This window comes from Macaca thibetana, chromosome 6 (assembly GCF_024542745.1).
Source record: "Macaca thibetana thibetana isolate TM-01 chromosome 6, ASM2454274v1, whole genome shotgun sequence".
Taxonomy (NCBI): domain Eukaryota; kingdom Metazoa; phylum Chordata; class Mammalia; order Primates; family Cercopithecidae; genus Macaca; species Macaca thibetana.
The window spans coordinates 83,120,418-83,192,506 of NC_065583.1; the positions used below are offsets into that span (position 1 = coordinate 83,120,418).

The 72,089-nt window shown below is 37.2% G+C and overlaps 1 pseudogene; it reads left to right on the plus strand.

The window, feature by feature from the left end:
- The first annotated feature begins 14,212 nt into the window (after window positions 1–14,212).
- Window positions 14,213–44,810, plus strand: LOC126956143 (keratin, type II cytoskeletal 8-like; annotated as a pseudogene).
- Window positions 44,811–72,089: the final 27,279 nt, after the last annotated feature.

Sequence of the window (72,089 nt, forward strand, 5' to 3'; positions counted from 1 at the left end):
GAGGAGGTCCTGGAGGAATGCCTGACTGCTGCAGTTTAAGCGTTTTGAAGTTCTTATGTGCTAGAGATGTGGCTGGGGTTTCTCTTACAGTAGAGGGAAGTAACTGCAACTCAGAAATACATTGTCACTTGGCTGCCTCTTCTCTATTATTGTTTGAAGGTAGGGTTAAGTCTTGTTGTGGGGTTTGAGGGTCAGAATCCAATTTTTGGAGGTTTTTCTAATGTCAGGAGCGGACTGGGTAATAAAATGCATATTGAGAATAAAATAGCTTTCTGGCCCCTCTGGGTCTAGGGCGGTAAAGCATCTAAGGGTTTTTGCCAAATGGGCCAGGAACTGGGCTGGGTTTTTATATTTGATGAAACAGAGCCTAAACGCTAGCTGATTTGGGAGAGGTTGGATAAAGAAAAAGGATCATTGGCCAGGCGCGGTGGCTCATGCCTGTAATCCCAGCACTTTGGGAGGCTGAGGTGGGTGGATCATGAGGTCGGGAGATCAAGACCATCCTGGCTAACATGGTGAAACCCTGCCTTTACTAAAAAAAAAAAAAAAAAAAAAAAAAAAATTAGCCAGGTGTGGTGGTGGGTGCCTGTAGCCCCAGCGACTTGGGAGGCTGAGGCAAGAGAATGGCGTGAACCTGGGAGGCAGAACTTGCAGTGAGCCGAGATTGCACCACTGCACTCCAGCCTGGGTGACAGAATGAGACTCCGTCTCAAAAGAAGAAGAAGAAGAAGAAGGAGAAGGAGAAGAAGAAGGAGGAGGAGGAGGAGGAGGAAGAGGAGGAGGAGGAGGAGGAGGAAGAAGAAGAAGAAGAAGAAGAAGAAGAAGAAGAAGAAGAAGAAGAAGAAGAAGAAGAAGAAGAAGAAGAAGCAGCAGCAGCAGAAGCAGCAGCAGCAGCAGCAGCAGAAGCAGAAGCAGCAGCAGCAGCATTAACCTTGAATATGTCTTCAACTCCAACCAACTCTCTAAGAGGAAACTGTTGGGCAGGTGAGGGAGAGCTAATCACAGAATGAAATTGTAAGCCAGACCAGGTGTGAGGAGGGGAGGTGATAGAAGGATTATAGGGTGTGGGAGCAGAGACTGAAGAATTGGGACCTGGCTTGGCCTGGTGAGGAGCAGCCTGGGGAGGAGAGAGAGGTCAGATGAGTCCGTAGAAAAGAAGGTTTCATAGGACTCAGAGCTTGGGGTGGAGACTGAAGGAACAGCCAGGAGAGAAAGAAGAAAGATTTGGGACAAGTCACATTGAGAGCAGAGACTAGGGAGGGACCGATGTGTAAAAGAATGCCTGGACATCAGGCACCTCAGACCATTTGCCCATTTTTCGACAAAAAATCATCCAGGTCTTGTAAGATGGAGAAATCAAAAGTGCTGTTTTCTGGCCATTTAGAACCATGGTCGAGTTTGTATTGGGGCCAAGCGACATTGCAGAAGAAAATAAGTTGTTTAGGGTTTAGGTCAGGTGTGAGTTGAAGAGTTTTTAAGTTCTTGAGAACACAAGCTAAGGGAGAAGATGGGGGAATGGAGGGTGGAAGATTACACATAGTGAAGGAGGTGAGTTTTAAAAGAAAGGTAGAGACAGGGAGAAGGGGGTGGTGAGAAGCCCTGGGCAGTAATGTGGGTGAGCAGCCAAAGCAGGCATCCCCACAATTGACTTGCCACCAAGGGAATGTGGGTGAATGACCAAGGCAGGCATCCCCGCGGTGATCAGACACCAATGCAATGTGGGTGAATGATCAGGGCAGGCATCCCTGCAACAATCAGACACCAAGGAAAGACTGTCTTGCTGAGTCTGTGACTGGCACCAGAGTTTTGGGTCCATGGATAAAATGTGTCTCCTTTGTCTCTGCTAGAGAGAAAAAGAACTGGATTTGGAAGGACAGGGAGATTGAAGGGTAGTGAGAGAGACTGGAGAAGAGAGTAAATAAATCGCTTACCCAATTTGAAATTGGTGAGATGTTCCTTGGGCTGGTCTGAAGACCCAAGGTCATAGGTGGATCTCCTCATGGAGTGAGGGTGAGGACAGGGGATTGGTCTCCCAAAAGGAGACCCTGTCCCAGGTCTTCAGCACCAATTGTCACGCGCCTCCATGTGAAGAGACCACCAAACAGGCTTTGTGTGAGCAATAAAGCTTTTCAATCACCTGAGTGCAGGCAGACTTAGTCTGAAAAGAGAGTCAGCAAAGGGAGATAGGGGTGGGGTAGTTTTATAGGATTTGGGTAGGTAGTGGAAAATTACAGTTAAAGGGTGTTGTTCTTTTGTGGGCAGGGGCTGAGCTCACAAGGTGTTTGGTCGGGGAGCTCCTGAGATTCATTGTCCAGTAGAAGGAATGTCACAAGCTTAATTGATCAGTTAGGGTGGGGCAGGAACAAATCACAAAGGTGGAATGTCATCAGTTAGGACAGGAATTGGCTATTTTCACTTCTTTTGTGGTTCTTCAGTTGCTTCGGCCATCTGGATGTGTACCTGCAGGTCACAGGGGATATAATGGCTTAGCTTGGGCTCAGAGGCCTGACAATTATGATATCAAATATTCTCAACCTCTTATCCTCTCATTATTTTGGTAGCATTTCTTCATAGCACCTGGCATTTTCAGAACTGCACTTTTTTCAGTTATATTCATTTTTTAAACTTGGATTTAAAAGAAAGCCTTGAAGCTAGTAAGACAAAACAGACTGTTTTTAATACTATGTTTGGTAGTAAACAAGGCAACTGGGCACGTGAGTCTTTCTTTTTTTGATTTCTCTTGTGGTGAAGGAGTTTCTGAGATTGTCTTAGTGGTCAACTTTTAGCTCTTAATCAGGTTAGGTATCCTCATTTGAGTGAATGGCTTTATTTCATTTTTTTGGGCTAGCTCTGATGTTTTCTACATATTTGGAGTGACGTTGTTTTTCGAAATGAAATAATAAAATACAGAAATACCCAGAAAAATATTGTATTCTGTGTGAACAAAATGGTGACCCTGGCCAAGGAAGGCTTTCCAAATCCTCAGAACAGTCCATTCATTTAACGACAATTTTAATTTACTGAAATTTTGCAAAATTTTAACTTACTGAAAGCTTATTATGTATCAGCTCCTTCATATGTTTTATGTTATTTAATCCTGTGAACAGCACAGGGAATTTGGAATTATTAATATTATCATTTCTAAAGATGACTAATGCCAAGAGAGGTTAAATAACATTCCTAAGGTGACATAACTCATGAGTGAGACACTCACGAGTCTCTCACTCATGAGTGAGTGAGACACTCACGAGTCTCTCACTCATGAGTGAGTGAGACACTCACGAGTCTCTCACTCATGAGTGAGGCACTCACGAGTCTCTCACTCATGAGTGAGGCACTCACGAGTCTCTCACTCATGAGTGAGGCACTCACGAGTCTCACTCACTCATGAGTGAGACTCAAACTATTTTTTTGAGTATTAACTTGCTTTATTTATTTATTTATTTATTTTCTTCTTAGTTTTTTTTTTTTTACCTTTTTAAAATTGAGGTGCATTATACTTATAAAATATACCACCTTCACCATTTCTAAGGGTGGAGTTCAGTGAAGATTCAAATTTGAATTTAATTCTCAAATTTGTATTTGTAATTCCTATATTATCTTACAGCGAATCCAGATGATAAAAACAACTGAAAAAACCTCAAATAGAACAAAATAAGAGTCAATTTTTATATAATAAAAGCAAAGATGAATCAATGTTAGTAAAATTATGTATGTGCTATGTTATCTCAGAAAATTCAAAGAATTGTATGAGATAAATAGATGATAAACATAGTCATCTTTGTATAATACCAGTTATACAATTTCTTATGGAAAATTAATTGCACACCTTTTTTCTTCCCTACAGCATTGAACTTTATTTTTTTTTAAAATCCATTTGCGAAGCTCTGCTTTGGAGCCTGGAATATTAAACTGTCATCTCACAACCAAAAAAGGACAAGAGTAAACTAAAAGTATTTTTGGCATTGTTTAATATTTGGAGGGAAATAAGCGAGCTGTAATATAACAGAGCAGAAAGCTCCTTGCTGTCATGATTTGACTACTGCTTTTAACCCCAGAATTAAACAGAACAGACAAAACACATTTCCTACAGCCCACAATGAAGTAATATTCAGTTTTGCAGCACCATTTTTGGAGTCAAGGACACTATCTTTAAATCTACTCTTTTTGTCAAAACCCCTAAGCAGGAGACCTCATCCAATGTGGTCACAGCACAGTCATTCTGTTATTTAAAGAATATTTCTTTTGCATTGGTGGACCCCAGGTGCCTACTCTGTTGAAATTAGAGAGTGAAATGTTCTTAAGGCTTATTCTATTTGGCAAATCAATGTTTTAAAAGAAAGACTTTAGAGTACTATTTCAAAAGATGGAATTTAGAGAGTTGTAGCTGAATGCCATCTACATGGAACATACTTAGCCACCTGCTACTGTAAAGAGATGTTTTACCCATCCATTTGCAAGTTTTTTTTTTTAATTTAAAGAAATTGCTGCTGAATAAGACACTCTCCTGTCTTTCATGCCACATTCTCTTACCATTTTTCTTCTTAGTTTGAATTTTAAGAGACATTTGCATGAGAACAAGTCATCTTCATTTGAAGCTTTAGCTGTCTGAACTTCTGATGGATTGACCTCCGGTCGTAATTATTGATGGGGAAGCTTCAAAAGGCTGCAATACCCCATCCTTTATCTTAGGCTCCATTCCCTTTATCTGATACGTTCCTTGCTGTTAACCTCAATGGCAGTTCTACCTTTCACTGACTCTAGCAAATCCTCAGCTCCCTTTCCCCTTCTTTTGACCTTTGGTCAGTGGCCTCATAATTCGCCTGAAATGGTTAGCTTTTCACTTCAAAATGTTTGGTAACAGTCATTTTGCTGGCTGCTCCCAGTTATTGCTTCCTTCAGACGTGCCTTCATATAAGGCCACAGGCTTCCTAGTGTGGCAGCAGTTTCATATTTCCAGTGTACAATGGCACCTGCTAACTTATAACCATTGTTGAATAATTAAGTTGTTTTAGTTGAGACGCTTCCTTGACCCTTCTAACTTGGGCAGGTATCTTTGCCTTGCACTACCACAGCATCTTGTGCTTCTACCATCGTAAGGATCATCACATTGCTGCAATTGCTTATTTAAATTTCTGTAAACTCTGTAGACTTAAAGATTACATTAAATTTATTTATATCCTCAACCTGCTAACACAGTGCCTCATGTTTAGTAAGTGCTTAATAAATATTTACTGAACAAATGAATATTGATAAACTATTATATGTGTGGCACTTTGTCAGGATCCATTGGGGAAGTCCACTAAAAGCAGAAACATGGGTTCAATTTTTTGCAAGTAGTTATTTGTATGTCTGGAGCTGTACAGCTCATAATATTTATCTGTTCCACAAATAAACAATGAGGGAGATGTGGGGGCAAAGAGATGGGGGTAGGTATTTCAGAAGAATAAACTTATACACAAAGACACAGAGGTAGGGAAATGAGAAAGAACAGGTAAGAGGTCTGAGGTGGCTTCCAAGCCACTCAGCGCTAAACAAATTTTGTTTTTCCTGCTATTCCAGCCTATGGAAGTCTACGAGTTTCACCTCAAATTCACTTATTACAGGATGTTTTTCATGTTTTCTAAAAAGCTATATTATTTGAGTCCCTTCAGAGTTTTGTACAACTTTCATGGAACTGAGCTATTTTGAATTGTAATCAGTTGTGTGCATACTATTGTATCTTACCTGCTCATCTGTAAACTCTGAGTTGAGAGTCTGTCTCTTACTCATCTCTGCATCTTTTGCTCAACATAGAAATTGACCACATTGTAGGTACACATTGTTATTATATTACTCTTTAATTTTAGGGTGAACATTCTTATTAGTGTTTTATAGTTGAAAGAAATGAAGAATGCTCCCTTCTTTAGGTTTAGTCCACCAAACATCCTTCTCTGCAGCTATTTGACTTTATGGACCAACATATATAGCCATTGGTAATTTAGCCATGGGCTTGCTTGAAGGCTTGTGTATGAAGTTTCGATACTGTGAGAAGCAAAGTGGTACCTTCTGTAATAACAGAATAATTTTAAAATATTAAAACCAACAACAAATAGGTAAAAAAAAATTTAAATATGATTTTTAAGCTAGAGGTAAAAACCATGTTTGAACTAGGGAGTGAATATGTTAACCACAGAAATAGATTTTTGTTCTTTCTTCTTTGCAATTTCTTCAACTGGAGAAAGTTGGGGTAGTTATGAAGGATACTTGCAATATCTGAAAGCATCAGCTTCTCATTGACATGGTGCAACTAGACTGTGCCTTTAGCTATGTGCCGGCAAGAATCCTATACTGTTTCTGCAACATGAAACAGTTAAGAAGCTAGGAGATTTCTATTTCTCATAGCTTAGCTGTGTGATCTTCAGTGTCAGGTAATTCATACAGACCTTATTCCCATAATTTTTTAAAGAATGCATTTCAATTAGATGATCTTTGGGATCCCTTCCAGCTTCAGATTTCTAGATTTTTCTGATATTGTAGGAAAAACAAGGATAAAGATGGTTGACACAACTTTTCTTTCCATATTACGCTTGTGATTAGTCTTACTGCAATGGGACCTATTATGGCTGAGCTTTCCATAATATGAAAAGGAAGAACATTCATAGTCATTATTTCCCTTTAAGCATTTACTTTGTTCTACAGGATAAGGGTTTTCCAAGTTCTGTACGTTGCATATATTGCCCAGAAATGGTGCATATGGCGTAATAAAGGTGAGAGTCAAAAGATCCAGGTGAGTTATTTCTTCTCTCAAAAAGACAGTAGACTCGATTGTAATTTTCAGCACATTTTGAAATAGCTTAAACTTAATTCCTTAATTTGTTTCATTGAGTTACACTTTTTTTTTTTTTTTTCCAAAGGAGGAGCGCACAAAGAATGTATAATTTGTTTGGGTTTCTAATACCACCATTTATCTCTTCATTTCTAATGACACTGAATGATAATAATGTATCTCAGAAAGTGGAGAGAGAGTATAAATTGTCTTTGTTCTGAAATGAAGAGATTCCTTCAGATAACTGAGGATATCAAAGAGGGATATGAAAATAGAAATGAAAACCCACTCTCTTCTGCTTATAGAAAAACATTTAGGCACTAAGAGTGGGTGAACAAGTAGAGAGAGAAATTTTAAAAAGGGAAAAAATGAGAGAGACATTTGTTAGTATTGTTCTCTTAAAATTTTTGAAAATAAGTACATTGAATTTTGTTTTGCAAAGTAGGTGATTTTATTGAGTCTTTAAAATAGAACATCTCATTTTGAGTAATTTTAAATTTTAAAGTTTTTAGAAGATTTCAAATTTCAATTCTGTTAAGCAGAATTCAATTTAAAATATATATTTAATTCCATATGTAAATGCTAAAACTGAAATGATGTTGATTTTTTTCATAACACCAGAGATTAAATAATTAATTTCCATTTACTAATTTAAACACTTTTTGTAGAGCTCTTAATCCATTCATTTCTCCATTTCCACAAGTTAAAAGAAAAAAAATCACCTAGTACATTTTACCTATTGTTTATTTTTCTCTATATGTGCTTGCTTATATAATACTAACCTAAAACTCTTTGGTACACAATTCTTCAAAGTTTAGTTCCATTGTTTTACATCACCACCATTTTGCTCCATAAATCCCTCATAAAAAATTTGTCAAAGTGTATAATTTGTAACATTGAATAATTTTACTTCAATCCAAGAGTAGCTTTTCCCTATAGAACACTCTATTTTGTGTCAAAAAAAGCATGTAATAGGACCAAAGAACAAGTTTGACACCATTCGGAAATCCTGCTCTTAAGTTTAACTCCCTTCATTTCATACTGTATGGGGTCCACTTTGTACTGTATTTGGCCCTGTAGGCACTTTAACTTAAAGATCTGATTTAGCTTAACTCTTAAATATGCCCCTAAGTCACATCTTCAAATAATACATTTCCCTTTTGAGAGACTATGGGAAAAAAGAGAACTTATTGTACTCTGGCAAGAGTTACATATAGAGGAAAGCAGGGCAAGACCAAGCAGGTAGGTAAGTGTAGAACAGCACTTGAAATGCTTTAAAACTTCCAGAAACTGTCTTCTTGAGCAGAAATTGTTTTAGGGTAGAAGCCCTCAGGGCCTCAAAGGCACAGGCTTCAAGCCATTTTCTGCCAGGTCAAAGGGTTGATCACAGTTGGGAAAAGACATTTTCATTTTCAACTGCAAAATTGCTCTTCATTTCTGCAAAACAACATGGAAAGTGAAACTGGAAGCAAGCCAGGCACTTTGCTGGTTTTGCTTTGGGTGTGAGTTTGTTCACATAGCTCTAAGTTCAGAATCTAATGTTATGCTCTAGAAATGCCATAGTGTATTGTTAGAGGATATAATGTCACACTGAGGACCATTTATTTCACAAAAGGAATGTTAGTTGCTAAAATGCAACCAGATACTATATGTGTGTATGTGTGTGTGTGCATGCGTGTGTTTACATTACATGTACATGAAAATACTCTAAAGTTTTTATTTAAAGATGTGAAAGGATAGCATCTTAAACAGCCACAGAACTAGAAAGCTAAATTCCTTCACTTTTTATTTAGAGGCAGGTTTCTCTAAATACCTGATTTACCTCTAGAGTAGGAGAGAAGAGTATGGATTGCTTTTGGTGAATTCTTCCTCCTGCTATAATTATTGAGATTAATCACTGCAGGAAATGCCCCTATGTTTGCAACAAAGCCTGCATTTCTGAGCTCAGAGAATAACATGAATATTTTGTCAAAAATCATTGAAATGATGTAGTCTCTAATTTTTTAATACCTGATACGTTTGTCCATGTTTTATTAATGTCTCCCAGACCTACATATAGCAGATTCTCAGCAGCATACTTAACATGATTGCCTTTTTTGCACTTTTTCAGAGCATTGAGTTTGGAGAGAGTAGCTTCAGTGCAAAGTAATGGAGCTTAACACCCTGATTTGAGGTGGGACTCCTTCGAAGCACCCTTGTGCCATTTCATTACTATAGGTTTGCTCTTCTCAGCTGAGTTGCAGATTATTCCTGTGATGAACTTGTTTTTTTGTCTTTTGTTTTTTATCTCTTCCATACTTTTTCATAGCACCCAGGATATCTGCACACAGTATACACTGAAGTATATGCTTAATAATTAAGAACGTATTTTCAGTGTTGGTACAGTAAATATTATAATCCAATCATTGTGGAAGGCTGGAAATTCTTTTGTTTGCTTGGCTGGCTCCTGCTAAAAAGGCTTCTGGGTGCTTGGGGCCCTCACATTCCACTAGGTCCTGGAGGAGACTGCTCTATCCTGTGGCACTTAGCCGTGAGACTAGCTGAACTCATTTTTGGACTGCCAACCCCAGAATTCCGCAACCCAGTCAAAACCAATGAATTTGGTCTTCTTACCCCTTAAAAAATAAAGAAAAACGCTAGAAAAATGACACTTTGATTTTAAAATGCATTTTCCACAACACTTCATGGGTGAAGTCTTGAAGAAAGAATTATCTTGTTCCTGTTTTAAAAGCAAACAAATTCCTGGTGTATTTGATAATTGAGCACTTCTTAGCTCCAGCATGTTCTCTGGCTTCTCACCTGTAAAGCAAGCTTTCTCTGACCTGGGTTAACAGACTTAACAAATGCGGAGAGGGAAGGCCCTTTCTTGGACTTCAAGCTGGGTGGTGGAAAGGAGAAAAGCATGCAATTTCTAATTGGGGGTGTGGAGAGGTCCTGGTGAAGATTACATGTAAATGACATTGAGGAAATTTTCTGAAAGGCTCTTCTTAAGAATACCTTTGGAAAGTACATTAAAAAGTAGATATAATCATCTATTTTCTTAATGTAAGTTCAAGGTATTTTTTCCACAGGTGATTCATAAACAACTTCATCAATTTAGAAAATGTCTGTTGATATTTCTCTCTCTCTCCTTCCTTCCTTCCTTCCTTCCTTCCTTCCTTCCTTCCTTCCTTCCTTTCTTTTTCTTTCTTTCTTTCTCTCTTTCTTTCTCTCTTTCTTTTTCTTTCTTTCTTTCTTTTTTTCTTTCTCTCTCTTTCTTTCTTTTTCTTTCTCTCTCTCTCTTTCTTTCTTTCTCTCTCTTTCTCTCTTTTCTCCTTCCTTCCTTCCTTCCTTCCTTCCTTCCTTCCTTCCTTCCTTCCTTCCTTCCTTCCTTCCTTCCTTCCCTCCTTCCTTCCTTCCTTCCTTATCAGAGGCAGGGTCTTCCTGTCTCCCAGACTGACATGCCGTGGCTGAATCAAGGCTCACTGCAGCCTCAAGCTCCTGGGGTCAAGTGATCCTCCTGCCTCAGCCTCCCAAAAAGCTGGGACAGCGTTTGTACACCACCATGCTCTGCTAATTTTTGTTTTAATGTTTTGTAGAGACAGGGTTTCCCTATGTTGCCTAGGCTGGTCTCAAACTCCTGGGCGCGAGCTATCCTCCTGCCTTGGCCTCTCAAAGTGTTGGGATTACAGGCACATGCCCTGCACCTGGCCGATATTTTCTTTATGTTTTTAGTGTCATCAGCTTTTAGATTAAATGTCATAAAACACTTTGCAGTTCCTCAATTTCATATTTCCACAGTTCCTACTTTTGGAATGTAACCTAAAATATTCAGCAAAGCCTCACTCAGTGAGTACAGTGCAATAGTACATTCAAAGCTAATTGAGAGAGAGAATGAATCTGTTGTTTTTAATCCATGAATAAGGACAGCTGCACTGATAGGTGTAATCCATTCATGAACCAACCCAAATGCTTGTCTTATGCACAGCTGGCAGTGTTGTTCTGCAAGGTTCTTAAATCTCTCTTTTGTTGGAAGTAAAATCAAAGGAGTGTGATTTTCAGAAGGCACTGGGGCTATAGCTTAGCCAATCTGTTTTGTTGATCCAAGACAAATTTTTAATGCAAATTAATTCACCACTACACATTCCAAAAGCTGACACCAGGTTTAATTTAGATGAGGTCCTTTTTGTATCTTGGGGTCACTGTAGTATAGATAGTAAATGGGCATCTAAAAATATTTGGGCTTTCACAATTGGGAAATACCAGGTGGAGAAATCTAAAGGTGATATTTATGGAGTTCCTACAGGAAATTTTGGCATAGTGGTCAAGACTAGAGTTTCTCAAACTTTAGTGTGGGTCTGAATGGTCTGAAAAGCTTATTAAAACAGATTAATAAATCTCAATCTCATAGTATCTGATTCGGAAGGCAAGGTCTAAAGAATCTGTGTTTCTAACAAGTTCCCAGGTGTTGCTGCTGCTGCTGGTCTTGGACTGCACTGTGAGACCCATTGGTCTATATCCCACCATACCCCAGTATCTTCTAACCCCACTAAAGATTCCTCCCGGTCTCCTGGCAGATTTGGAAAAGTTGAAAGAAATGGGTGATAGAGTTAAACAGGATGAAGAGGTGTAGAGATGCTCTGGGCTGATTGGTAGGCCACACACAGAAATGAAGGAAACTATAAAATCTAAAGACCTATTTCTTTGCTACTGAGATTTATCTCTGCTTAGCTCTATAAAAGAAAGCAAAGTTGACATTTATGTGATGGCAAACCGTAAGGCACCCACTGCCAGCACGAGCAGTTCTGACTACCCACTGTTATTTTTAAATGTTTCAGACACCCTGGGAGAGAGTGCAAAAAAACAGACTCCTGATCTAAACAATATGAGAAAAAGGATTCCAGATAGTACATTTCACACAAAGGCATTTTTTTCCCCCACTAATGCAGGTTAGAAGACACTGTCATATAGCAGCAATTATTTTAGCAAGGGAAAAAAGACATAAAGGGCCTTTTCATAAAGATTTTCAGACCTAAATATTTTACCACTATTTACCAATGAAGTTGAAATGCGGGTTATTTTATTTGGGAACCTTTCTTGCTCATCAAGAAAAGGTAAGAAATGCTGTGTACAACATGTGGTTTTTATAAAAAGGTACCTTTGTTCAAAATATCTAAACAATTTGTGCCCACTCCCACAGACCTTCAGCAACTAAGGATGATGGTCTTTGTACCCAAGGTAAGGTGCACATATGAACATTTTGGTTGCATTTTCTGGGTACCATAAGTCCAAAAGGAGAACTCTGATTTACAGTCAACAGCTCCAACAAGTGACCCTTGGCAGAAAGGGTCTGCTTTTTCAGCTGGCGCTGTTGTTGAAGTTCAGAGGAATAGCTCATCTGTCTCTATTTCAGGCATCTGGCAAATGGAGAACTGTTTCAGCATTCTCCATTCCACTAAACGCTTACAGATGACTTCCATATTCTGGAGCATCTGCTGGTTATCTCATTTTGAGTTATTTTTCCCGTTGTGTTTTGAAAAGACTCTCTCTCTAGCTTTTATTTTGTAAACCCATTATTGTTGCTGTCTTGGTGTTTGGGGAGATCAACAGATGTCCCTGGTGTTACCTCAGGAGGTAGGCCAAACCTGTGGATAACTTGAAAAGAGAAATGGTGATTTTGTTAAAAAAGAAACAAAAAAAATAAATTAATGAAAAACCGAGCTGAATCACAATTGTAAAATATATTCAGGAAATGATTCATGGGCCAAAAGTAAACAGTCATCAATAATTTTAGGATCTTTTTTTGAAAGTTCTTAAAAACAGTACTCAAAGAACTTCTACATACTTACACAGTTGCTATGTGTGATGCATGTACGTGATATAAGTGTTATTTTGAATTTATTATTGTAAGTGAATACACTCATTTTTATTCCTTACCGACGCTTGCCAGGTTGAGTGCTTTGCTCTATACCTTGTAAAATATCAAAACGGCCAAATATCTGGGTTCTTCTCAAGGGAATTTTTCTTCATTTTCATAAAAGATAGACACATATAATTCATAATATATCTGAGCACCTTCATTTGCCTTTTAGAGCACGTGAATGGTGTTCTGCATATATTAAGGCTTTTCTTACTTCCAGTTAATCAGATATATGGGGCACTTACACATGAATTTGAATATTAATGTGTTTTTAAAAGCAGGGTGACTAGTACCATTAAAATCATGATTTTGAATTGATTAATGCCCAATGAAGATTTCTTTGATGCAAGCTACTAATTGGTCAACAAGGAAGGGTGTTCTAATTGCAATCATTTTCTTCAGAAAGAGAAAGCACGATGGGCACGTGATTAGCTAATAGTCTTGTTTCCTTAAATTTTGGAGATCTTCAAATGCAGAAAAGATTAAATAACAACATAAAGACACCCATAATAACACATAATATTTAAAACTTACCACTTAGTCATATTTGCCTTATCATTTTTTAAAGAGACAAACATTACAGATTTAGCCAAAGTCTCCATAACCACGTTTCACCATTCTATTATTTATGCTGTCTTCCCAGAGACAACATCTATCATGAGGTTAATGCACTTGGTTTCCAGTCCATTTCTTATACTTATACATACATATTCTACATATTTATCCAAGGCAATATTCTTGACCAATATATTTTTAAAAACTTAAAAAAAACCCTGTATATACAAATTATCTTGTATCTGTTATTTACAAAAGAATTAGACATCTTCTATTACTAAAGCCACAGAAAACCCAAAACTCCTGAGAAGTCATAGCTTTTCTTACCTGTATAATCTTTAATAGAATATATGACAGTGATAATCACAGGAACATCTGTCCGGTCTTCCTTGGGACTTCTTAATGGATGCAAAAGATTAATTTAAGGTGTTGGACTGTTACTTGGACCCAGACCAGAGGACAAAGCATGAAGGCCAGTCATATTCAAGAGTGTTGTCAGGGAAACAAAATCATCATGTTCTTTATTTGTGAAAATTAAGCAAAATAGATTTTAGTAGCAGCTTGAAAAAACATTTTTGCCATCTTCAGAAGGGGTTGGGTTATTATATTGACATTATCTCCCACTAAGAGAAATGTCAATTTCTGCCCTTAGTTTCAGAAGATACCACCACTGATGGTAATCTCTGTCTTTGTTTAGGGTGAACTTTAAAAGACTAAAGTGAGGCTGCGTATCCTTGCCATATCCGGGGAAAAGACTGTCTTTTTTTTGCAGCAGTCAGAGGTTGTCGGTAGCTTATATGTAGCCTAACAAAAAAGAGACTCTGCGTTTCCGATTGCTCTGTGTCTTACTCATTACTGTTATTCTGAGTATTTCAAGGAATTAACACTTTTGCTAAAAATGATAAACAATGTCTCAGCTCATCTAGTACAGGGGTCCCAACCCCGAGGCCATGGACAAGTATCAGTCCGTGGCCTGTTATGAACTGGCCTGTACAACAGGAGGGGAGTGTCAGGTGAGCCAGCGAAGCTTCATCTGTATTTGAAGCTGCTTCCCATCCCTCGCATTACTGCCTGAGCTAGGCCTCCTGTCAGATCAGTGGCAGCATTAGACTTTTATAGTAGCATGAATCCTATTGTGAACTGTACATGTGCAGCATCTAAGTTGCACACTCCTTATGAGAATCTAATGCCTGACGATCTGTCACTGTCTCCCGTCACCCCCAGAAGGAACTGTCTAGTTGCAGAAAAACAAGCTCAGGTCTCCCACTGATTCTACATTTTGTGCATAATTATTTAATTATATATTACAATGTAATAATAGTTGAAATAAAGTGCACGATAAATGTAATATGCTTGAATTCATCCTGAAACCATCCCTCTGCACTCCCCGCAAACCATGGAAAAATTATCTTCCACGAAACCAGTCCCTGGTGCTAAAAAGGTTGGGGACTACTAATCTAGTAGAACTCCTTATGCGGGGGCTGTGAGTTAACGTGGAGATTTCTGTGATCATAACTGCTTGGGCAATGGACTTCCAGCCTCCCAATATCTCTTTTGGTAGTGATCTTGTCTCAGTAGTAAGTATGGGTTGTATGAGTGATAGGAAAAAAAACCCAGAAAGCTTTATAGGAATAGATCAGGAATAAAAAGCAAATACCTCATGAGAGCCAATACCCAACAAGAAGCTTACTTATTCAATCATCCAGCTTGCTATTTTAGAAAACCCAAAGAAATAAAAAAGTGTCTTTATTTCCTCTATGAATAATGCTAATAGTTAAAAGGTTGCTTTTGACTGCTCATTTCTGTTAGCTCTAAAAAAGTCACCATAAATTTTATCTATACGTGTTTATGTAATCCTGTATTGTGTTCTAAGAATTCAAACATCAAGAAAGCACCATGTCAATAGGTTATAGGTACATAGGCAATTTAGATTTGAAAAATTCTATTTTGAGTATTTGATAACAATTCTAGGTCTATAACTTACTGATATATTTCAAAGGTGTATTTACATATATTAATCAGAGACCCCAAAACAGAACCCTGTTTTTAAATGTAAGACAATAAGCCACCAAAAGAGTGGTGAAGTGGAGAGAATGTGTGACTATGTTCTAAATCCCCTTGTGAAGAAACTTACCTACTCATTTATATGATTCTTTTTCTCTAACTGTGTTGAATTCAACTTGCTAGGCATGCTTTAAAACACTACGTGGAGGTGTGATGTTACAGAATAAATATTTTTAAAAGGCTATAAACTTTGGATTTTTTGGATATTTCACGGTTGAAAATTTCAATATACTGCTTTTTGGTCCTGAGTTTTTATTTCTATTAAGCCTCCCTTTGCCCGGCTTAATAAACGATCACCTCTTGTCTGATTTGTACTCTCATTATAGTTGTGTGACATGGTTAATCTTGTGGTCAGAAACACCTGGAAGTTGAACTTCTTGGAAAACTCTTAAATGAAGACACTCTTGGGTATTTAAATTTAATTTATTTTTGTTTGTTTGTTTATTACCAAGGAAAACTGAGCAATAACCTCAAATTCCAGAACTGTAATTCCTGATTGAATACCCTGCTGATGTAGACTACTGCCTTCTGACATTTCAGATGATCATAGATCTGGTCATTCCATGAGATTCTCCACTGTTCTTGATGATGCCTGGAATTTCAGTTTTGTTTTGAAATGCAGGCTTCTTGAATGTAACATCTTTACATTATCACTCATTTATTCCAAATATAAAACATGGCACAACCTGCCTTAGAGGTTTTGACTAGTTTGAATTTAATTGGGTAATTGGAAGAATTTGGAGATTGAGGGCCCAAGGATAAATATTTGCATAATATACTTAGTCCTAGGTTTGGGTTCATGGGTTTAGTGGATTTCATTTAAAGCTCTGCTATATTTTTCTGAATTGTTAGAATATATGTACCATATTGTATTCAATTTTAGTGATAGCTATCTTAAGGTATCTCACTTTTCACCGACAGATTTTCTCAAGGGTGTCCTCAGTTTCAACACAATTTTTAAACTCTCTCTTCATTAGTTTTTTAAACAAACCATTTAGCATGGGAGTAGGGAAGCCTCAACCCTGGGCACATATTACACTCAATGAAAGTTTTGAGTAAAAAAACAAACAAACAAAAAAAACACAACACTCTAGTTTTCCGTTGTAGTCCAATTAAATCAGAATTGAGGTGGGATGGATGAGGCCTGTGCATTTTATTAAAATGAAAATGCTTTTGATGATTCTAAAATGCAGCTAGGCTTGAGAACTCCTGTCTAAGTACTTAAGCATCATTGTATTATTTATACATTGTAGTTACTATTCCACCTTAAAATGTGACTTTATGATATATTTACGTATCTGACTCCACCACTATAGAAAAACAATCTTAAGTCATAAAATAGAGCTTACTATATTTCATATTTGCTTTAGTGTCTGGTCTCAATAAATGTTTGAATGAACAAATGAATTACAGTGCGAGCCATATGACCCTGTTTTCATTTGCATGAACTAATCAATAAAAGTTGTTTAAATGAGTGAATGGAAGGAAAAAAAAGCAGATCTTCACTTTTAACAGTGTTTGGCACAGATCTCCTGGACTATATTATTAGTAAACACCAGATAATATTTCCATTGTTTGTGTATGAATCTGTCTCTGTAAATTTAAGTATTTTAAAAGATAAAAAAGACTCCGATTATTTGGTTGAGTTTACTGCTTTTTATAATTTTTTGAAATGCCTAGCATCAAGGACTATTGAATGTGTATTGTTACTGACTAAAATAGATTAAAATAAGTAAATTTGATTTTCCCATATTAAAAAAATTTTTAATCTACACTTTTTTTTTTAACTTGCAAGAACATTCTTTCACTCCCAGAACCTTAAAAATCAATGAGTAAATTCCTTTATTACTTGACTTGGGTATAAATCTTTTTCTATATTATGAAGGGTCTGTCAAGACACCTAAAAGTAACAAGAATGCAGCAATTTTTGCATAGTAATTCAAACATTACCAATTCTAATTCTCTACTGAATTTCATTTTTCTACTTCATGTGGGTAAAAGGAAGTTTATCTGCTTCACTCTGATATCCCACATAACTAGGATTCAAATAACTGTGCAGTGAATAGTGAATGTTACACCTTGTTCTTACAGAACTTCACTCTGACAAACTCGAAGAGCTTTAAAACGTGATTGTGTTAATCTTCACAATATCCTTTCTAGGAAGTAACATGACATTTTAATGTAAGAAAATCCAGGTGCAGTGTGAAAAATGCCAACCTGCTTTCTGGAGGGAATGTTTTAAAGATTTAAGATCTCTTTCAAGATTTTTTTTTGTTTATATATTTCAGACCTTAGGCTTTTCAGTGCTATGTTTTGTACCTGGTAAGTTTGAAATGATCCAGATGTTATTTTCAACCCAAAGGACACTTGTTTTTCTTTTAACAGAGACTTCACTACACATGTATTTTTTTTTTTTAAATTTCCTTAAAATTATTGTGTACAGATGGTTTGACTACAGGTGTAACCCGACTGACTTTTGGGATTTTTGCTAATTAATTTCGCTGCTTTAACAAAGATGTGGCTTTCCAATGTGCAAAGACCAGTATAAGTTATAATGACAATGAAAATCATCATACTGCATAATTCTGTACCGCATTTTATTGGTTCGATAATTTTATTTTTCTCTTTGCCTTCAGTTTAATCATATTCCAGTCCATTGTCAACACTACTGTATGAATGCTGTTTCCAAAATGCTTGAATACTTTCAGGATGGTCTTGCATGCCAGAGTGTTGTACTGAAGACACCCACACACTGTGACCTGCCTTCAGGTAGTTATTCTTCCACCCACAAACCTATACTCAAATACCTCATTGTTTATTGATTTCAGATATAGTCACTGCTACTTGAATACATCATTTAATTGAATTCTTCCATGCATTCAAACTGTTTCCTCTCCCTGCAATGCACATGTACCTTTTCTTCATCTAGCTAAATTCTACTCAGCTTTCAAGATTCAACTTAAGAGACATCCACACTATAATCAATGGACCATATAGTAATTGTTGAGTTATTTGCTCCAATAGACACTGGCTTCTTGAGGAAAGAAACAATATATTATATGTTTCAATGTCAGTATCTAGTATAATAACTTCCATATAGTAGACATACTAAAAAATGTCTCTGTTAAATGAATAATTTTCTTCTTATTATGTATATGCTTAAATAAAGTTTCAAGTGTTTATTACCAATATTACCCACCTAATTTTTATATTAATGGTAATACTTAAAACAATTGAGAGATAATATTTTGACATAGTGATTTTCTTCATGATAGTAGAATTATCATATGGTAGAAGTTGATGTTATGCAAGCAATACAGAAGTGTTGAGCTCTTTACCATATTGTAGACCTTATTCACTGAATGCAAGTGATATTCATTGAGATAAATCACATTTTGGACTTTAATTAAAAGATAATGCCTTAGGGTTCAATTACTTTTTAAATTCTATGCAGATTTTCTAGTAAAATCTTGACCCTTTTCACAGGTCTTCCTTTAGCCCACCTCCATTTGAAGGTGGGAGGTCTACTCTTCAAATAGTAATCTTTTGTAATATTCTTAAAAGGATGTCACCATTACTTCCAACTTGGCATAAAATCAGATTGTATTCATCTGCCCCTAATTGGCAATGTGAAACATCTTATGAAACATTTAGGGGTAAGAACTAATGCTTATGGAGTGCTGCTTGAAATATTTGAAGCCATCTAGTCTTAGTTTAGGTGCTAACTGGGAATCAAGCCATGCTACTGGGATGCAGCGTTATTTCCAATTTGGGGTTATTACAAAAAAAGCAGCAGTGAACATCTGTGTACAGTATCTGTGGGGTATTAGTTCCAGGACCCCCTTGGATGCTGTTTTAGGCCCTCATAGATTTGTTATCTTGTGCTTTGGCATGATTCCTTCAGCTTGCAGTAAGAGGCATTGTAGAAAATTGTTGTGTAGAACCTGCTGTCATCTTGACTGCCAAGATGGGGGGATTTCAAATGTGACTGCTCATGAGAACCACTTGGGGAGATACCCATGCTTCACTTTAGACCTGCTGAATTAGAATCTCTGGGAGTAGTCCTGGAGATTAGTATTTTGTTCTTAAACTTTTTATCTTGAAATAATGTAGACTAACATGGAAGTTTCAAAAATAGTATAGAGAGTTCCTTCATTCCAGTCTTCCAGCTTTACCCAATGATAACATCTTAATAACTTTAATAGAATAATCTAATACAGAAAACTGACAATGGTATAATACTATTAACTACAGACCTTAATTTGGATTTCAGGAGATTTACTGGAGTCATTTTTCACGTATTATTTTATAAAATTTTATCACATTTGTAGATTTTTGTAACTACCACCACAATCAAGAAACAGAATGGTTTCATCAACCCCCAAAACTCCCTTGTGTTAGCTTTTATACTTACACTCTATTCTCCTTGGTGGCCACTAATCCTTGGTGGCCACTAATCTCTTGTCTAGTTCCATAGTTTTGTCATATCAAGAATGCTATATAAATAGAATCATAAATTATGTAATCTTTTGAATTGGCTTTTTTTTTTTTTACTCAGCATAATCCCATTGAGATCCATCCAAGTTATTGTATCTAACAAAACTTTGCTCCTTTTATTGCTGAGTAGTATTCTGTTGTATGAATGTACCACAATTTGTTTATCCATTCACCCATTGAAGTATATTTATTTCCAGTTTGGTATTATTACAAATAAAGCAGCAGTGAACGTTTGTGTACAGTAGTTCCTCAGTATCTATGGAGAATTAGTTCCAGGAAAAAATGAAGAAATCATATAGCAAAGTAATTGGTTAGTCAATCTAGTTGTAATTATTGGAGGAAATTGCTAAAAGTAGAACCACTGAAAAATAACTACAGTTAGCAGACATTTGTGCCTTTAAGGTGATAGGTGAGACAGACCGTGAATTTTTAAAACATGAAATGAAATAATAACTTTTGTACTTTTATGATATGCTGAACACACACCATCCTGGCAACTTGCAAAGCATTAAGATGCTAGCTTCATGGGTAGGTGAAGTATAATAGAGTTTAGATGATTACAAATCATCTCACTTGTGATTTGGCACTTACTTCTCAGATTAACAAATCATGTAAAAATGATTCAACCATTGCACATTAAAAGCTTGGAGATAAAGTTAACTGTATGTATTTCACTGAGTTTAAAAAGATTTTCTATAACTCTTCACACTGTCCTGCAACATTACACACAATTTTAATAAGTTATTGTGGAAATACAAGGTAAAGGCTTATTTCATTAATACATTATTGGAGAAAACATGAAAATTGCTTTTAAATGCTACTTTTGTTCAGGCATGATCTGAACAAGAGTGACTTAGATGTTAGAAATTGTGGTCATTCTCATTTTTAAAGAATACCAGTGAGTCATATTTTTGCAAGTTGATCTCAAAGAATTTGTCTAAGAGACTAAAAAGTATATATTACATTGGTTATTTAGAACTTTATTTGATTATTTAGTAGAGTTGGCTGTGTTTTATAGAATATCATTATAAAAGATAGAGTATATAATAATAATAATAAATAACTGTTAGTTTCCATGTTCCATCCTCTCTTCATTCAAGCCTCTCAAACACATTGAACATGATGGTTCTAGCTAAGTAACTAAAAGACAATTTTAAAAATTGCCTATTTAGCAATATTTCTATCAAAATAGTAGGCTACCTCCTAGAACATTAAAAAAGTTGGCTAATTATTGAAATAAGCAGCTCTTAAATGTCAGAATCTTATTTCAGTGAAGATTTGTTGCTTGCTCACATCACATAGTCCATGGCAGTCTGGCATCTCTTTTCAAAATAGTGATGCAGAAGCTCATCCTCTCCCTTCATCTATTGGTGCCTGTTCAACACATGACCTTCATGCTTGCCTCAGAAGTGGAAAGAGAGTGGAGGATTGCTTGTGGGAGATTTAAGGGACCAGGCATTGAAATGGCACCTATTCCATTGACCAAAGTGGAGTCTTACAGCCCCACCACCTTTAAGGAGGATGGGAAATATAGTGCTCATGAGAGGCAGGAAAAAGAAATGGGTTTAGTAAGAAGATAGCAGCATTTGAGTTTCACTCTTTAATTAAGTCAAAGTAGTAATACTAACACTATGTTGGCCATGGAAGTAGGCCACTCAAATCTCCTTCAAGAGGACCTGATGAGGGGAGCATAGTTGGTTTATAGCCCCAGCCATTACACATTTGAGTCAATACATCAAGCTGCTGTGAGTCAATGATTGAGCTTAGTGGGAATGTAAGAAACAGACCATTAATGCTCAAAGTGAGATTTCTCCAAGAGCAACTGGTTCTTAGAGTCCACCATTGACCTGGCCTGGCCAAGATGTTCTTGGAACCGCACTGTTTTCAGAGATTGCTTCTAACCATTTTTTTCTTCCCTCTCTTCTTTCATAAGTGTCAGACCTATAGGATGGTCTAAAGGCTCTTCTTGTCACTGTTACTCCCAATTTTCTCTTTCACAGAACAACCACAATAAACCTCTTGACTGTCTAATTCTATTTTGATTTTTCCTTACTGGAGGACCTGAACTGACACAAATGGAGCTGGGATTGATTTATTTAGAAAATAAGACAAGATGAGTTTTGAGAATGAGTCACTCCCTACCTGGCTAACAAAGATGAGCTTGTTTTAAGGGGAATGTGCAGCATGGATAATCCCCACCACAAAATAATGGCCTAATTACTCAAGGGCCCTGGGAAAATGTCCTGGTATAGAGAAATAATTTTGCTGGTGCAATGTTTCAGGCATTTAAGGGATATGCGGAGAACAACTCCTTTTTAAGGACTGTGGAGTTGCCTAGTTACTACTAGCTTGTATTGACACTGAGGGTAATTAACAGACAGTTAAATACTTTGGTATCTTATAAAAATCCCCTCCACTTCTGTGGAAAGACCAGCCTGGAGTCATGTATTAGTCATTCAAGGCTGTCATAATAGAATGCCACAGGCTGCATGACTTAAACAACAGAAATTTATTTCTTAAATTCTAATGACTGGAAGTTCAAGTTCAGGGTGCCAGTGGAATTGGTGTATGATGAGAGCTCTCTTCTTGGCCTGCAGATGACCAACCAGTTTTTTGCTGTGTCCTCATATGGCCTTCCCTCTCTGCATGGTCAGAGATTAATTTTAGATTAGATTAGAGGTTTTTTGATCAAGGGAAGCAGAATATAAGGCAGGATAATTGAAAATTCATTTACTTGGTAGTACTTTCTCAGGAGATGTGATTCAGTATCTTGCAAGGACTGAAGGGAATGAGGAAAACTTATTGCTGAGGTGACCATTCAGTGTATGGAAAATCAAAGGGCCATGCTGAGTAAAGTAGAAATTCATTAATTTTCTTGCTATATTGTAGAAAAAGGAATAAAATGTTTCAGGGATGTGGACATACTGGAATGGATATATTGTGCAAGGCCAGAAGGCCCACCAGATGATTATGTTCTGTCACTAAGGCCATGAGGAATGTTCTGGTGGAAGGGTCATTAGCATCACTGAGAAGTTCAGCAGTGTATCTTCTCTTTAGGTTAGGGCTGATAGCAGGTGAGGGGCCTACAGAGCTGGGCTCTTTAATAACCATGTGGATGATGAGGCACCAAAATAATAAACACCAGGGGGTGCCATTTAAAATCAGAAACCAGGAGGTTACAATTACTATAACAATGAGAAAGTTCAGCGGGCAGTCAAGATTCAGGTAGATCAAAGGATGGCTATAGAGAAAAAATAGATGGGCAGCCAACAAGAGTGTTGCTTAATATGTAGAACCAGAACATGGTAAGAATGGAAGAGCAGGAGGCTGCGGGGAGACACTTCAACAAGCAATCATAATTCCTTGCTCAGCTTCCAGATCTAAGCTAATTTTCAAATATAGCAGCTACTGACAGAAGCAGCTGGATTTTCTAGAGGAAAGAGCTGCCAGTATGTACTGCAATGACTCTCCCAGTTCAACTTCAAAAGAGCCCATGATCACTTGAGTGCCTTCACACTGGAGAAGGGTCACGCCTGGACATTTTTAGAATTATTTTACAGAGAATTCAAGTTGATATTCATACTAGGAGACTCAAAGATCATTATGGTCCCCCTGAGAGAGTAGGGAGTAACAAGGGCCAAGTAATAAATGGAGTCCTGGCTAAAAGTTAAGCTCTGGGGTTCCTGAGTAGAAGCACCTAATTATTATTTCCCTGGTCTTTGAGTGCATAATAGGAAATGATATTCTTGGCAGTTGGATAACATCCATCTGAGTCTTTGACCTGTGGAGTAAGAATTATCACAGTGAATTCCAGTACCAAGTGGAAAACTTTGAAAATGCCATTCACAGCCCCCTGATCAAGATATTAAATTGAAAAATATTATAACACCTTGCAGGAAATAGTTGGGATTAGTGCTTCAGTTACAGATATAGAAGTTATTGAGATGGTGGTCCTTATTATATCACCATTTAATTTCCCAGCATTTATCCATTTTATGTAGGGGTCTGATAGTCAAATTAAATGGTGATTTACTTTGTTCAACTTGCTGTAGACTATCACAAACTCGATAAAGTAACATTCCATTTACAGCTTCCATGCTGACTGTGGTATTATTGCTAGAACAGATTAATAAGTATTAAGTATATGGAATTCAGCCATTGACTTGGGGAATAGCTTCCTTTTTATTTCTACTAGAAAGAAGGATTAGAAAAAGTTCAAGTTTGTGTAGAATGAACACCAATATTCACTTATAGGTTTGCTCCAGAGTTATGTCAGTGCTTGTCCTCTCTGACATAATATATTCCAAAGAGATATGGATTCTCTGACATCTCACAGAATGTCACATTGATCCATTATATTGATGACATCATGCTGACTGGGCTAGGTAAGCAGGAATGGTTAGTGCCCTGGAGACCTTGGTAAGATACATGAACTCCAGAGGAAGGGAGACAAGTCCTGTAAGACCCAGGGCCAAGTCATCGACAACAGAAAATTATATACCTTTTCAGAAACAGTACCTGACAATGTTTGTGTTTCTTTTAAATTGAATGTTAACTTGGCCTGGTATATGTTATTGCAGAGGTTAGAAAACTTTTTCTGTAAAAGTCCAGACAGTAAACCTTTCAACTTTGTGAGCTATACGGTCTTATTCACACCTACACAGTTCTGTTGTCATAGTTCAAAAGGCATTATAGACAATTTGTAAACAAATACACATAGTTGTATTCCAGTAAAATTTTATCTACCCAAACAGGTGGTGGCCACATTTGGCCTATGGGTTGTGATCTGTTGTCCAATATATTGTTAAATCATATTATCCTTCATAACTTTTTGAACTTTTTGTTCAGCAAATATATATTGAATACATACTGTGTGCCAACTCCTGTAGGGACACATTGGTGGACAAAACAGACAATCAAAGAAAGGTTTCTGCCTTGATAAACAAACAAACAATAAATAAGTGCACATAAAAAGAAAGAAAAGAGAAAGAACAGAAAAAAGAAAAAGAAATAGAGAAAGCAAAAAATGTACAAGCAAATAAGCAAGAAAAAATAATAAGAAATAAAAGGCGGCAGTGGTAGGGGGATGAGATAGAGAAATCAGATGGTAGGACAGGCCACATTTGATAGCGTTGCCAGCAAATACTTTTCTGCGTTCGGTAATAATTGAGAATATTTCAACTATGGGAAGATCTGGGAAAAATATTCCAATAATGGGACAAAGCAAATTCAAAGTCTCTGTGGTGTGATTGAGAAGAGAGTGAAGTGCAGTGTTGTCAAACAAATTGACTTAAAGAGAGAGTGGTAGGACTTGAAGTGGGAGAGGAAAGTGTGAGAATTGTAAAGCATTTTAATTTTATTTTAAATTCAATGAGAAGACACTGGAGAGTTCTAAGTGAGAAATTACATTTCTGATTTATGTTTTTAAATAGATAACTCTGATTCTATTTGAAGTGTGTATTTTGGGGGAAAACTAAGATGGGAGAGCATTTAGAAGGCTATTGCTGTAATTCCGGAAAGAATTGATTTACTCTTTTACAAGAATAGGCTTATGAACCTATTATTGACTCTCCCAGTTCAACTTCAAAAGGGCCCATGATCACTTGAGTGCCTTCACACCAGAGAAAGGGTCACGCCTGGACATTTTAAGAATTATTTTACACAGAATCCAAGTGATACCATTTGTGATACAATTCAAGTGATATCGTTCAAGTGATTCTTTATAATAAAGAATAGGTTTATAAGCCTTTTCTTTATAAGCCTACAAACCTTATTCTTTTATAAGATAACCCCCCCCCACCCACCAATCAATCTTGATTGTTTTCAACTAACCACAAAGATAAGGGAATACCGTACCTGTTATTCGGCACATGGTTGGGGATAGTTGGCACCGCCTTAAGCCTTCTAATTCAAGCAGAACTAGGCCAACCATGAACTCTGCTAGGAGATGATCAGATCTATAACGTTGTTGTTACCGCCCACTCATTCTTATAATCTTTACCGTGATACCAATCATAATTGGGGGTTTTGGCAACTGGCTAGTCCCTCTTATAATTGGTGCACCCGATATGGCATTCTCCCAGATAAATAATATGAGCTTCTGACTCCTCGCTCCATCTTTTCTACTCCTACTTGTGTCTTCAATAGTAGAAGCTGGCGTTGGAACCGGCTGGACAGTATATCCCCCTTTAGCAGGAAACCTAGCACATGCAGGACACTCTGTGGACCTGACCATCTTCTCGCTCCACTTGACAGGTGTCTCTTCTATTTTAAGGGCCATTAACTTTATTACCACAATTATTAACATAAAACCCCCAGCTGTATCCCAGTATCAAACACCCCTTTTAGTTTGATCAATCCTCATTATGGCAGTCCTTTTACGCCTTTCCCTCCCAGTCCTAGTCGCCAGCATTACTATACTGTTGCTACACTACTAACTGACCGTAACCTCAACACTACTTTTTTTGACCCTGCTGGTAGGGGTGACCCTATTTTGTACCAACATGTATTCTGATTTTTTGGTCACTCTGAAGTCTATGTCCTTATCCTACCATGCTCTGGGATAATCTCCCACATCATAACATGTTCGTCTGGAAAAAAAGGTACAATTTGGATACATGGGCTTAGTATGAGCCATGATATCAATTGGCTTCTTAGGGTTTATCACATGGGCTCAACATATATTTACAGTAGGAACAGATGTAGACACACAAGCATACTTCACTTCTGCTACCATAATTATTGTTATCCCTACTGGCATCAAGGTCTTTAGCTGATTAGCTACCCTCAAAGGCAGTAACATAAAATGATCTTCTGCAATATTCTGAGCCCTAGGATTCATTTTCCTTTTCACAATAGGAGGTTTAACCAGCATTGTATTAGCTAATTCATCATTAGATATTGTCTTACATGACACGTACTATGTTGTAGCCCATTTCCAGTATGTTCTATCAATAGGAGTGGTATTCGCCGTTATAGGAGGCTTTGTCCACTGATTCCCCTATTTTCAGTTTATACACTTAATCAGACCTATGCGAAATCCACTTCACCTTTATATTCGTAGGTGTTAATTATGGTTTTAGGTCTAACATTTAAGTCTCTAATCCATCTTGAATTAATTTTCGTATAAAGTGTAAGGAAGGGATCCAGTTTCAGCTTTCTACATATGGCTAGCCAGTTTTCCAAACACCATTTATTAAAAAGGAAATCTTTTCCCCATTTCTTGTTTTTCTCAGGTTTGTCAAAGATCAGATGGCTGTACATGTGTGGTATTATTTCTGAGGACTCTGTTCTGTTCCATTGGTCTATAACTCTGTTTTGGTACCAGTACCATGCTGTTTTGGTTACTGTAGCCTTGTAGTATAGTTTGAAGTCAAGTAGTGACTATTTTTTAAGAAAGTAACTACTAGGTAATGGTTACATATGCTACCTTCTGATTATAGTTTTACCCTTCCCTATGTAATAGGGGAAAGAAGGCTAGTCTGACCAGTGAGATTACAATGAACTAGGGTGGAAACAAAAAGAGAGAGTGTCTCATGTGATATGTGGGATATCAAAACCTGGGGAGCCAGGAAAGCTGAAAGCAGCCAGAGCTGAAACTAGAGTCTGAGAAGTCAGAAGGGGGTATCTGGATGATTACCAAGCTTAAGGCAGCAGAATCAGATATCAAAGCTGAGTTATGGAGCCAGGAAAGCAGAAACTACAAAGACTAGAAGAAGCACAAGCAAGGTGAGAATAGAAGGGAGGTATCTAGAACTTCCTCCCAGATCAGGATCTTTTAAAAAATATAACAGCCCAGGTGTAGCCACATTGGATCGGGCTCAGCAGAATAACAGATGCTGGTTCCATCATCTATAGGCTCTCTTCTCCAGCTGGAGTGTGCCAAGGCTTCTTGTGGATTGTTGAGAAGAAAGGCTTCTCATATTCTGGTGGATTCTTGGTGAAAATTCCTAATTTGGGCAGTGGGAAATGATTTCCCATAATCAGGGCTGCTTTCTGTGTGTGCAGCCTGTGTAGCTAAACAGGGCCCTGTGCTTAGAAGTGCCTCATGTTCTGTTTAATGCTCTGCTGTCACCACCTTGACATTCTTATAGTTTTTGAACCCCCACGTTGGGCCCCCACGTTGTTAGTTTACACTGGACCCATAAACGATGTAGCCAGTCCTGCAATAATTGCTTTTCTAGTCACATAGTTTGCATTTCTTTCTGACCATGGGGTTAGTTTCAATGGATGCTCTTTCTGCCACGTGTTTGGGTTAACTTTCTGCATCTGGCTGTAGATTTGTATCTAAACGTTAGCAGATAGAAGAATACAAAAGCTAAAGAATTCAAACAATGTTTTTAATAGTAGTTTTTAAACTGAGAGTCATAGTAATAGCCCAGGTGTCTGAATGGCACACAGAAGAAGGAGACTTTCTTGGTGAACAGTGTAGCAGTGGCTAGATCAGAAGGAGGCAAGTTGTGGGATAAGGGGCAGCATGTTGGTGAGTGGCCCATCACCACCCAGATGCCAGCAAATCATGGAGGAGAGGCAAATTCTCCACACAAATCCTATTGTATTAGTCTGTTCTCACGCTGCTAATAAACACATACCTGCGACTGGGTAATTTATAAAGGAAAAAAAAGAGGTTTAATGGACTACAGTTCCACATGACTGGGGAGGTCTCACAGTCATGCTGGAAGGTTAAAGGCATGTCTTACATGGCAGCAGGCAAGAGAGGTTGTGCAGGGAAACTCCCCTTTATAAAACCATTAGATCTCATGAGACTTATTCACTATCACAGGAACAGCATGGGAAAGACCTGCCCCCATGATTCAGTTACCTCCCATCAGATCCCTCCCATGACACGTGGGAATCATGGGAGCTACAATTCAAGATGAGATTTGGGTGGGGATACAGCTAAACCATATCACCTGGGAACAAGCAGTGACAGCAAGAAGTTTTGTTAGCCCTTGTGCTTTCACCTGTGTCCTTGGCCAGGATGGCAAGCAACCACAATATTCTATGGATATTATATTGAGAAAATGGGGACTGTAGGGCAACCTGATCCACTCTGTTTTGTCTCTTGTGAAACTTTGCTTTTCCCTGATGGTTTATGCAGTCTGACCCATAAATAATTTGAGAGTAGAAGTATTTAAAAATCATTCCCATCTTACCCAACAGGGGACTCAGTGTGTCTGCCCTTGCCTCAGTACTCAAGGCTGCAGTGATAAGATTGTGCCACCATGAAAGACCATCTGAATTTCATGTCTTAAAGTTAGCTCTAATGACCAGAAACTCTTTCTTTCTCATAAGGCAGTTGTCCATGTCTGAGACCAACATCTTGAAGATGCAGGCCCAATGTTTACCTCCACCAGTGAGGAGACAGGATGGCCTCCACTCTGATGTTGGGGCAAACAGTTTCATCTTGTGTGTCCTGGATTGGATCAGAGTAGAATAAAATCAGGGTGAGGCAGACAGGGATTCTAATTACTCAAATATTTTGTCTTTGAGTAAGTACATAATAAATCTCTTTCCTTTCAGAAGAACCTGTGAGCTGCATGATAAATTGAGCACTTAAGGTGGTCACTTAATGCAAATCCAAGAACCACTGGACATCCTTGATTGTTTGGTGTTTTAACATTCAGAACTGTTGGTAACTTGTCCACAAGCATGTAAATCTCTATGCTAACACTGCAAGGCAGAAATTCAATTTTCATAGTCCTGAATATACATGTCTCAGTACCTAGCTTGAGTGAGTGAGTGGCCTGAACAAAGGATTTGAGGGAGGTGAAATCAATCCACTCTGTTAAAATGTCATTTAAGTTTTAGATGTGGCCATGGACCAGGAGGTAAGATAGTATTTCATTCAATTAAAGTTATCTGTTCATATCCTTTGCCCACTTTTTGATGGGGTTATTTGTTTTTTTCTTGTAAATTTGTTTGAGTTCTTTGTAGGTTCTGGATATTAGCCCTTTGTCAGATGAGTAGATTGCAAAAATTTTCTCCCATTCTGTAGGTTGCCTGTTCACTCTGATGGTAGTTTCTTTTGCTGTGCAGAAGCTCTTTAGTTTACTTAGATCCCATTTGTCAATTTTGGCTTTTGCTGCTGTTGCTTTTGGTGTTTTAGACATGAAGTCTTTGCCCATGCCTATGTCCTGAATGGTACTACCTAGGTTTTCCTCTAGGATTTTTATGGTATTAGGTCTAACATTTAAGTCTCTAATCCATCTTGAATTAATTTTCGTATAAGGAGTAAGGAAAGGATCCAGTTTCAGCTTTCTACTTACGGCTAGCCAATTTTCCCAGCACCATTTATTAAATAGGGAATCCTTTCCCCATTTCTTGTTTCTCTCAGGTTTGTCAAAGATCAGATGGCTGTAGATGTGTGGTATTATTTCTGAGGACTCTGTTCTGTTCCATTGGTCTATATCTCTGTTTTGGTACCAGTACCATGCTGTTTTGGTTACTGTAGCCTTGTAGTATAGTTTGAAGTCAGGTAGCGTGATGCCTCCAGCTTTGTTCTTTTGACTTAGGATTGTCTTGGAGATGCGGGCTCTTTTTTGGTTCCATATGAACTTTAAAGCAGTTTTTTCCAATTCTGTGAAGAAACACATTGGTAGCTTGATGGGGATGGCATTGAATCATCAAAAGAAGACATGCATACAGCCAACAGACACATGAAAAAATGCTCATCATCACTGGCCATCAGAGAAATGCAAATCAAAACCACAATGAGATACCATCTCACACCAGTTAGAATGGCGATCATTAAAAAGTCAGGAAACAACAGGTGTTGGAGAGGATGTGGAGAAATAGGAACACTTTTACACTGTTGGTGGGATTGTAAACTAGTTCAACCATTATGGAAAACAGTATGGCGATTCCTCAAGGATCTAGAACTAGATGTACCATATGACCCAGCCATCCCATTACTGGGTATATACCCAAAGGATTATAAATTATGCTGCTATAAAGACACATGCACACGTATGTTTATTGCAGCACTATTCACAATAGCAAAGACTTGGAATCAACCCAAATGTCCATCAGTGACAGATTGGATTAAGAAAATGTGGCACATATACACCATGGAATATTATGCAGCCATCAAAAAGGATGAGTTTGTATCCTTTGTAGGGACATGGATGCAGCTGGAAACCATCATTCTTAGCAAACTATCACAAGAACAGAAAACCAAACACCGCACGTTCTCACTCATAGGTGGGAACTGAACAATGAGATCACTTGGACTCAGGAAGGGGAACATCACACACCGGGGCCTATCATGGGGAGTGGGGAGGGGGGAGGGGGGAGGGATTGCATTGGGAGTTATACCTGATGTAAATCACGAGTTGATGGGTGCAGCACAGCAACATGGCACAAGTATACATATGTAACAAACCTGCACGTTATGCACATGTACCCTACAACTTAAAGTATAACAATAATAAATAAATTAAAAAAAAAAATAAAGTACTCGTTTAGGAAAAAAAAAAAAGTTATCTGGAGGTTACATGAAAACTGTATGAAAATCTACTCAAACTACATGGGAAAAATCTGTAAGAGTGTCTTCTTTATTTTGATGGTTTTGCAAGTCTGAACTGTTTTATTCAATATAGTTGTTTCATGTGTCGCTGGGCTCTATAGGCTCAGGTGCTGGGACTTATGGGGACCATGGGGACTCTCCCTTGGTTATCTCATAGGGCTGTGGTTACTTTGCATAGATGAAGCTCTCTAGGTTTTGAAGAACTGAAGTGACAGAGTGCCTGAGACCCCTTGCTAGTTGTGTCTGCAGAGGGTAGAGCTATGTGTCTTCAGAGGTCCTTGAATCTGGCCAAAAAAAAAAAAAAAGTCTGTATCACTATTAGGTCTATCATGTGATTACTCTCCAGATACAGGGGGAGTGGGAGTATGTGAACATATCCTCTGGGAGGCAGCACATCTGCCCTGCAATGGGCTGGTCAAAGAAGAGAAGAACTGGAGATGGCATTCCTCCAGAGTTGCAGGCAGTGTTGACAGCAATGCTCGAAGAATTTTAGCTTGTGGGCCCCTCAGGTGAGGATGATGTCATGGTTGTCCAGTATGGAGATATTGAGGACCAGGGAAAATGTGGAAAACTCTTGGTGGACAGGCATTATGGCCCCCTGAGTCCAGCCTCATGCGGGCACTTACATGGGGACAGGTCCTTCTGAAGGTAGGTGCTGTTGGCAGACACTTGAGCTTAATATGGTTGATTGTGGGAGGTTGTGGAGTCACCAGGGGCTTCTCCTTACCCTTGAAGACTAAGGAATAGAGTGCTGTGGGATTCAGGACAAGGCTCTGCCAGATTCTTTGTTGAGCATTAAATTACAGAAATCTTTTTTAGTTTATGTAGTGGTATTCATGCTGGGAATGTTCACTTGGAGTGCCTGCCCTGCCACAGAATAGGCACAGCAGCCCTCCCTGCCAGTGAGCCCCTCTTTGGGGTCAACTAGAAGAAGGGGTAGGCAGCTGGAGGCAGTGTACACATCACTACTTTTAGCTTTTAGATTTTTTTTGCCTAATGAGCCCTGAGTCCTTTCCTCAGTTAAGCCTCCTAAGCCAAGCCACTGAAACCCAATTATGAGCTGAAAATGCCCTCTGCCTACCAGCATCACTCCCCAGTAGTTAGTGGCATTCCTCCAATGAGCTATCATACACTTTCATTTCTGAGATTTTTACAAAGTCCCCTTGAAGGTTTCCTTTTTTGTAAGAAGGAGGTCTGCCAACTCTTCATCTCCCATGCACAAGTGGTTCTTTAAATGCTATAGTAAAATGTCTTCTAAATAAAACAAAGCCACAGTGGCTAGAAATATGTTAAACCTTTGTCTCATAAATTAGTTTTGATTCTGAAACTATATGAAATATTTGTGGGAGAGGTATACATATTTTGTAAAATAAGTACTTTTGTCTTACAAGTAACTCTCTCTAACATGAGCTCTAAGAACCTTGTTTGAAATTTCATTTCATGGTCAATTCAGCATGTAATGAAAAGTTCAGGGAAGGATTGGAGTGCTTAACTTGGGCCATGGGAGACACAGATATGCTTCATATTTCTTAATTTATACGTCTTTGTAGAAATGGGTGAATAATCCCAATTTTCTGCAGGAATAGAGCCACCATATAATCTTCCAAAAAAAAAAAAAAAATCCATGGGTTGCTATGGAAACAATGATGCCTGCAGTCCCTGGGCTCTGCCCAGTGGGGATCCCAGGGAATAGTTGCTGCCAGGGTTTCTCCCCTTCTGTGTCCCTTGGTAGAGGATCTGTACCCCAGCTGATGCTCAGGCTGTACTCCCAGCCCCACCTCCACTTGGAAGAGGGAGAGGTCTTTTTGAGGAGGAATGCCCTCTTAGTCTAGCTCTTCCATCATGTGGAAATGATGCCTCTCTCTGTATTTGGAGAACTGGGTTGGCTACATGTTTTTAAAAAAGCTTCAATACATTTAACCTATCATGGAATACTTCTAAAAATGCTGACAGACTCATCACTATTTCTTTTATAACTATATTAGTTTCCTATTACTGCTGTAATGAGTTACTACAAATTACCTGGAGGCTTAAAACAACATAAATTTAGTCTCTTACAATTTTGGAGGCCAGAAGTTCAAAATCAGTCTCATTGGACCAAAGTCAGGGTGTTAGCAAGGCTGGTTCCTTCTAGAGGCTCTAGGGGAGAATCCATCTACTTGCCTTCTCTAGCAAGTAGAAATACTCTGGAGACCAGAGTATTTCCTGACTGTGACTCCTTTCCTTCATCTTCAAAGTCAGCAGTACATCATCTCCAAATCTCTTTCTGTCTCTCTGCTTGTGTCACCACCTGGTCATCTTTCTCACTCTGAGCCACTTCTCTCTCTCCTTTTTTTTTTTTTTTTTTTTTTTTTTTTTTTTTGAATTGGAGTCTCACTCTGTCGCCTAGGCTGGAGTGCAGTGGCATGATCTCAGCTCACTGCAACCTCCACCTCCCAGGTTTAAGCTATTCTCCTGCCTCAGTGTCCCAAGTAGCTGGGATTACAGGTGCATACCACCATGCCCAGCTAATTTTTGTATTTTTAGTAGAAAGGGGATCTCATCATGTTGGTCAGTCTGGTCTCGAACTCCTGGCCTCATGATCTGCCCAACTTGGCCTCCCAAAGTGCTGGGATTACAGGAATAAGCCACCGTGCCCGGCCACACCTCTCTCTCTTATAAAGACCCTTGTGATTACACTGGGCCTATTCGGATAATCTAGAATAATCTCCCCATCTGAAGACCCTTAATTTGATCATGTCTATAGCCTCTTTTACCATGTAAGGCCACCTATTAAATGTAGGTATTCCATATAAGGCCATAGATCCCAAGGATTACAATGTGACATCTCTGGGGTTGGGGGGGCGGCGGGTATTATTCGACTACAACAATAAAGAATGAGTGTAGAAATAAGAAGTTGGTGGCCTTATTTGCAGTATGTCTTTATGCAAAGCCTTTTACAAATCATTTCCAGGAAAGTCCTTAGTTCTGGCAGAGACCTTCTATATAAAAACCATTTCAGTATAAAATTGTCCTATTTTGTCACTGCCAAGTTAACAAGCACTTTAGCCACAGGCTGTTTTGCAAACGTGATTTTAAATAGCCAATTACTTTGGATATATTTATTATTTTGTGTTCAGTGTAATGGCAATGAGTTAATATTCACATAGTTGTCACATGCCATTTCTAAAGAGTTCTCCTTGAGCCCAATACTCATTAGAATTTCCTAATAAACACTATAAAATGACTCTACCCTGAATATTGTTAAATTACAATGGAAAAAATCACATACACAAAATCCATGTAACCAGGCATAGGAATTCTGAGCATCTCCTTCCTTCTCTTTCTTTCTCTTTGTGTGTCTCTCTGTTTCTGTCTCTCTCTCTCTCTCTCTCTCTCTCTCTCCATCTGTCTGTATTTGTCTCTCCCTCTTTCTCTATGTGTCTCTATTTTTTTGAGTCCTTACTCTGAGGGAAGCCACTTACCATGTTGTGAGCAACTCTTATGGGGAGACTCATTTGAGGAAGAACTGGTGTTTTCAGTCTAGAGTCAACAATGACCTGAGCGTGAGGTTGGAAGCAATTTGAAAAAAAAAAAATTCTGAAAACATTTATCCAAATTAAAGCTGCTGAGAAATATTAGGAATAAATAAGAGCTTCTCGGTCCCCAAGAAACTGAAGATTACAGAATGTCCTTTGTTAGTCTTAAGAATGAGGGGGAAAACGAAAATGCCCTTTCTCAGTACAGAGAATCAGTGAAGAGACTATTAAATTTGACATGAATTATGAAGTAGAAAAATCTGCTTGATTTATTAATTTTATGATATATGTAATCAATATCTAATTTGGCATAACACTGTAAATGTTTTTTTTATAAAGGTCTCTGAATTGACTTTGGAGATAACTGCATCCCTGGCCAACACCTTGATTGCAGCCTCATGAGAGGTTTTGAGGTAGACCCAGCTAGCTAAGCTGCTCCCAGGTGCCTGACTCACAGAGCCTGTGAGATAACAAACCCTTGTTGTTTGCAGTCATGACATTTTGGGGTAATTTGTGATGCAGCAATAGATAACTAATACACCAGCCTTGAGCATCTTAAAGTCTCAAAAAAAATTTGGAACCTACTCAAGACTGTACTTTCAACCAAGTGTTGGATTTTGAGTACTTCGTGGAAGTTAGCAAAGGCAGAGGTGGAGGAAGGGGAGAGCTGAGCATAAGGCAAAACTCTGTTCACCCTAAAAGTTGGACTGTGTATATCTATGACACTGATAAAGTGAATATGCTGAGAATACATTTGTATGGGACACTTAAAAGCATCCTGGGAATAAACTTTTCCTAAAAAGATTTGTTACATTAGTCAAGTCCTAGTGTTAGAGAAGGAGTGAACACAGCTTGATGCTTTACTTAAATGGACTGTTTATCCTGGACAAACAGGAATGTGGAGAAAGCTGCTTTGAGAAAAATGAAGTTTTCTAGAAAAGACAAGCATTACCAAAATTTCTGGGAGATGATATACTGACCACAAAGAAGCTCTGCTTTGTGCTCCCAGTGTGTAACTTTCTTATGAGGAAGAGGGGCTTCCCTGGGTGATTGGAGCATTAAGAGTACCTTGGACTGCAGAGGGCATAAGTGTGAAATGGCACTACCTTCCCTGCCTATAGAGAGGGGCCTGGAAGGGGTTTCACAGACAGAAGCCATCTGGGCTACCACAGTGTGTCAGAGCCAAAGTAGGAAAGGAGGGACTGGCAGAGGCAATGTGAGAGCTCAGAAGTTTCTGTGTGTGGGCACCAAGGAAAAGGTAGCCTGCAAATTCCACAGTCATGAAATGGAGCCAAATTAGAGAAATAATATACTGCCATTATGATTTTTCTTAATCGTCAGGCTGCTGTGCTCTGTGAAACAGAAATTATATTCCTTGGGTTTCTCTGGGTAATTAGTAATTCTAGTATAGCATCTATTCATAGCATGGACTAATTGCTACCCAAAGATGAGAACTAACTGCCTTGTATTAAACAGATACTAGCATGAGCGTAGAGAAAATGTGTACTGCCAGAGATTATTTATATATCTCCAAGCCTGGGCATAGCAATAGAAAACTGGGTTAGAACTATTGTTGCAGCTAGTAGAAAAGGCTGTTTAGTTTCCAAGGGAAGAGTGATGGTCTTCCCTGGAGACTAGAGGGTCCCTGCCAGCATTAGTCAAAGAACGTTTTGACCCTAGCAGGAACTTTCCACCAGGGCATTATGTAAAAGGAAGTAGGGATGGAAAATAGAAAGAAAAGTGTGTTGATCGAACCCTACAGGACCCATAGGGAATAACATCTTCTCTATCAGGGCAGAGAATGTCTTACAATTGTGGGGGAATGCTTGGTGATGGGTACATAGGTGTTTTAAACCAAGGAAAAAGCCCCATGACCATACGGATTCCTTTTTTAAAGATATATCAGACTGTAGGACATTTGTGCCTGTAATTGTAGAAAAAAAGCTTTTTTATTGACAGTAGTAGAAGTAGTAGGTGAGATGAGGTTCACTCTAAGCAAATGGTTGCTATAGTAAAATATTTTAATGGTGGCTAGGATAAAAGGAAAGAAAGTATGATTCCCACACTTAATACAAATTGATAGAGGAGGAGAAATAGAAAGTCATTTACAGCATAAAGATGGGCAAAACCCAAGATGGGGAAGCACTAATCATTGGAACAGCTACCAAGTTATCCAGCATTTCAAGGTACTATCCTAGAATTAACTTTGAGGTGACCCAAACTAGTGGCTGATCATTAAGTTCTTCCCTAATATTGTGTGTAATAAACATATAGAACTGTGAATTGGAACAATCAATCATTTCATTACTGTTTCATTAATACCATTTTTTCTTGTGGCACACAACCACAGCAAAAGCAAAATTTTAGTAATGTTAAAGTCCAGTTTTACTTGGTAAGCCATGTCAAGCCTAACTTTTCTGGTCTTTTAAACATGAGGCTTAATTAATGATGGTTTGATACCATGGCTCCCAAACTTTTTGTGCAGTCAGGTGGTGCTACCCAAAGTTTGGATCCAAGCTCCCTGCACATCAATCACCTCAGAAGTGTGTTGAGAAAAAACCACACACATACATATGTATGTTTATGTGCATGTTATATATATATACACACACACACTTGTGTGTTTTATATATATGTGTATATATATGTATGTGTATATATGTGTGTATATATGTATATATATGTGTGTGGTGTGTATATATATGTGTATATACATATATATGGAGAGAGAGAGAGAGAGAGAGAGATTTGGGAGTGGGGCCTGGGAATCTTAATTTCAACTATTATGCTTTCGTTCTTGAAGTGATAAGTACTGTAGGGACCGTACTTTGAGAAGCATAGTTCCAGGGAGATTTTGATTGATGAATTCTGAGGAAAGGCAGGGGAAGGAAGACAACCACCAAGAAGGAAAGTGCAGAGCAGGGAATGTAGTCAGAAACTCCATGAATCTGCCTTTCAAATTGATTCAAATTGATTTCAAATTTGATATTAACAATAGAGTTTTGTCTATTCCAGGTCCCATAATAAAGATCAGAAGTAAGTTGAGATTCAATCTCCCACTTGCTTGTGCCCTGAAGATCCAAAATTAAAATTTGACTCTGGGGACAAAGAGGGTACTGTTGATGGTATGACCTGGAAAATCAGCTACAGGCTGGACCTCAGTCCACTATTAGCCCCAAAGCTACAAAAGGGAGTTTTACAGAATGATGAGAAGTCTTGTTATGGGACATTATCAGTAATTATTAGGATGTTAATGATAATAGTGAATGTTCCTATCATTTATTTTTAAACACAGACTTGAATAGTCTTAGATAATTTTTATGATAACCATATGATATCAGATGAGGAAAATTAGACTTAGTAACTTACCAAATGTATTTTGCTGCTATGTGGATAAACTGGGCTTTTAATTTCAGCCTGTTTTTCTTCAAAACCTATGAAGTATAACACTAGTCTCTTTGCCTCCTTAAGTGAAACTGTGAGGGAACGGATAAAGCTATTCTAAATTAACTTTTCACAAGAGATGTTAAATCAACGTTGTTACACTACTTCTGTCATTAGAGCTTCTGGAAAGTCTTTACACAGGTGGCTCTTGGCTATTTGTTATCTAGGTAACAGCATCCCTCAGAGTCAAGCCTAGGAAAAGATTCTGTTTATTCCAATAAAAAGATTGTGCATTTCTGGGACTAGAGAACTCTTAAGGATATTAGCAGGAGGAGTGTAGTTGGAGTCCCAATTGAACCTAACTTGAATGGACTTTAGGACTCGTAGAGACAGATTTTTATGAGAAAGCAAACCTCTTGGGAAATAACTATTACAAGGGAGAAAGAAATTTGGCACATAGCTATGCCATAATATGATAGGTACTGGAAGTGAAGAGCTGTTTTTAATATAGAATAATGCCTATCACTCAGCTCATCCTTCAGCCTAAAACAACTTACGTCAACTTACGTCAAGGAAAACTGAGGTAACACATGAAAGGGCTCTTTTATCAAAAGGTCTGAAATCACTGGGAGCTCCATAACTATATAATGTACTATGCCACATTGGCTGACTCTCTGGGATTCATTCTACCATACATTCGCAGAGAACAGACAACAGAGTGTGCCTGCCACCCAATGGCATCAAACATATGGGAGGCCTCCCAAGGTTCGCAACTTTGGGCACCACATCATGTTTGGCACAGCAGAGAGGATTTGGCCCAGTGGGGCATGTGCATGGTGTGTATTCAGTCACAATGATCAGGATTTGTGCCAGGTATTGAAGAAAAGGGCCTTCATGGGATTTCATAAGCCTGAAGCCAAAAGAGAGAAAAAAAATGGCAATGATTGCATGGTATCTGAGATGACTTTGTGCTTCAATCCATATGAGATACTTTTAGAAATAATAAAAGGAAACTTTGAGGGACTCCAGGTATTTCAAATAGTGGGTAGAAGCAGACCCTAAATAGGCCATTTATTACAATTAATACTGTGGTATCTGGCCTCCCAAAGGCCTCCAAGCAGTCCTTGGCTTCTGATATTCATGTCCTTGGGTAGAGTCCATATACATTAATTAGTGCTGACCCATGAGACCGGTAGAATACTGTGGAAGTGATGGTGTATGATATCTGAGGTTAGGACATAAAAGGCATTGCAACTTCCACCTTGTTTTTTTGGATTGTGGGAGAAACTAAACTCCATGTCTTGAGGAAAACCAAGCAGCCCTATGGAAGGGCCCACAGGGAGGGTAACTGAGACCTCCCACCAAAAGCCCACACTTACCATCCACATGAGTAAGCATACCTTTCACACATAGTCAGTCTTCAGATAACTATGTCCTGACCCACATCTGACTGCAGCCTCATGAGATATAGAGCCAGAATTGCTCAGACAACCGTCTTCCAAATTCCTAATATGAGAAATAAAGAGAAATACTAATAAGTGTGATTAATAGTTTTTTTTTAAAAAAACCACTAAGTTATAGAAGAATACGCCATGCAGAAATATGAACCCCATTTTTACTCACAGGATAGAAAAATCTGAGGAGAGTTTGGGTAAGACTTGAATTGCTCCTTAAGTAAAGGGTGGGATTTGGCTGGGTGCTGAAACAATGAGAAGCCTTTCTTGAAAGAGGGATGAATATTACTTAAGGCAGAAAGACAGATACATCTATATTCAAAGGGACAGATTTGTTCAGGTTTGGGTCATAATCCTGAAAGACACAATCCTGAGGCTATAAGATCCCAAAAGATCCGATTGCCTAAAGATCAATATCCCTAAAGTTTAAATTCCTAACGCCTAAAATCCTGAAAATCACAATCACAGGATAGTTGCATTGTTAGGCAGAACAATTACCTTGTTACTGTCTTTTTGCAGAAGAAAATGAATTTCAATTGAATCCCGAAGCCATAATGGTGGATTTAGAACTAGGTGCAATCAAGGCTTTAAAAGTGAATTTCAAGGTGTTACCAATAAAGTTTGTTATTTTCCATTCAGCCAATGCATTTGGCAGAAAATTCAGAGGAGAGGATTGACCACATGTTACAGCAACAATGAGAACTTAAGTTTAAAAATGCGTCATTGCCTGCGTTGGCATTTCCTTCAGCTGATGATATTCCAGGAGCTTCTAATGAATTGAAGCTGTCTGAAGAAGCTCGTGAAGTTGCTGACTGATGCATAAGTAATTATATGCATGGTAGGATAAGAAGACACTTAAGCAATGTTGCAGTTTGATCACCATTATCGCTTCTGCCAAATTTGTGGTCTGTATATAAGTGCCTGTGGAATAGACTTCTGTGTATGCAAAACCACACAGAAGCATGGCACAGAAGATGGGAAAATATAATAGAAAATCTTCATGTCTGTGTATATCAAATCATGAAGCATTTCAAAAAGAGCAGCACCATATAGAACGTGAAGGTGAACATATTGTTTGAGAAAAGCCACGTTGTAAAAGAAAACAAATCAGCTACTTATAGTGATGCTAGGGTACAAAATATTGTTAATGTCGTGAAAGTCAGCCAGCTCTTATGAACTATCTCTGTGCAATTGCCCATAATCTATCCTTGTAATACACATATTCAAATGCTAAATTTTCTTTTCAGTTTTCTGGAGTTTTTTTCTTTTTCTTTTTTTCAGTTTTTCCCCAGTATTTTACATTCGCAGCAGTTTTTTCTTTTGCAATTCTCTATGATATGTATTCTATCTTTGCATCATTTCCAGTACTGGAAGTATACATTGTGTAGAGACTTCTAGAAATTTCTAATTTGTTTTATGCATTTTTTGCAAATATGATTCATGAAAGTGCATTATCACAACATTGACTTTGAGTGTAAGCATTGGGGCATGTATGCAAAAACATTGGAATTTCCTCAGTAAATGAAGACAATTTTTGTACATCTGCATTTGTGAAAGATTGAGATCGTGGCTCTTTGGGTGATTGGTGCAGTTGTAACCCATCCTGGTTTTCGATCAGTCATGTCAAAAGACTTAGTTTGTTCCTCACAGTATTCAGGATGGCAGTCCCAAAACACACTATTATCAACCATAGTGATACATATTCATACATTTAGCTTTTTGACCTATTTTTTGTGAATGTAGTTCATCTGCCCATGACTGTTGTATCAGTGTGACTATCAGTATACCTGAATGTTCATACTTTAAATCTGTGTTATTATTGCCTACATTATTGGGTAAAGTGGCTTATGAGTGTTCTGCTGTGTTTTTGTAAGTTTCTCAAATAAATCTCCTTTCAAAAAATGTAAATATCTTTTAAATAATTTTTAAATTACTTTCTGCAGAGTTATGGTGTCAGGGATTTTGATCTTTTGTGAGTTCAAAATTTGGATTTATGGTGTTTGTGGGTGTGTCTTTCGGGATTATCATTGGCTTCCATTTGTCCACAGTGTTGAACATATAGTGAAGTAAGGAGTTAGGTGAGATAGACTGGCTAGATCCAGGTTAGGGAAACCTTTATTTCTAATTTTAGGGCCTTGGATATAAACTAGAAGGCACTGGCTATATGAGGTAGAAGGATAATGAAATATATATTGGTTTTCCAGAATACTGTCTCATCTGGTGATTAGGCATTGAATGAAGTAGAAGTAAGAAGACACTGGAATGAAGAAATTGTTTGAATAATTTGATAATTGCAGATGGTAAATATGAATGAACTAAAAAAATACATTAGAGAAACTGGACTTTACATATTTTCAAATATAACCTTATTTTAGAAGACTAGGTAATATTAAACATTTCTCATAAGTCTTTGAGAAGATTTTTATTCATCCATTAAAATATTTTTTAATAAGTTGGACATATATTAATAAATTTAATTCAACAAATATTACTATTAATCTTTCTTTACACAATGTCAGCAACATGGGGGCAATTATTAATTTAAATAGTTTAAATAATTTATTATCCTCTGAATTTATAGATAAAAATTTTAAGAAAATGAAGAAAAGTATTTCTCCTTTATAGTTTCTTTCAATGATTTTTTTGTTTGTTAATTTCTACTTTGGAACTACAAGCAGATGTCTGAGAAGGAATTTCACTTTTCTCTGTCAAGATAGATACTGACCTGGCCAGATAATCCCATTTGCTGGGACTGGGAAAGGAGAGACTAATTATTACTTTTATCTTTATTCAGCTGCATCTCATAGTCTTCATTTTTTTTTTTCTATCCTGTACTTCATTGTTTTTCTCAAGAACTCTCATCTCTGTGGAGGAAAAAAAATATCAATATTTCTGCCCATACCTAACAGTTGCCTGGGTCTACAGCTCTGAATCAAAACTAACATACCACACATCCAAAAGATGAAGTACTTAACACATCACCTTTACAGGCAAAGTATTCATGTCTATAACCCCAAATCTAATCATTTAGCTGAGGTGCTAAGTGGCAGTTTTTAGAAATCTGTAAGGAATTTCTAGAGAAAAGGATATATTTAAGAATAGCTCACTTCTAATTTATATCATCATTCTAATGTTCATGACATTTAAAAAAATTGAAGGCTGTGATTATTATTGGTTGTGAAATTAACTTAATGTTAGGAAAGCATTTTTAAAACATGAAATAAAATAGTATTTAACAGAAAATGTCAAAATTAGTGGTGCATAGCAAGGATAGGTACTATGTAATAAAGCTTTTGATTCATGTTTTATATATGTTTGTTTTTGTGTGGGTCATGCTGTAATATTACCTCTTATCATGGGTCATAGTTACCATTTTTGAAAGCTTACTGATACTTTGGAATACAAATCCTAAAGTATAAAACGATTTTCCACCAAGAAGCAGTTTCTCTGCTCCTTCTGGGATCTCCATCTGGTTCCGCCCACCTGTCTGCCTCCACTCCTGCTTCCACCTTGTCCATCAGGGTGACCCAGAAGTCCTACAAGGTGTCCACCTCTGGCCCCCAGGACTTCAGTAGCTGCTCCTACACGAGTGGGCCCAGTGCCCGCACCAGTTCCTCGAGCTTCTCCCGAGAGGGCAGCAACAGCAGCTTCTTGGGTGGCCTGGGTGGACGTTATGGTGGGGCTAGCGGCATGGGAGGCATCACTGCCATCATGGTCAACCAGAGCCTGCTGAGCCCCCTTAACCTGGAGGTGGACCCCAGCATCCAGGCTGTGTGCACCCAGGAGAAGGAGCAGATCAAGACCGTCAACAGCAAGTTTGCCTCCTTCATAGACAAGGTATGGTTCCTGGAGCAGGGGAACAAGTTGCTGGAAACCAAGTGGAGCCTCCTGCAGAGGCAGAAGATGGCTCAGAGGAACATGGAGAACATGTTCAAGAGCTACATCAACAACCTTAGGCGGCAGTTGAAGACTCTGGGCCACAGACGCTGAAGCTGGAGGCGAAGCTTGGCAACATGCAGGGGCTGGTGGAGAACTTCAAGAACAAGTACCAGGATGAGTTCAATAAGCGTACAGAGATGGAGAATGAATTTGTCCTCATCAAGAAGGAAGTGGATGAAGCTTACATGCACAAGGTAGAGCTGGAGTCTCGCCTGCAAGGGCTGACTGACGAGATAACTTCCTCAGGCAGCTGTATGGAGAGGCGATGCAAGATCTGCAGTCCCAGATCTTGGACACCTCTGTGGTGCTATCCATGGACAACAGTCGCTCCCTGGACGTGGACGGCATCATTGCTGAGGTCAAGGCACATTACGAGGAGATTGCCAACCGCAGCCGGGCTGAGGCTGACAGCATGTACCAGATCAAGTATGAGTAGCTGCAGACGCTGGCTGGGAAGCACGCGGATGACCTGCAGAGCACAAAGACTCAGATCTCTGAGATGAACTGGAACATCAGCCAGCTCCAGGTTGAGACGGAGGGCCTCAAAGGCCAGAGGTTTCCTTGGAGGCCGCCATTGCAGATGCTGAGCAGCGTGGAGAGCTTTCCATTAAGGATGCCAAATTCAAGCTGTCCGAGCTGAAGGTTGCCCTGCAGCGGGCCAAGCAGGACATAGCGTGGCAGCTGCGTGAGTACCAGAAGCTGATGAAGGTCAAGCTGGCCCTTGATGAAGGTCAAGCTGGTGGACATCGAGACTGCCACCTACAGGAAGCTGCTGGAGGGCGAAGAGAGCTGGTTGGAGTCTGGGATGCAGAACATGAGTATTCATCCATAGCAAGACCACCAGCGGCAAGTGGTCTGAGCTCGGTCTATGGGGTCCCTCACAAGCCCGGGCCCCAGCTACGGCCTGCGCTCCCGCTTTGGCTCTGGTGCGGACTCCAGCTCCTTCAGCTGCACCAGCTCCACCAGGGCCGTGGTTGTGAAGAAGATTCAGACCCGCGATGGGAAGCTGGTGTCCGAGTCCTCTGACGTCCTGACGTCCTGCCCAAGTGACAGGTGCGGCAGGCCCTCCCAGCCTACCCCTTCTAAGGCTACCCCAGAGCCTGGGAGGGAGGCCACTTGCGGAGTAGCACTGAGAATGAGAGACACACCTGAGGCTCAGCCCTAGCCCTCAGCTCACCTGCCAGGGAGTTTACTGCCTGGGCCCCTTGCCCATTTCTCCAGCTACAAAACAATTTAGTTGCTTTTTTTTTTTTTTTTTTTTTTTTTTTTTTTTTTTTTTTTTTGTCCAAAATAAAACCTCAGGTAGCTCTGCCAGAAAAAAGAAAAAAAAAAAAAAAAAAAAAAGATTTTCCAGTTTAGTAATTTTCTGAATAATTTTTATCTCAAATTAGTAATAGTTGATAATAGAAAATAGAAACAGATTATATAAGCAGCTACAAGAAGTTTCACACTACTGTAAATTGTTCTATGACTTGTACAAAATAAAAGTTCATAAATCCAACGTTAGTTCCAAAAAGGATATAATTATTGACCTTAGGAGAACAATATCAACACTTCCTGTGCAAGTCTCTTTATCTAAAACTATATAAGAAAAAAGTAATAGTAAATATCTTTTCAGAAGATTGTTGCAGTATGTGACAGAAAATGACTAGAATGACTTGTGGGTCCAGCATATTTAGCCTTGCTCAGCAGTATGCTTCCGTTAAGTTCCTGAGAAAGTTACCTTTATTCTTTAGGTATGTTTCTCTGCCAACAAATTAATTATCCACCTTTTCAATGCAGTCCAAAGCAAACTATATTTTATGACACAAAGTCATTAAAAGCTATGATCCAGGACAATACCTACAAAATGAAAGTAATAGTAAGAAAGAGAACATCAAAAATGCATGTTAGAGTAACATTTTAATGAATTCAGTATAATACATTTTTCCCATGATCTGTGATATTTACATTAATTACTGCATCAATAATCTTGCATAGCAATATCTGACTACATGGAATTATATGCTTTGGGGTCTGCTCCTCATTTCATACCCTGATAGCCTCAGATTTCTAGTCATCCTATCCTTCAACAGGATAGCGATGGTTGATAATATTGACAAACTTTCGATTACGGTAGAATAGAAATGTAGAAAAAGCAAATTGGCTTAAATTTAAAACCATATGCATCTTCTAGTAATTGATATAAATACCTGGAGTCTGAGCAGTGACTTGCTAATTAACTCCTATGTAACTTGGATTTTTCCTGCACAGTTACAATCTACATTTCAATGCAGATTAATTCAGTTCAATCCAGTAAATATGTATTGATTCTCACTTAAATAGCAAGCACTGTTATTTTGCTGTTATGCTTCCTGCTCTCAAGGTGTTTATAATCAGGAAAAAGAGATAAGCAAGCACATAACTCAGAAATCAAGGCAGAATATGCTTAATGCCTTGGAAAAGATTACCAACAGAGTGCGTTGGAATGCTTATTCTAACAGAAAAAGGTAGTAGCATGAGTTTTGCCAGATAATATATATCTCAGAGGGGGTATTGTAAGGATTAATGCAACATATAATCCACAGGGAGCAACTGGGACAAAGTCTCAGCAAATATTAGCTATCATTATTTTCGTTTTTATAGTTGCTGCTATTTTTATTTTCCAGTGTAGCTTATTTAAATAAGAATGATCACATTTGTGTAGCTATCTGCATTTGCTATATTGATTGCCTTGAATTCACTGGGCCAGAGAGCTGACTAAATCAGTCATATTGATTTCAAATCAATACATAAGTAGGGCATGGTAGATTTTTAACACCTGCAGTGCATTAGTTGTACCTGGTTATTGCTATCACCACCTCTTCCAAATTCCACAAGAAACTCCCTCTTCAGGTTTGTTGGGATTTCCAAGAGAAGAAACATATCTGGGAGTGAAAATTATTTCCTTGGTTTTCCTAGAGACTTCATTGTTCCTGTTGACATTCCTCTCTCCCTAAGTTGAGGAATTTCACGGCAAACTTTCCTAGCTTGTGAACTCCATCACTCCTCTTAAACCTTAGCCACACAAAGATCACATCATAGCTCATCAGAGGACTGTCTGCTTTGTCTGTGATATCCAGCTTAAGGGACTCTGGAGGCTTCTCTTTGGTTTTTATAATTACTATAACTATAGTGGAAAACATTTTTTTTTTTCTATCTTCTCAGTTAAACACTTTGAGGAGTAAGAGGAGCTTATCAGTTACTTAAACACTGAAATTTTTAATGTTCAGTTGCTATTATGCATTTAAGGTGTGGCAATGCAAAAATTGGTCTTTCTGTAGTAGGCTGTGATGAATGTCCCCATGTGCTTCACGGAGTATGAGCAATCAAATCTCACGTTACCTCTTTGAAAATGAAAACCAGTTTCTTTATCTCTGTTCCACATAGAGTCTGGCAAAGTTAATTCTCAATCAAGGTATCTGAAAGACTAGATGAAGCCAATGTATTATTTTTTATTTATTCCTGTCTTTGTACTTAATGCAAATTATGTGTGAGATAGTAAATTTGGCTAAGAAATCATTGCACTAATCAACTTAAGAAAAATTCCAAGGACGTTTTCTCTCTTCATTATTTATTGTGATAATGCCCAAAGTTGTTGGTGTTTTTTAATCAATGACATTCTTTGGGGATATTCAGATTGTTCCATGTATGTCTTGGACGAATATTCATATTTTCCACTTAAAGGCAAAAAGGATGTATCCTAGGAAATAAACAGATATAGCAAGGTTCATAGGGTTGCATTTTAACCATACAATTAGATGACTCTGATAGGAGACAGGTCAGTGTGATTCAGAGAAGAGATTACTGGAACTCAGGAACGAGACTAGTTCCAGATTTGCTACTCCCTAGTTGCATGATTTTAGACAACTCTCTTATTAATTCCATATAACCTCAATGTTCTCATCTGGGAAATAAAGAGGTGCATCCAGTGAACCTTGAAGCTGCCTGTGGGCTCTATAATTCCACAAATCTAACTAGCTATTACCAGAAAGATAAAATTAACTGGGAGTTGGAATTGTTTACAATATCTAGCACATACTAAAAAGACAAGGTAGGGATTTGAATTACTAATTTCTCGGATATGCTGAGTGTTTACTATGTCCATGACATTTGGCTAGATTGTGTGTGTGTGTGTGTGTGTGTGTGTGTGTGTTTGTATGTCTTGAGTGTGGCAGGAATCCTAACCTTAAGGGACTTAGAGTCATCCAGTGAGGAAGACTAAATGTTTGCATGAGTAATCCTCATGCTAAATACAAACAAGGAACCTTTATTTTTAGGAAATTTACTAGGCAATTGAGGCACAATTCATTTCATCTTTTAAGACAGTCCTTGATGTTCTGTGATAAATGGCTCAATCTAAAATTAGCCATTTTCATCAGAGTGAAAATAATTTTACTGCATATCAAAGCATCACAATTTGCAGGCAAAAGGCTTGCCAAGTCCACAGGAATGTGTGGGTGTGCCTGTTTAAAAAACACTTAATCGGGCCAGAAAACTCTTCTTTTTGGTTCTGCCTTTCCTGAAGACAAATAAACCAATCTCAATCCCTGATTGATAATAATTTGTAAAACAGGTGGTAGGGCTGAACAGACAAGTTAGGGATAGGTGTTAATCAAATTCACACTGGTGTGTTTTTATAGGAAACCAGTGAGGAAATGGCTAGAGTTTGGGGCTGCTGGGTTCCATTAGGTAAATTTTAAGCTTTGATTAATGATGCTACCAGGCAACATTTTCTAACCACATACAACATGTTAGAAATCTATATCTTCACATAGGCTCCTCCTATTTCTATTGCAAGTTATTCATAGTGTCCTCATTTCTGAGGCAGCCAAGCACTTAGAAAGATTTTACTCAGTTCAGGTTTTGATTTTTAAATGCTCAATAATAGATAAAAAGAAGCTTATAAATAAACTGTTCTTGATTCAGTATATCAACAGTAAGCTAATTTGTCATAGAAACAAGCAGAAGATGTTTTTTTTTTTTGAGACAGGGTCTCGCTCTGTCGCCCAGGCTGGAGTGCAGTGGCGCGATCTCGGCTCACTGCAAGCTCCGCCTCCCGAGTCCACGCCATTCTCCTGCCTCAGCCTCCCAAGTAGCTGGGACTACAGGCGCCCACAACCGCGCCCGGCTAATTTTTTGTATTTTTAGTAGAAACGGGGTTTCACCGTGGTCTCGATCTCCTGACCTTGTGATCCGCCCGCCTCAGCCTCCCAAAGTGCTGGGATTACAGGCGTGAGCCACCGCGCCCGGCCTCAGAAGATGTTTTTTGAAAATACGTATGTATTACACAGTTCACATACTGAGGCTGAGGAATGCCAAGTAGTTTATGAACACAGACTTCTTGTAGATATATATATGAAACATTGATGACTGTTTATCAGGAAGAGAGGAGCATGATTGAATTCATGTTTTAGAAAGGGAATCTGGGATGAGAAAGAAAAAATGGGAAAATAATTTAAAAATATATTAACTTCAATGATTGAAGTGAATGTCTATCAATATATGTGCTAGGAGATTTGGAGGTGAAGCAAGAGGGCCAAATAGAATCCTCCAGTGATCATCCCCCACCCCTTGCAGGAACACCAGATGGAACTATCCACAAAAGAAAGCACCTTTATGCCAGGTGTGGTGGCTCCCACCTGTAATCCTGGCACTTTGGGAGGCCAAGGCAGGTGGATGGCTTGAGCCGAGGAGTTTAAGACCAGCCTGGGCAACAACATGGCAAAAACATATCTCTACAAATAATAAAAAATCAGCCAGGCATAGGGGTGTGTGCCTGTAGTCCCCGCTACTTGGAATGTTGAGGTGGGAGAATCACTGGAGTCCAGAGGTAGGGGTTACAATGAGCTGAGATTGTAACACTACACTCCAGCCTTGGTGAAAAAGCAAGGCCCTGTCTCAGAAAGCACCTTTATAAGAACCAAAAAGTATGTGAGTTATCACAGTACTTGGTTTTAACATCACATTAAGGAAAGAGACACTAAAGAGGGTTGTAAAGACAGTCTTGAATCGCCTGAATGATCCCTCTTCCATCTCCCAGTGCACAGTATAGCACTGAGAGAGAATCTGTGCACTTGACAGAGGGAAGTGCAGTGATTGTGGGCTTTGCACTGGAACTCAGTAGTACCTGTTACAGCAGAAAGCAACACAGGGCAGAACTCAGCTAGTGCCCATGGAGGGAGGATTTAGACCAGCCCTAGACAGAGGGAAATCACCCATTCCAGTGCTTGGGAACTGAGTTCCAGCCAGCCTCACTACCATGGGCTAGAATTCTAAGTGATCCAAGTGATCTAGAATCCTAAATAAACTTGAAAGGCAGTTTAGGCCACAAGGACTGCAAGTCCTGGTGCTGTTCTGGGCTCAGAGACAGTGGATTTGGGGTACACATGACCTAGTGAGACACCAGCTAGAACGGCCAACAGAGTGCTTGCTTAACCCCTCCCCCAACCCCAGGCAGCAGAGCTCACAGTTCCAGGAAAGACTCCTTCCCCCTGCTTAAGGAGAGGAGAAGGGAGAGCAAAGAAGACTTTGCCTTTCAACTTGGCTCAGCTCAGCCACAGTGGAATAGGGCACCAAGCAGAATCCTGAAGCACCCATTCCAGGTCTTAGCTCCTACATGACATTTCTAGACACACCGTGGGCCAGAAGGGAACACTGCCTTGAAGGGAAAAACCCAGTTCCCTCAAGATTCATCACCTGCTTATTAAGGAGCCATTGGGCCTTGAATAAACATCAGCAGTATCCAAAAAGTACTTGCCATGGGTGCTTACTTGGGTGAGACCCTGTACTGTGCTGCCTTCTGGTGTGACAGTGGATTCCCACTTGTAGTGGCCACAGAGACAGTCCTTCTGCTTCGTGAAAGAAGGAAGAGTAAAAATGTTTTTTCTTGCAGCTTGTAGCAGCTCAGCTGCAGTAAAACAAGACACCAAGCAAATTTCTAAAATCCCCAGTTCCAGACCTTAGTTCCTGGACAGCATTTCTAGACTGATCCGGGGGCAGAAGGGAACCCACCTCCCTGAAAGAAGAGACCCAAACCTGGCAAAATTCACCACGTGCAGACTAAAGAGCCCTTGCGCATTGAAAAGAACATCAGTAGTAGCCAGTCATTACTTACCACAGAGGCAGTGGTGGCCATGAGGAGAGACTCCTGCTTGAAGAAAAGAGAGAAAAAAAAAAAAAACAAAACAACTTTGTCTAACAACCTGACTAGCAGCTCAGTCACAGTAAAATAAAATACTAAGTAGATTCCTAACATTCTCACCTCCAGGTCCTAGCTCCTGCACACCGTTTCTAGACACACACTGGGCTAGAAGGGAACTCTCTACCCTAAAAGGAAAGACACAATCCAGGCTTGATTCACCACCTGCAGACTAAAGAGCCCTTGGGCTTTAAATAAACATCAGTGGAAGACAGACAATAGTCGCTGCAGGCCTTGGGTGAGACCTAGCACTGTGCTGACTTCTGTCTGACCCAGCAGAGTCCCAATGGTGGTACCACAGGGGTGCTTCTGTCACCCCTCCCTCAACTCCAGGCAGCTCAGCACAGAACGACAGAAACTCCATCGGTTTGGGGGAAAGTAAGGGAAGAAAACAAGAGTCTCTGTCTGGTAATCCCGGTAATTCTTTCAGATCTTACCCAAGACAGCCAAGGGGGTATCTCTATGAGTATGCAAGAGTCACAGCATTACTGGGTTTGGGAAGACCTCTAATGCAGATACGGCTGCAATGACCAAAGACTTAGATCACAGCACTCAATTCCCTTTGAATACTTGGAAAGCTTTCCTAAGAAGAATGGGTACAAAACAAGCTCAGACTATAACAAGCACCTAACTCTTCAATGACTAGACATCGATGAGCATCCAAAAGTGTCAAGACCATCTGGGAAATCATGATCTCACCAAACAAACTAAATAAGGCATCAGAGACCAATCCCAGAGTGACAGAGGTATGTGATCCTCCAGACAAAGTATTCAAAATAGCTGCATTGAGGAAGTTGAACAAAATTTAAGGTAACAGAGAGAGAAATTCAGAATCCTATAAAATACATTTAACAAAGAAATTAAAATTATTTTTAAAAATTCAAGCAGAAATTCTATAGCTGAAATGTTCAATTAGCATAGTGAAGAATGCGTCAGACTCAACAGCAGAATTGATTGAGTAGAAGAAAGTATTAGTGAGTCTGAAGACAGGTTATTTGAAAACATACAATCAGAGATTGTATAAAAGATTTAAAAAACTGAAGCATGCCTAGAAGATCTAAAAAATAGGCCCAAAAGGGCAAATTTAAGAGTTATTGGCCTTAACAAGAAGGTAGAGAAAGAGATGGGAGTAGAAAATTCATTCGAAGAGAAATCGGAGAACTTTCACAACCCAAGAAAAGATATCAATATTCAACCACAAGAAGCTTATAGAACACCAAGTAATTTAATCTAAATAAAACTATATTAATACTTTTAATAATCAAACTCCCAAAGTTCAAGGATAAAGAAAGAATCGTAAAATCAGCGAGAGAGAAGAAACAAATAAGATACAAAGGACCTCCAATTCATCTGACAGCAGACTTCTGAGTAGAAACCTAACAGACCAGGAGAGAGTGGCACAAAATATTTAAAGTGCTGAAAGAAAAAAAAAATCTTTTATCCTAGAATAGTAAATCCAGTGAAACTACATTTCAAACATGAAAAATAAATAAATATTTCTCCAGATAAACGAAAGGTGAGGGATTTCATCAATACCAGACCTTTCCTATAAGAAACACAAAAGGGAATTCTTCAATCTGAAAGAAAAGGACATTAACAAGCAATAAGAAATCATCTGAAAGGTACAAAACTCACTGGTAATGGTAAGCACACAGAAAAACATAGAATAGTATAACACTGTAATTGTGTGTAAACTACTCATATCTTGAGTTAAAAGACTACAATATGAACCTATGAAAAATAATAACTACAACAACTTTTCAAGACATAGTATAATAACATATAGATAGAAACATCAAAAAGTTAAAAAGTCAGGGGGATGGGCCAGGCGCGGTGGCTCAAGCCTGTAATCCCAGCACTTTGGGAGGCCGAGACAGGCGGATCACGAGGTCAGGAGATCGAGACCATCCTGGCTAACACAGTGAAACCCCGTCTCTACTAAAAAATACAAAAAACTAGCCGGGCGAGGTGGCAGGCGCCTGTAGTCCCAGCTACTTGGGAGGCTGAGGCAGGAGAATGGCGTAAACCCGGGTGGTGGAGCTGGCAGTGAGCTGAGATCCAGCCACTGCACTCTAGCCTGGGCGACAGAGCAAGACTCTGTCTCCAAAAAAAAAAAAAAAAAAAAAAAAAAAAAAAAAAGTCAGGGGGATGAATTAAAGTGTAAAGTTTTTATTACTTTTCTATTTGCTTGTTGGTTTGTTTTGGCAATTAGAGTTAAATTGTCATCAGTTTACAGTAATGGGCTGTAAGATGTTATTTGCAAGTCTCATGGCAACTTCAAAACAAGAAAAATACAACTGATACACAGAAATGAAAAGCAAGAAACTAAAACACACGATCAGAGAAAGTCCTCTTCACAAAAAAAAAAGAAAAAAAGAAAAAAAAAAAAAGGAAGAGAGGAAGACTATAAAACAATCAGAAAACAAATAATGAAATGACAATAGAAAGTTCTTACTTATCAATAATAACATTAAATGTAAATGAGCTAAAGTCTCTAATTTAAAAATAGAGTGGCTGAATGAATTTTTAAAAAGATTCAATGATCTGTTGCAGAAAAAGAAGCATTTCACCTATAAAAACACACATAGATTGAAAATAAAGGGATAGAAAAAGATATTCCATGTCAATGCAAATCAAAAAAAAGAGCAGAGTAGCTATACTTAATCAGATAAAATATATTTCAAGACACAAACTATAAAAAGAGACATAGAAGGTCATTGTATATGATAAATAAGTCATTTCAACAAGCGGGTATAACAATTATAAATATATATGCACCCAACACTGGAGCACCTAGATATATAAACCAAATATTATTAGAGTTAAGAAGAGAGAAAGACCTCAATACAATAATAGCTGGAGACTTTAACAGCCTACTTTCAGTAATGGACAGATTGTCCAGAGAGAAAAGAAATAAAAAAAATTGGACTTAATCTGCACTATAGACCACATGTTCCTAATAAATATTAATATTTACAGAACATTTCATTCAGTGACTACAGAGTGTACATTCTTTTACTTAGCACACAAATCATATTTAAGAACAGACCATATGTTAGGCCAAGGAACAAATCTTTAAAAATTAAAAAAAATATCATATCAAGTATCTTCTCTAACCACAATGGAATAATACTGGAAATCAGTATCAAGAGGAGGGTGGCAGAACAAAATGGTGCCATGGAAGCCTACAGGGTTTGCCTGAAAGGAGCACCAAATTTCAACAACTATCTGTACAGAGAAAAGCACCATCACAAGAATCAATATCAGATGCAGCAATCACAGTACCTGGATTTAACTTCACATCACTGAAAGAGGCATGGAATTGGGTAGGAGAGACAGTCTTGTATTGCCAACACTACAACTCTCCTGTCCACCATCAGTGGGTGTGTGGTGTGGAGAATGAGTCAGAATTCTCTCAGATAACTTTAACAAAGAGATTGAAATATTAATAATAGAAAAGAATCAAACAGAAATTCTAGAAAAATGCAACTGACATAATGAATAATGCATCAAAATATCTTAATAGCAGAATTGATTAAGCAGAAGAAAGAATTAGTGAGTTTGAAGACAGATTATTTGAAAATACACAGTCAGAGGATACAAAAGAAAAAAAATCATATCTATAAGACCTAGAAAATACCCTCAAAAGGGTAAATCTAAGACTTATTGGCCTTAAAGAGGAGGTAGAGAAAGAGATAGGAGTAGGAAGTTTATTCAAAGGGATTATAACTATTTGAAAATTCATATGGAACCAAAAAATAACTCGAATAGCCAAGAAAATATTTGAAAACTACCAATCTGACAAGGGATTAAAAACCAGAATATATAAGGAGCTCAAACCACTCTATAGGAAAAAAATCCAGTAATTAGATCAAAAAATGGGAAAAAGATCTGAATAGACTTTTCTCAAAGAAGATATACAAATGACTAATAGATATATGAAAAGATGCTCAACATGATTGATAATTAGAGAAATGCAAATCAGAACTACAATGAGAAATCTTCTCACCCCAGTTAAAATGGTTTTTATCCGAAAGATAGGCAGTAAGAAACGATGGCAAGGACGTGGAGAAAAAGTAACCATAGAACACAGTTGGTGGGAATGTAAATTAGTACAGCCACTATGGAAAAGAGTACGGAGGTTTCTCAAAAAACAAAAAATATTTACCATATGACCCAGCAATCCCACTGGTAGGTATATATTCATAAGAAAGAAAATAAATAAATCAAAGACATATCTATGCCCCTATGTTTATTGCAGCACTATTTATAATAGCCAAGCTTTGGAAGCAACCAGTGCCCATCAACAGACAAATGGATAAAGAAAATGTGATACCTACACACAATGGAGTACTATTCAACTATAAAAAAGAAGAAAACTATGTCATCTGCAACAATATGGATGCATCTGGAAGACATTATATTAAGTGCAATTAACCAGGCATTTCTTCTTTGCATATTCTTCTCATTTGTGGTAGCTAAACATGAAAACAATTGAATTCATGGGAACAGGGAATAGAATGATGATTACCAGAGGCAGGAAAGGGAAGTACGGGGTAGTTGAGCATGTTAATGGGTGCAAAAATGTATTTAGATAGAATGGATACAATCTAGTAGTTGACAACACAACAAAGTGACTTAAGTCAACATAAATGTATTGTCTACAGATTACTAAATGAGAATAAATGGAATGTTTTTAACACAAATAAATGATCAATGCTTAAGGTGATGGATACTCCATTTACTCTGATGTGATTTTTATGTATTGTGTGCCTGTATCAAAATATCTCGTGTACCCCATAAGTATATACACCTACTATGTACCTATAAAATTTGTATTATTCCAGTTGCTCCCTGTCAGAAATATATTTTCTCAAGAATTATGCCTGCCATCTTAGAGAAAAAGTGTCTAGTGTAATTGGTCTCGTGGTTTAATTCAAATGCCCATATCAAACCATATGCTTAACAGTGTTACTAGGTCTCCTATTCAGAGGCTTAATCAAGGTGTGATAAAGTGTACTTTCAAAACTGAAAATAAGTCATAAGACTTTTGGATTTTTGGCTTGGAATCTCTGAGAAGTAATAGGTAGATCTTGGAGAGCGGTTTGATTGGAAGGGAGAAGGAAGAAAGTGATCTTTCTCTGTAACTTACTGATTATTAGCATCAGGTTTTGTGAGTTTTTGTCTATTTGATGTCTAGCACTGTGCTCTGAACTAGAATGCATAGTTTCTTTCCATCTATAACCTCTAATATAATCTCCTTTAATTTTAATTTTAATTCTTGTTGATTAATAACTATTGGTTCCAAAATCGTCATAAAACTTGAGAAATTCAAAAAAGAGTGTCAATAATGGTATTATAGTAAATTATGAGCCAGGCGAATCCTTTATTTTCATTTTTCTCTCTTAAAAAGTCATCTGTATCTAGTAAGAAATTATAACACTGCCAAAGAGAATACATATAGCAAAACAAATGCCCGCTTCTTATCTCTAGTCCTTTAGCTTCCCCTCTGAAGTCAACCAGATTTTGGATTCTTGCGTATACATATTCTGAGATATTCTAGTCTCTCCAAGCATCATGTATGTAAATATCTGTAACTTATACTTTCTTTTATCCCCTTAGTAGTATCTGATTCTTACTTTTGTGCACTTTGTTTTTACATTTACTTTTTAAAAAACTTGGTCTACCTCAGTATACATACAGTATATACATATATGTATACTTATATAAATATGTACAGTATATAACACATATACAGATACATATATATCTGTATATATATATACACACACATATACAGATATGTATATCTTTCACATAACATTTATATAGTATTTCATTATATACCTGCACCACGATTTAACCAACTTCCTACTGATGGACATACCAACTGGTGAACAACACTGTTTAAAGTTACGAAAATGCAACAGAGCTTCATAGGTGGGGATACTGGGTCATAAGTCTATCTCTGGTTTGAGTCTTTATATTCCATGTAGTTTTGAGTCTATTTTACTGTGTTTCTGTGCTTCTCCCTATGTTTTTTCCCATTTATCTGTTTCTGTCTGCACAAATACATTTCTAGTCACTAATCCCTTTTTTGTATCTCACAGTTATGTGGACATAGTTTAGAGTTTAAGTGTGGAATAGCAGGAAGCCTGGTGAGTGGAGCTGGGACTCAGTTCTGGTTCTGTCACTAACCAGATTTCAGACATTTTCTTTTTATACCTAAAGCCATTAATTTTCCCATTTGTTGAGCTACATAAACTTTAAGGCTCTCTTTTCTATTATTTTGTGAAATTTTCCTTTACTTATTTATCTATTTATTCAGTCATCATTTAATAAATTTTATTGAGAATCTTCTATTTATCAGGTCTTGTGGAAAGCACTTATCAGTGGGGCAAATTGCAAAGATAAATGAAATATTTCTTGGTTTTGACTCAATCCAATGAAAAACACAGATAGAAACAAATATGTACATTGCATGTAATTGTATTTATTAAAGGGTTTTAAGGCCCTATTTTCCTAATTTTTAAAGTGGAGCAATGGAATATTGATAGGCATTTATTTAAAACTTCCTTTTTAATTGTAATTGAATGAATATTTCCTGAGGACCATTTGCCCTTAAGAAAACAAATAGAACAATTTCTGATTATATTATTTCAAAAAGGGAAGTGCTCAAGATTTTGCATAACGGACAATTTTATATTTTAACTAGTTCTTTTCAGTTCTTATTCACATGTAGTAATTCACATGCTTGATAATTTGGGAAAACAGATGCATATCTCATTCTGATTAGTAAGGGATAGATGATGTGCCACGTATGGGTTAGTCATAGATTAGCCATGAGGGAGATTCTTTGTCTGCTACTAATGGAAGCCAGGGTGAGAAAATAAGATCTGGAGCTCACTTAGGTGCCTTACTACATAGGGGCAGGGAAAAGATGCCAGAATCATAAACAGAAAAACACCACCTTTATGGGAATAGTAAAATGTAATGCTTTCTTGGAGTCCTGCTTCATTTAAAACTACAGAGAATCTGTTCAGAGCTATTTGCATGCTTCTCTTCCATCAACTCTGTGCTACTAACCTATATCAGATTCTTTAAAAAATATTTTAAATGATAAATATTTAATCGGGAAATTAATATTTGCATCAAAAAACAATGAAACCCCATTTATAGGAAGGTTTAGATAATGAAAATGTGAGTTGGAAGACATTTAACAGCCCGTTGGCTGAAATATCATTAATATTTTATCTCACATAGTTTTGTTGTCCTTGTCATTTAGTTTGTTTTTCTCTTAAGAAAATCTGAGAAAATGACCTGTGAGTTTGAAGGCTAAATATATTTCTGTGGACAAGATGACTAATCAAATTAAAGATGAAATTGCATCAATCCATCTATACATTGCAAGAACAAAAATTAAAAATTGCCTTTTATATAATTTAATATCTAAATTATAAAATTTAACATAGAACTGAACATTATGTAAATATAAAATCTTTCTGAGCCTTAGTTTTCTCATCTGTAAAGTGAAAATAATTACAATAATATGAATATATATCAGATAAGATTGTTATAAGAAATAAATAAAATAATGGATTTTTAATACTTAGCATAATGCCTGACACATGATTAATGCTCAGTTGTATTTGATATTATTAGATGATATTCATAATCTGCTGAAGCTGAAGAATAGAACTGTTTCCAGAGCAGAGAAATAAGAATGAATATGACTAATAAATAGGTTTTACTTTTAGGATTTGCATAAGTTAAAGTACAAGTGGATTACTCTGTTGAGAATGGATGAAGGAATTCTGTGACTAATTTCTGAGGAATTAGTGCTTTATTATCTGTTCTCAAAGGGGAACTTTAAGTGGGAGAGTTCTGAGCATATTGGGGAATTTATATTATTTTTTCAGTAAAATTACATGTATTTTGTCAAACTTGGGGAAATAGTTTTGGATGTACCACATTGCATAGGTGCCTTTTAAATAGTAACTTTTAACATGATTCCATTAAAGTCAAACTTCAACTGCATATATACATTTTTGACAAATAGCTCCAGCTCTCTCTCATCTTAGGAAATGATAGGGTAGAGTTGCTTACTAAAAACTGACAGATTAAAAATAGCACCCTTGCTCAGGAGCTCCCTCAAGTTTAGCAACAAAAATGTAAACAATATCTTCTAGAATTGGCTCCCATCTCTATTTAATGTTTATTAATTGGACTCACCTTTGCTTGAATACTGATCTTTGCCCAGTCGTGTTCTTCCTTCCTTCTCACTAGCCCCAGCCTTTTCCTCTCTTTCTTGTTTTTTCTACCTTTCTCCCTCCTGCAGTGAAAAAAGCAGTATGAAACTTCCCTCTAGAGACCCTCCACTCAAATGGCCATATGGGTTTAATGTATAATGCATGCAAAGCAGCGTGAGTTGCAGATGATTCAAAAGAGAAGCCTCTGAGGCTGGGCTCAGGAGGCATTCTTTAATAATAATTAGAAAATCAAACAGCATCTTACTGTTACTCTAGTCATTTGACTGTAATGTAACAACCTTGGCCCAAATAGTGTCAGGGAGTTATATAGCGCTATAATGTAACCTTCTCAACACAATTATTGTGCAAATGCACTTATTCATAAGTAACAGGTTCACTGTCTTTATAATTTCCTACTTAGATTTGACTAGAAATCTAGGACAACTCTCTAACATGCGATGTATCACTAAGGTCTCAGGCAGACACAAAATAATGAGAGGTTTAATTTAGATGTTAATTTTTCAGTAACATATTAATAAACTATTTTGGGAGAGGCAGTTAGGGCAAGACTTGGGCATGGTCTTTTAGCTAGTGATGTCAACGTTTAAGAGAATGTCTTTTTTCTTTGCTTCTGGCCCAGGGATAAGATTTGAAATTAAGACTTGTGAACTTTTACTTTGCCACCATACCCCAAATTTTTACACTTAATCAGGGGTTTTAAAAACCCTGAAAAATAGTAGAAGATAGAAATATTTCTTGGGCACTTAATATGAGTAATGAGCTCTTGATAAGTTATGAACAAACAAACAAAGCTGTTCCTCAAATAAATCAGTGTGCATGACTTTACTTTTGATGTCTACAAGGAAAGTTCTGCAATCCTTTGGCAAATCTTACTGGATATACATTATTTATTGGGAAAAATTGGTCCAGAAGTTTTCTAAGGTGAGCAAAAATACTAGGGACAGTTCATCTCATTTAGCAAGGAGCTGTAGTCAAGGCACTCTGAATATTTTATGAATAAAGGTACATACATAATTACTAGTAAGGTTCTAGGGCTATGATATTTGATCCAATTTTAGGAATATTCTATAAAAGAGAGAAGACTGAATGTTTAAAAAAAATCAGAGTTTCTTTAAGCTGAAAGGAAATTTAGATGGCATAGATTTAAAGAATCATGGAACTTAATCTGATGTAAGTCCCAGGTAGTAGATAGCATGGCCCTCTTATATTGCACATGGAAAGAACTGAGGACAGGTCATCAACCATACACTTATTATATGGGATCCATCAGGTGGACGTTCAACCTCTGCTTAAATACTTCCAGTGACAGAAAGGATGCTTTTCTTGTGGCTACTATCCCAATATTGAGTGTCTTAAATTGTTATGCAAATTCTTATGCAAATTTCCATTTACAAAGTCTCCATTTATAAAATTTACTTTTCATTATTTTTTGCTCAGCATGTCAGAAAGCAAATCATAAAATGATATGTTATCAAAAATTGCTTCTTTAGCATTTAATTTTTGCTAGCACAATGATATTTTGATGTTGCAGCACAAATCCATGGGAAAGAATAGATTATTGTTGATGTCAGGAAAACTTGTTCTCTATATAGAGCACTGCACAATATATACCGAATTAGATACCTACATGTGGAAAGTGATTGTATAAAGTAAGAGAAGATAATTCAGGAGAATATTTTTGTGATTTAGGAGTAGGGAAGGAGTTTGTTTTTTTTTTATACTTTAAGTTCTAGGGTACATATGCACAATGTGCAGGTTTGTTACATATGTATACATGAGCCATGTTGGTGTGCTGCACCCATCAACTCGTCATTTGCATCAGGTATAACTCCCAGTGCTGTCCCTCCCCTCTTCCCCCTTCCCACAATAGGCCCCGGTGTGTGATGTTCCCCTTCATGTGTCCAAGTGATCTCATTGTTCAATTCCCACCTATGAGTGAGAACATGCGGTGTTTGGTTTTCTGTTCTTGTGATAGTTTGCTGAGAATGATGGTTTCCAGCTGCATCCATTCCACGTCCCTACAAAGGAACCGAACTCATCCTTTTTTATGGCTGCATAGGATTCCATGGTGTATATGTGCCACATTTTCTTAATCCAATCTGTCACTGATGGACATTTGGGTTGATTCCAAGTCTTTGCTATTGTGAATAGTGCTGCAATAAACATACATGTGCATGTGTCTTTATAGCAGCATGATTTATAATCCTTTGGGTATATACTCAGTAATGGGATGGCTGGGTCAAATGGTATTTCTAGTTCTAGATCCTTGAGGAATCGCCATACTGTTTTCCACAATGGTTGAACTAGTTTACAATCCCACCAACAGTGTAAAAGTGTTCCTATTTCTCCACATCCTCTCCAACACCTGTTGTTTTCTGACTTTTTAATGATCGCCATTCTAACTGGTGTGAGATGGTATTTCATTGTGGTTTTGCTTTGCATGTCTCTGATGTTCAGTGATGATGAGCATGTTTTAATGTGTCTGTTGGCTGTATGAATGTCTTCCTTTGAGAAGTGTGTGTTCATATCCTTTGCCCACTTTTTGATGGGGTTGTTTTTTTCTTGTAAATTTGTTTGAGTTCTTTGTAGGTTGTGGATATTAGCCCTTTGTCAGATGAGTAGATTGCAACAATTTTCTCCCATTCTGTAGGTTGCCTGTTCACTCTGATGGTAGTTTCTTTTGCTGTGCAGAAGCTCTTTAGTTTAATTAGATCCCATTTGTCAATTTTGGCTTTTGTTGCCATTGCTTTTGGTGTTTTAGACATGAAGTCCTTGCCCATGCTTATGTCCTGAATGGTATTACCTAGGTTTTCTTCTAGGGTTTTTATGGTATTAGGTCTAACATTTAAGTCTCTAATCCATCTTGAATTAATTTTCGTATAAGGAGTAAGGAAAGAATCCAGTTTCAGCTTTCTACCTATGGCTAGCCAATTTTCCCAGCACCATTTATTAAATAGGGAATCCTTTCCCCATTTCTTGTTTTTCTCAGGTTTGTCAAAGATCAGATGGCTGTAGATGTGTGGTGTATTTCTGAGGGCTCTGTTCTGTTCCATTGGTCTATATCTCTGTTTTGGTACCAGTACCATGCTGTTTTGGTTACTGTAGCCTTGTAGGGAAGGAGATTTTAAACACAACCTTTAAACTGTAAAGCATAAGAAGAAAACTGATCATATTTTTTATCAAAATTAAATATCTGTTCAATGAAGGACATCACAATGATAATGCACAGGTAACAGGATGACAAAAGGAGGGAATCATTTGTGATATCTACAAGTAATAAGGCATTAATAGCTAGACTAGAAAAGGAATTCTTGCAAATTAACAAGAAGCTAACAGAAACCCCAGTAAAAAATGGACATGAGATTCGAAAGACAGCTTACAAAGCAGTGTCTCAAGAGGTTAATAAGCAAAGAGATGCTCAAATTCATTTGTAATGCTGAAAATGCAGATCAAATGGATGATGAGCTACCATTTTATATCTATGCTCCAGGCAATAAGTAGAATGCTAAATAATGCCAAATATTGACAAGTTTGTAGAGGTATAGGTATCCATATTTATTGTTGGTGGGAGATAAAACTAATGTATCCACTCAGAAGGGCAAGATGAGCTCACTTATTCAAATAAATGTTCTCATACCTTATGCCTAAATTATTTCTTTCTTCAATATATATCCCAAGGAAAGTCTTGCACAGATTCATTAAGGAGCACGTACAAGAATGTTTATTGCCATATTATTTGGGGTGGTGGGAGTTGAACAAACCATCATTGGCAGAGCAGATAATAGAATGTGTTGGGTGTGTATTATGGAATACTATATAGTGGTTAGAAGCAGTAAATTATGTTCATATAGCAAATATAGATGGATTTTAAAAACATAGTGCTTAGTAAAAACATGAAAACACTATTTACCTAAATTAATTCATATATTAGAAATCATAATTGGAATTCACGCATTTAAAACAAAAAAAATTCACATTTTTATAGTAAAACATATAATGAAAAAGAAACACATTGAACAGAATGAAATGACTGCTTAGAGAGGGAGTAGTGAATAGCATGTAGGAAAGGGAATAAAAGGAACCAAATAAAGAAAAGAGATTTTTTTAATAGCCCGATATAATAATATGCCCTGACCTACACAACCTGATTAACTCAACCCTTTGCATCTGAAGGTCAAAGGAAAAAGATACCTTGTAACAATGCCTTGAAGAGTCTTTTGAATCATACAAAAAACATATTTAGCATCAATGACATTTTATCATAATATCAAATATTTGACATTAGAATACTCTATGTAAATATAGGGAACTTGAAATTATCCACAAATATTTTGACTAATCAAATATTCTAATTAATTGTGCTGTTTTTATTAAACAGGTACATTTAGAACGAGCAAAGCTACAAAACTGACTAATAAAATGTTGAGCATTTATTCTTATCACCTTCCCACTATATTTTTCACCGTTTTGCATTCTTAATCTTATTTGGGAACTGATCCCTTTTCAATTGTTATACCTCTGATTCTCCAGGTTTTTTTCCCCTAGTATATTGTATGTAACAGGCCAAAAGCCTGTTTTTTTTTTTTTTTTAAATCCTGTTGTTGTTATTATTATTATTATTTAACCATTTTGGAATGGAGTCATTTCTGAATTACTTCCTATTCAGGAGCAGAAGTAAATGCTGGTAGGCATTTGACAGCATGAATGTAGTGTGGATTCCTGGGCAAGTGACCTGAGCAGTCACACTGGGCTTCATTCTCAGAAGGGACCTGGTCTTGTTTTCATGCTCTATAGTCACCATCCTGAAATTTTTAATAATGTTTTTAACAAGGGACCCCACCTTATCATTATACACTGGACTCTTGCTCTCAAATTATATAACTAGCCCTGCAGAAATAAATGCAGAATTAAATTTATTTAACAGTGCTTTGTTGAACATCTCTCATGTACTAGGCACTGGCAACTCAAAGGTAAATAAGGAATTCCTCTTCTCTTTAGGAGTTCATTATAACAAAGGAAACACACACATCAACAACTAATTTATAGGGCAATACATATTCACGATTGTGAAAGCCTGCTTCCTATGAACATATTTTTGTTTGTTTGTTTGGGAGATGTGGGGATTTGCAAGTGAACAACGGGGTTAGAAGTGTTTGTTTCACATAGATGCATAGAATCAAATAGATATTAGAATCAGTTCATTTAAAACACAATGGAGGTAAATCATTCCTATCCAGAAATGCCCCGTAATTTCATTTGAAATTAATACTGAATGTTATTTCAAGGAGAATTTCTGAAATGTCAAGCTACTTAGTTTTTGCTTTTTAACTAAATGGTAGTTTTGATAGCAAAGAAAAACTGGGTCTGATTTCACTGACTTTTTTGATGCATGTCTTCAGTCAATTTATTTCATTTCCATTGCATTTTCAGTTTCCAATTTCTGATTTTTCTCTTCCATGCTCTCATTAATTAATCTTGTAGGCTTCTCTTTGTTTCCAAATTCTGATTTCTAAAGTTTTGATCATCACCATTGTTTTTTAGCTCTTCCAGTGAATTTGTAATACGTTAAATCTCTTATTTCTCCATGTAATTCTCACTTGAATCTCATTAAGCATTCTGGCTTGAGAACTAGAATTGGCTCAGGGGTGAAAGAATGCCATAACTTATCTCTAATTCTCTTCCAGAGCTGAGTTTTACCAGTATTTGAAAACAAGATGGTATGTATTACATCTATCATCCAATTAGAATATAAAACTCATTTAAAACTACACATTTGTTTTTGACATAGAGAGACAGAAAATAATAATTTTGCTTTCAAAGGCAATGAATAAAAGCTTAGAATTTGTTCTTAGGTTCACCCTCATTGGATTATTTTGGTACGAAACAGCTAATATACTTCTACCTCATTTTTCTAATTTTTGTCATTTTTCTAATTTGAACCACGATGTTAGCTAGACTAATTTACTTTAAAAAATTAAAAATAACTTTATTGAGGTATAATTTACTAACAATAAGCATTTCTAATGATTTTTATTTGTTGCTGAAGGTCCAGGTTTCCCTCTGACATAATTTCCTTTAACTTTGTTTAGCATTTCTAATAGTGTAGGTCTGGTGTACACATATATTTTTAAATTTTTTTTCAGTTTTTCTGAAAATGTCTTCATCACTTCTTTATTCTTAAAATATATTTTCACTAGAGAATTCTGGGTTCGCAGTTTTGTTCTTTCAGTACTTTAAAGATGTTGTTCCCTGTCTCCTAGCCTTCATGCTATGTAATGGCAGAAAGCTTGTGACCATTCAAGTCTTTCTTCCTCTGTATGTAATGTTGTTTCTTATTCTCTTTTGCTTTGGAAATTTTTTCTTTGCCTTTAATTTTCAATAATTAGATGTGTCTAGGCATGGCTTTCTTCATATTTTTGCTGTTTGGGGATTTGGACATCTTGGATTTATAAATTCATATCTTAATTTGGTAAAACTAGGTAAAAATACATATACATATATTCAAAGATTCAAAGAAATAGTGTATATGTATATGTGTGTGTGTGTGTGTGTGTATATATATACACACACACAAATTCATGTCTCATTATTCTCCTTCTGGGACTCCAATGACCCCTTTGATATGTCCTACATAATCTTGAGGCTTTTAAAATTTATTTTATAATTTTTTTCTGTTTATCAGAATTGATAATTTATTTTGATCTATTATGCATACAGATTCCTTCCTTTGTCATCTTTATTCTGCTATGAAGCTGAATTTTACATTTTCACCTGTTAGATTTTTTCATTTCTAAAATTTCCATTTGTTTTTATTAGGTTGCCTATTTCTGTGCTATTTTCCATCCATTAGTTCATTATATGAACATTGTTCTTGTCCTCATTGGGCATAATTATAGTTGCTTTAAGTCTTTGTAATATTTCCAACATCTGGGTTATCTCAGAATTGGGCTCTGTTGATTGTCTTTCTTTGAGATTTGGTAACATTTTTCTGGTCTGTGAATGTTGAGTAAGTTTGGATTGTATCTTGGACATTTGAAACTCTATAATCTGTTATAAAGTATATTCTAAAGAGTGTTAATATTTACTAACCAGCATATGCCTGTGAAGAAACAGCCCAAGAGTGAGGAGAGAATTACCAGAAAGGATTAGAGGGAACAGTGCCTAATGCCCAGGTAGGGCTTGGAACACTGCTTTGTCCCATTAGCCACAAGGGAAAAACCTCATAATGCATGAGCAACGAAGAGAGAGTACTCCAAATGGTCTTGCCTTGTTTGGGGGAAATAATTAGCTCTAGACTGAAACTGTTCTACTCTAATTTATCAAATCTTAAAAACAAGATGTATAAAGATCAAACTATTTCCAAATTACTTGTGTCCCAAAGCAAAATATTTATAGAAATACAACATATCTAGCTCACTTGATCTTAGCCAAAAGGCCGAGAAGCGATAACATATCTAGTTCAGTAAGGTAAAATTATAATGTCTGGCAACTAACCAAATATTACCAGGCATACAAAGAAGCAGAAAAATAGGATCCAGAGTGAGGAGAAAAACAAATCAATTAAAACCATCCTGGGACTGATACAGATGTTAAAATTAGCTGACAAGAACATTTTAAATGTTTTATATAATGATATTCCATACAGTTAAACAATTTAAGTAGGTATATGGAATATATAAAAAAGATTGAAATTAAATTTCTAGAAATAAGAAGTACAATGATTCATATATAAGTGTGTGTGCACGTGTACACACACAGACACACATATATAGGAACCTGAAATAGGATGCAAAACAAGAAACAAATTACAACAGTCACAAATAAAATACTTACAAATAAAATTAATCAAGGAGGTTAAGGGCATATACCTTGAAAACTCTGAAACATTGAAGAAATTGAAGAGGACACAATTAAATGGAAAGATATTCTGTGTTCATGGATGGGAAGAACTAATATTGTTAAAATATTCATATTAACCCAAGTGGTCTATAGATTCAATACAATGACATTTTTCATGAAAAGAGAAAGACAATTCTAAAATTTGTATGAAACCACAAAGGACCCCAAATAGCCAAAGCAAGCTTGAGCAGAAAGACCAAAGCTGAAAGCATCACCTTACCATATTTTAACATATATTACAAAGATATAGTAATCAAAACAGCATGCTGCTGGCATAAAAACAGACATATATACCAATGGAACAGAATAGAGAGCACAGAAATAAACCCACAGGTGACAACCAAATGATTTTCAACAAAGTTGCCAAGAGCATACAATGAGAAAAGAACAGTCTCTTTAATAAATGATATTGGGAAAACTGGATATCCACATTCAGATTTTTATCTCACACTATATACAAAAGTCAACTCAAAATGGATTAAAGACTTAAATGTAAAACTTGTGACTATAAAATTAATAGAAAAATAGAAAAAAAAGCTTTGTGATGCTGATCTAGGGAATGATTTTTTGGATGTGATCCCAAGTATAAGCCACAAGAGCAAAAATAGACAAATGAGATTGCATCAAATTAACAAGTTTCTGTAGAACCAAGGAACCAATCAACAGAGTGAAGAGACAATCAACTGAATGAGATAAACTATCTGCAAATCATACATCTGATAAGGGGTTAGTATTTAAAATATATAAGAAAGTCAACTCAATAACAGGAAAACACATAACCTGATTTAAAAATGGGCAAAGGACCTGACTAGATATTTCTTCAAAGAAGACATACAAATGGCTAACAGGTAGATGGAAAAACTCTCAGCATCATTAATTATCACAGAAATGCAAGTGAAAACCACAAGATATCACTTCACACCTGTTAGAATGACTATTATCGGCCGGGCGCGGTGGCTCAAGCCTGTAATCCCAGCACTTTGGGAGGCCGAGACGGGTGGATCACAAGGTCAGGAGATCGAGACCATCCTGGCTAACCCGGTGAAACCCCGTCTCTACTAAAAAATACAAAAAAACTAGCCGGGCGAGGTGGCGGGCGCCTGTAGTCCCAGCTACTCGGGAGGCTGAGGCAGGAGAATGGCGTGAACCCGGGAGGCGGAGCTTGCAGTGAGCTGAGATCCGGCCACTGCACTCCAGCCTGGGTGACAGAGCGAGACCCCGTCTCAAAAAAAAAAAAAAAAAAAAAAAAAAAAAAAAGAATGACTATTATCAAAAAGATGAAAAATCGCAAGTGTTGGCAAAGATGTGGCGAGCAGGAAACCATTGTATTCTGTTGGTGGGAATGTAAATTAGTGTAGGCATTACAGAAAACATAATTTCAAAAATTATACTTAAATTAATTTCTAAAATTTGATAAAAAATTTTTAAAATTTGATTAAAAAATTAAAACTAGAACTATGATATGATCCAGCAATCCCACAACTGTGCAAATATCCAAAGGAAATGAAATCAGTATGTGGAAGAGATATTGAACTCTGACGTTCCTAGCATTATTCACAATAGCCAAGATCTGGAATCAACCTAAGTGTCCAGCAAATAAATGAAGAAAGAAAGTATTACGTTTTGTAATTTGTCCTATTAGGACAAGCTTGCTTTGGCTATTTGGGATCTTTTGTGGTTGCATACAAATTTTAGAATTGTCTTTCTCTTTTCATGAAAAATGTCATTGTATTGAATCTATAGACTACTTGGGTTAATATGAATATTTTAACAATATTAGTTCTTTCCATCCATGAACACAGAATATCTTTCCATTTAATTGTGTCCTCTTCAATTTCTTCAATCAATGTTTTAGAGTTTTCAAGGTACACACACAGTGGAATACTATTCAGGCATAAAAAAGAAAATCATGTTACTTGTGACAATATGGATGAACCTTATGTCATAGACAAAAGACACTATGTTAAGTAAATAAACCAGACAGAGAAAGACAAATGCTGCATAATCTCATTCATATGTGGAATTTTTAAAAGTTGAACTCATGGAACTAGAGAATAGAGTGGTGGTTCCCAGGGACTGAGGGTTGGCGGTGGGGTTTGAGCAGATGTTGGTCAAAGGATATACAATTTCAGTTAGATAAGATGAGTAAGTTCAAGAAATCTATTGTACATGTTGAGTATATTGATAACAATGTATTATATTCTTGAAAATAGCTAAGACAGTAGATTGTAAGTGTTCTCACTACAAAATGTAAGTTTATGAGCTAATGAATATGTTAATTAGCTCAATTTACCTGATACTTGAGGATGTACCATGTATCAAGGGAATATCACTATTGTGGCACTTAAGAAATACTAAACTTAGCCCACTGAAGTCACAATTACAGACATTTCAACAGCTAAAATTTTTAAATGCCATGGAAATATGTAGACATCCCATGAGTGGTCTCCAGCAAAAGAATAACTCTCACTTCTTGGGTAAGTTGATCCATACTCTATTGCTCTACAGACAACTTTCTTGTAATGTCTCTAGTTTAAGCACCATTGTTATTACCCAGTGCTGGACATGCATCTTGAGTACATGAAAGAATGTGCTCAAAACATTCTTGCCATTGGTTTGCCAATGGACAGCTACTATTGACACAGGCATAAATTGTGGTCCATTTAGTTGAGATCGTAAGTTATAGTGTGAAATCCCAAATTAGAAAGCATGGTCACCTACAGAAAAGAAACTAATGTGACTGATTTTCTCAGCTGCAGGTTGGGGTATGGCAAGCATTTAATCTTCATTAAATACAAAAGTACAGTTGTTTACCTTCATGGCTAATTTAGTAAGAGAAGGAAAGCTAATAAACTTTTGAGGTTCATGGATATTTAGGGCTTAATATAAGGTGGCTTGATCTATGTGACCATTTTTCTATGTTTGAATCTTGACTGCAATTTATTAGCCATATGATCTTGGTTAAACTATTTTACCTCTTTACTTATAAAATAGGTCTAATGCTATCTATCTTAGAGAGTTATGAGGATTGAAAGAGTTAATAGATAAATGTACTTAGAAGAACGCTTGATTCACATTTAGCATTTAATAAATATTAACTATTATTATTGCTGCTGTTATTATTATCACCAGATAAGCTTAGGAAATGTTTTGAAATTTCCCTACAACCAATACATAACTGCTGATTTTTCACAAATTGTAAAGTTTACAAAAATAAATCTCTATATTTAATGTACATGTATATATTCCACACATATATTTTAGTATTTATTTCTACATCTATGACTTTATTTATCTTTACTTTCCTTTCCCCAGAATTATTTTTGAAGGTCTTTGAAACAAGGAAGAGACTGTGTTTTATAAATATATTCAAAGTGTAAAAAACATAGATATTCAGTACACAGTTGTTGAATAAAATTGTATTCAATTGAAGAGGAGAAGAAAAACTGTTTTTAGTCATTTTTCTCTCTGTTATAGAGCCAGCTGAGCTACAGAGCACAGAATGTGTCTTGGAAACAGAAATTCTGGTTCTGGGCCTTTTGTTTATGACCTCTGTGTCACTGTGCCCATCATTTAATAGCTTTGAGCTCCATTTGAGCTTTTTTCCTCATCTTTACAGTGGGCAACCAATACCCTTTAGACTCATAATAAGAATTTAAATTAAAAGTAAATAAAGCCACCCACACGTTAGATACGATTTTTTTATATTGTTACCACCTATTATTCTTTCTTTTGAATTCCAATTTTCTGGGAGATGTAAGCTTTTAAATACTTCTCTATTTCCAGGGCCAAGTAAGTAACCTCTCAGTCAGAGTACTTTCTTCTCTTTTGTTGTCTGCTCAGTCAATTTCCTACACTTCCTGGACTTAACCTTCCAAACATGACTCAGTGCAGATGAGATCAACCATATCTATATCTTACATTTCCCCCCTTACCTAATTTTATATCTTCCTTTTTGAAAAGAGCACAAACCCAAGGAGATGTGATCGATAATTCTGCCATTATTACTTTATGTAAATCCTGCCTTAACTCTTCCATAGTCCTTCCTTGTCCAGCCTGAGTCAGTTCTACCTCATTTTGTTTCAATCTGGATACTACATGTGGAATGAAAAACACATTCTGAGTGACATCTGGCCCCATTACAAAAAGAACAAACAAACTATATCTAGCTGGTTACAAATGCCACACAAAAGAACAAGATCTTTCTCAGGCAATTTTTTTGTTGTTGTTCTCTAATGTGGTTTTTATTGCACATTATTTTTCTCAGTTGTAATTTATTTGAGCCTTTCCTACTATGAAAAGATCAACTCTCATAACCTGTATTTTTTTCTTAACACTGAAGCATGGGGAAAACTCAGGTATGCTAGACTTCTGCATTGAAATTTGGGACAACACACACACACACACACACACACACACACACACGAAACTAATTTACTCTTCTTATGTATGTAAATCACTTCTTTGTTTCGGAACACAGTGCTTTTTCTTGATTCATTTTGAAACTGATTCATATAATTATTGCTATCCTGACATTACCTGATAAATTTTTTTGTCCATATATTTTAAAATAGTGTCAACTTGCTTGCAGGCTCATCTGAAAGTTTTCAGGCCAAACGGAATAGCTGGCCCTGCAAACTCTTAGGCAGTGGACCTAATGCATTTCTTACACCAGTAGTTCTGACTAAGAAAAAATGCTCCCCGCCTTTTTTTTTTTTTTTTTTTTTTTTTTTTTTTTTTTTTTTTTTTTTTTTGTAACTTGAGAGACTTATTGCAACTCTTAGACCTAAGTGCGCACTGAATTTATGGTCACCAGAAGGCTCATCCTGAAGGGTCAATAACTTTCCTGGAAACTTATGGCAAATGATTTCCTGCACCTTTCTTTATTTTAGGAAGTAACTCAATTTAGAGTTCCCCAGTAAGGTGCATACTGATTAGGGTAGAGGAATGGAATCTTATCCTAGATACAAGTCAGGTGGATTGATGAATGTCATCCCCTGATTTAGTTTTAGAAATAAAATAAATAATGTATTTTACATTGTGTAAACACAGCAAT